The sequence below is a fragment of the Lepidochelys olivacea genome, assembly GCF_965140295.1.
Source record: "Lepidochelys olivacea isolate rLepOli2 genome assembly, chromosome: 1".
In the NCBI taxonomy this organism is placed as follows: Eukaryota; Metazoa; Chordata; order Testudines; family Cheloniidae; genus Lepidochelys; species Lepidochelys olivacea.
In genome coordinates this window covers 145,355,842-145,427,930 of record NC_140411.1, presented here as the reverse complement: position 1 = coordinate 145,427,930, position 72,089 = coordinate 145,355,842, and the positions used below count along the sequence as shown (strand labels likewise).

Sequence of the window (72,089 nt, the reverse complement as noted above, 5' to 3'; positions counted from 1 at the left end):
ATCAAAATGACTAATGGGGAGACAAGATACTTTCAAATCTGGAGGCGGGGGGGGGGGGACGGGGACGGGACAAAGGGTCTGTCTGTGTGATGTTTTTGCCGGGAACAGATCAGGAATGCAGTCTCAGAACTTCTGTTAGTTAGTTAGTAATCTAGCTAGAAATGCGTTAGATTTCCTTTTGTTTAATGGCTGGTAAAATAGCTGTGCTGGGTGGAATGTATATTCCTGTTTTTGTGTCTTCTTGTAACTTAAGGTTTTGCCTAGAGGGATTCTCTATGTTTTGAATCTGATTACCCTGTAAGGTATTTACCATCCTGATTTTACAGAGGTGATTCTTCTACTTTTGATTGTTAAGGGTGGCAGGTAATTGAAGATACGTGACTGGTCTCAGGGATCTCGAAGGGTGGTGACTAAAATCTTTTTCTTCTTTTGTCTGTAACTTCTCTGTAACTTGTTCTCCAAAAAACTGTATAAATTAAAAGACACAAGCCCCACTCGGGGGGCTCACTTCTAAATGTATTAGCAGAGCAGCTTTGCTAATAAAACAGAGTGGTCTGATAAATTGTGAGTCTGAGTCAAACTTTGACAATTTGGAGGTCCCACCAAGATGGCAAGCGGCTTCACTGAGGCTGTGCGATCCCTGACTGCCTTGCAGGACGATCGTGGCAGCCGGCGCCTGGACGCTTAGTCCAAGCGATCCTCCACAAGACAGAAAGGTACACAGCAGCAGCGCAGTCTACGCCATTGAACTTGTTGGTTCCCACTCTGTTCGGGTAGGGGTCTTTGGATCCAGCTTCTGGAATCAGACGTCTCAGGTAATTATTATTTTTGTGCTTTAACCGGTTTGAGGACTGTCTTGTCTTTGTGTCTATCCGTCTTCCCCGTGGTGTGTGTGTGAATCTGGGAGCCATGAGAGATGGGAGAAAATGAGTCCATATGGGATTATAAACCCTGGACTCGTACGGAACTTTTATCTATAGTTAAAAGTTTTCCCAAACCACAGGAAAACTCTGTCAAATTTGCTGAGGAGTTTCTGTTAATCTGTGAAACCTATGAACCCTCTGAGACAGATCTCCTCCAACTGTGTAAATTGTTAGCTCCTGCCAGTTATTATGAAAAATGATTGGCTGCTGCAGACTGGCCAGCTGAGGCACACCACTCAACCATAAAAAGTACTGGCCCAGATTCGGCATACAGAGACCGGTGTATGGCTCTTTGGAAGCACCTGCATCAAGCCATTCCCAAAGTGTGGTCTCCTAAAACAAACTGGACAGCAATACGTTGCTGTAAGCAAGGGCAAGGAGAAAGCCCAGGCGACTATAGGTCCCGGCTAACTGATGTTTTCCTACAACATTCAGGAATACAAGAGCCCGATGTAAATGGGGAGGGCGCCTTGGCACATACATTTGTTGATGGTCTTCTCCCTGCCACAGGCAGCATGTTAAAACGAATGAGTGTGGGATGGGAGACTGAAACCATGGACAAATTGCTGGCAGTAGCAGAGCATTGCCACCGTACTTTAAAAGGAAAGGAGGAACAGTCCTCCCAAAAGTTAATGGCTCTGCAGATACAGCATTATTCAGGATTAAGCAGACCACACCGGGGACAGGGACGGGGTTGCGGAAGGGGGTGGGGGGCTGGATTAACTGGGGTTTGTAACTACTGTAAATAGCCTGGACACTGGAAAAAAGAGTGTCCCAGATGACCTAATAATTGTATGGGAAATCAAGTGAACCCCCCGCTGGTTCCTCTAGCTGATCCCCAACCCTATTTTTCACCCCAACAATGACGGGATGCTGGGGAACCTCACAAAGTTTTAGCTCCCTTATTACCTCTGTCCCCTACTGGAGAATGTGTCCTGACTGTAAATGATCTCTCTCTCCCTTTCCTTGTTGATACTGGAGCTTCTCTTTCTACAATCCGCACCACTGACTTGCCTGAGGTTCCCCGATCTGGAAAATCCGTGTCTGCTGTTGGCATTACAGGGATCCCTACCTCTTTTCCCCTCTCAAAACCTTTGTCTGTTCAGGTCGGTCCCCTCTCTGAGGAGCATGCATTCCTTCTCTCTGATTCCACCCCTGCAAACCTTCTGGGACGGGACTTGCTATGCAAACTTGGCTGTTCTATTTACTGCTCCCCAGATGGTGTCTATCTGCAAATCCCTCAGCCTTCCGTATGAGATTCTGTAGCCTCCCTGCTGTCTGAAACTTCCCTCTCCACTCCGGTCCTTTGCTGTCCCTTAACTCCGTCCCTAGGGCACCTAATCTCTCAGGTTCCTTCCTCCCTATGGCCATCTCACCCATCTGAAGTGGGCCGACTAAATACTGACCCAGTTCGGATTACTGTAGACAATTCCAAACCTCTGCCTCGCCTGTCTCAGTATCCTTTGAATCCTGAGGCAGAGGCTGGGATTGCTCCAGTTATATCTGCATTAAAAGAACAAGGAATTATTGTCCCTTGTTCCAGCCCCTGTAACACCCCTATCCTCCCAGTTCAAAAGGCTGATGGCAAATCGTGGCGATTTGTTCAAGACCTTCGAGCTATTAACCGTATTGTCAGACCTTCTTTTCCAGTGGTTCCTAACCCTGCTACAATACTAGCGTCTATTCCTCCAAATGCAACCCACTTTACTGTTGTAGATTTGTGCTCCACTTTCTTCTCTGTCCCAGTTCACTCTGAATCCCAGTATCTCTTTGCCTTCTCCTACAAGGGTCAGCAATATACATGGACTACCCTTCCCCAGGGGTATACAGAGAGTCCATCCTATTTTTCTCAAGCCCTAGCCAGGGATCTCGCTGATCTGGTTTTCCCATCACGATCCACACTGATCCAATATGTGAACGACTTAGTCCTGTGCTCCCCCTCTCTGTCTGCCTCAGAAACTGATTCTCTAACACTTCTCACAGCTTTAGCTAACAAGGGTCATCAGGCTTCTCGCACAAAATTGCAGCTCTGCCAAACCTCTGTCACATACCTAGGCTTCCTTCTCTCCCAGGGCTCCCGTACACTCTATCCAGCCCGGGTACAAGCCATCCTTAGCTTTCCCCAGCCTTGCTCTCCACAACCAGGTCAGAAAATTCTTAGGTATGACAGGGTTCTGTAGGCAATGGATTCCCCCAATAGGCTTCTCTGACTAAACCACTCCAAGAACTCACTCGATCCTCTGTACCTAACCCCATGCCATGGCCACTTGAAGCAAATGCTGCTTTCATCTCCCTTAAGCAGAATTTAGCCTCTGCCCCTGCCTTAGGGTTACCTAACTATGACAAGCCTTTTATCCTTTTCTGTCACGAACAATCTGCTTGTGCCCTCGGGGTTCTTACTCAGGAGCACGGTGACAGAAATCGCCTGGTGGCTTATTTTTCTGCAACCTTGGACCCTGTAGCCCAGGGTTTACCCCCTTGCCTACGCGCTGTAGCTGCTACAGCGCGCCTGGTCGAGATGTCTGAGTCCCTTGTCCTCCGCTCTCCTCTCACTCTCATGGTTCCCCATTCTGTGGAAACTCTCCTTCTGCAATGCAACACTGCTCACCTCTCCTCTGCTCACCTCACTAGGTATGAACTTTTGCTGCTTTCAGCCTCACATATCACTATTAAGTGCTGCTCCCGGTTAAATCCTGCTACCCTCCTTCCTTTACCTAATGATGGTGAACCCCATGACTGCCTTGCAACTGTCTCCGCTATCACTGTCCCGCGCCCCGACCTTTCAGGTGTACCTCTCCCTAACACTGACCTGGTATTATTCACTGATGGGTCCTGTTATAGAAATGACCAAGGCCACCTTCTTGCAGGGTACGCTGTGGTCTCTCTCTTTGAGACCACAGAAGCTGCGCCCTTACCCTCTGTGACCTCTGCCCAGGTGGCTGAACTGATTGCTCTAACCCGTGCCCGCTTTCTAGCCGAGGGGCTCTCTGCCACTATTTTTACTGATTCTCGGTATGCCTTTGGGGTTGTGCATGACTTTGGCACCCTCTGGCAGGCTCGAGGTTTTCTTACCTCTACTGGTACCCCTATCAAGAATGGCCCCTACATTGCCGCCCTCCTGTATGCAGTTTTACTACCGTCTACATTGGCAATTGTTAAGTGTACTGGCCACTCAGCGGCAGACACCGAGGTGGCAAAAGGTAATGCACTTGCTGATGCTGCTGCAAAACATGCCGCCACTATAAAACCTTCACCAGAAGCGTTTCTTGGTCCCCTCTCTGTCTCTGTAACGCCACCATCCCTGTCTCATCTCGCTCAGCTCCAGGATTCTGCCCCAGAAACAGAAGACTCCTGGAGTGCTTTGGGTTGCTCTTTGCATTCTGATTCCTTTTGGCGATCACCCACCGGTACCTTTGTAGCCCCCCTCTCACTCTGCCTGTCTCTAGCCGCCCTGCTACATGGTGTTTCACATGTCGGCAAGGAGGGGATGGCCTCTGCTATGAGTAAGGCGGGGTGGTGGGCTCCCCATTTCAGCTCCTTTGCAACCTGCCACTGTGCCGCTTGTGTTACTTGTCAAAGCCACAATGTAGGCAAATCTGTAAAAGTAACACAAGGGTTCCGGGGTTTGCCTCAAGCACCTTTCCTACACTGGCAACTTGATTTTGTACAAATGCCAAAGTGGCAGAAATATGAATTTATTTTAGTTATAATTTGTCTGTTTTTGGGTTGGATTGAAGCCTTTCCCTGTCGCAAAGCTGATTCATTGTCCATTGCAAAATGTCTGTTAAACCACATTATCCCTACCAAGGGAATTCCTGCCACTTTGTCTAGTGACCGGGGAACACATTTTACTGGAAAAATTGTTCAACATCTAAACCAGGTATTACATGTCACCCACCTGTTGCACTGCCCTTACCATCCACAGAGTGCAGGGGCAGTTGAAAGGCGAAATGGTGTGCTTAAAAATAAGCTGGCAAAAATCCGTAGTTCCACAGGGTTAAACTGGCCAGCGGCTTTACCACTGGCCCTTATGGAAATTCGGTCATCCCCATCCCAGAGACACAAATTGAGTCCATTTGAAATCATCATGGGACGCCCTATGCGAACAATGGCTACTATTACCCCAGCCCCAGACCTAAACCTAACTCACAGCACGCTCCTCCAGTACTGCAAAGGGTTAATCCAAGCTGTGAGCTCCTTCCATTCGCAGGTGCAAGCAGCTTGGCCGACGGAACCCACCTCTGCTGCCTGTCACACTCTTGAGCCTGGTGATTGGGTCTACCTGCGGCACCACCTTCGGAAGCACGCCTTGGAACCCCGGTGGAAGGGTCCATACCAGGTACTGCTCACCACCCAGACAGCAGTGAAATTATCCGGCATCGCTGCATGGATCCACGCCTCACAGTGTAAGCCAGCGCCACCTCAAGGGGACCAAGCACCTCTGCAAGACCACGCAGAACCAGCTTCAACCCCAGAAGACAAAGAGGAACAGCCTGCAATACCTTACAGTCTGCGCTCTCATAAGGGTTGCCAGAAGCAGAGGGTAAGCAGACAGCAGGACCCAACAAAGAAGAAGCAGTAGTGAGCCTAGCACCTGCTGCCTGGTGAACGGAAAACCGTGACTGCGGTTCCCTCGAAAGGGGCTGTCGGACCAGAAAGGGTCCTGCTTCCAACTTGTGTCCTTTGAGAAGCTTAATCCTCAGCTACTATGTCCTGAAGGTCTGGGGAATCCAGAGCGACAGTGACAATTCTTTCATCCAACAACAGGTGCAGATAGCCCAGATCCTGAATATTTCTAATTGCTGGGTCTGCAGCCACATCCCAGCTCACTCACAAGCTAGTATCCCCACCATGGCAATCCCTTTGAATTCCTCAGAGCTTGCTGGAGAACCCTATCCACTTAAAAGGACATGGAAGGAAAATGACACTTGGGGGCTGGGAAAAACATATGTTCCTAAACTTATAAGTGTGGTGAAAGGAAAGGGCCACTGGTGCTGGGTGTGTAATGGGACAGGGCTGAATCTAGGGAGGAGCAGCTGTCTCCAATACATCGTGTCCCACGGTGTATGGGACTATTCAAACAAGGTTGGAGAATGGCGAACCAGGTATGGAAAGATAAACTTCCTCTCAACCTGGGACCAAACCAAAGATTCAATCTCTTGTTCCTCCGACAGCCTCCCGGAGAAAAACAGCACCATCTACAAATGTCATGTGAATACTACCTCTTCTCCCAGTGAAAATCATCCTGTGCCCTTTGGGGGATACTATTCCTCCTTCGTAAATTCTTACATGTCAAAGGGTTGCAGTCAACCCTTCCCAGCTTTAATGGGACATCATTGGTTTGTGGGGAAAATGCTTACACTGTGTTACCAGCAAATTGGTCAGGTATCTGTTATCCTGCTCAGCTTTTCCCACAATTCCGGGTGCTTCAATCCCTCCCACGAATCGTCTCTGTAATTTCAGGCGAAAAAGGAGGGACTTGCCAGATGCTAAATGGTATGTGGATAACATAAGCCCCTAACTCGGGAAAAAGCTGTTGGCATTTCTTTAGTCCCAGTAGGGGGGGTAATCCACCATGCAAAAAGGCTTTTAAGGTTACAAGCGGTGGTTGAGATCATGGCCAATGAAACAGGAGAGAGCTTAAAAGCTCTAGCCAAAGAAGCAGGAGCGGTCCGACAAGTGGCCCTCCAAAATCGTCGGGCATTAGATATAATACTGGCAGCCAAAGGAGGGACCTGTGCTCTAATTGGAACAGAATGCTGTGTATATATACCTGATAATACTGATGAGGTAATAAATCGTGCTAGCCATCTGGAGCAAACTGCATACCTTCCCCACGAAGAACCAAGTTCCTTGTGGAAATGGATAAGTAACTTATTCAATTTCTCTAGTCTGGGAAACTGGTTGTTTCAAGGAATCCTGACTATCCTATTTGGAATTCTAATAATCTTTGTGTGTTTTCAATTGATTTCTTGTTGTATCCAAAACTGCATAAGACACACCATCCATCAGGTTACCCCTAACCAGAGTGCTAATCTAATGTTGTAAAATGTCACCAGTGAAAGTAATGAAAAAGAACGATTGATGTACGGAATTGACAATTTGACAATTTTTAAAACCCTATGACCGTGAAACTGACCAAAATGGACAGTGAATTGGTAGGGCCCTAATTATAACCATTCAGAAGACTGCTGCAAAAATTATTTTCCTAACTTTGACCATGTCACCACTCTTGTTGCACTCAACCACTGGCTCCTCTTTCTCTATTGCATCAAACATAAATTATTTGTCCCCACTCTACCTATCATCTTTCCTTCACTATCAAGCTGTCGACTCCCACCTTCAATGCGCCCACGATGCCAGCCTCCATTGCCCACTTGTTAAATTTTTGATCAAGCAACATCATGCTTTCTTCTATGCTGCTCCTCATGCTTAGGAGAAGCTACCCATAAACATTTGCAAAACTAGCACATTAATCTTCTTAAAACTCTCCTTTGCTGTGATACCTACCAAAATAAAAACTTGATAATGGTTAGGTTGCTATTATGTTGAGGCCATTGCCCATCATGCTAACCAATACCGTCACTCTCTCTTGGTACCCCCAGTCTGTCTGTATCCACATATTGTCCATTATCTTATACTAGTCTGTAAACTGTTTAGGGGAGGGACCATCTTTTTGTTCCATGTTTGTATAGCACCTGGAACAATTGGGACCTGATCTATGATTAGGGCTCTTAAGCGCTATAATATAAATAGGTTTCAGAGTAGCAGCCATGTCAGTCTGTATTCGCAAAAAGAAAAGGAGGACTTGTGGCACCTTAGAGACTAACCAATTTATTTGAGCATAAGCTTTTGTGAGCTACAGCTCACTTCATCGGAGGCATCCGACGAAGTGAGCTGTAGCTCACGAAAGCTTATGCTCAAATAAATTGGCAAGTCTCTAAGGTGCCACAAGTACTCCTTTTATAATATAAATAGAAGTGGGTTTTAGTTATTGTTAAGCCACAACAGCCATTCAAAAAATATTTACGTAAAATACACAGAATTAAACTTTTTTGCATATACGAGGTATTTTCACTCTAAGCAAACTGAATACAATTTCTCTGTACCCCAATTTTGATTTTACTAGATTTAGAGAGTGAAGAAATTCAGGGCTCAAAACAGTGATGATAATGAGGAAAGTCACAACCTATCAAGTACGGACAACTGTCCTAAAAACAATGACATCTTGTGGGATGGGGTGGGGGGAAGGAGTACACGTCTGATAGTGTCGATGAAAATCATGCCTATGTTTTCATGAAACAGCAGGTTTCTTTAAAATTAAAAAGGATTACAGTTCTCTCCTCCCTGTGTTTACTCCATGCACTTGACAGCATTTCGGGTACAGACATTTACCTCTATGTAGGAGCTTAAAACCCAGCCCGGAAAAAAAAAAAAAACACATTCTCCCAAAAAAAACCCAAACCAAACAAAAAAGTGATGCAAAACCACAAATTCAGCAGGACGACGGAGACCAGTGTCAGCACTAGCTTCTTTTAACACGCCTGTGTGTTTATTTTTTTAGGACAGACTCGATTTCAACACACCTTCCCTGTCATCTTCCAAGCAGAATCTTGGAGACACCAATGAAGTGTGTCCCCCCCAAAAAAAAAACCAAAAGCGGCCACTCCCAGCTGCCCCACCCAGACCCTGCAGCACGGCCACCCCCGCCCAGGAACTCAGGAGACAAGCTCAAAGGAAGCCCAAATACAACCCCCTGCACCGCCGCCATGCAGACCCTGCCCCCCGGCTGCGCGAGCCCCCCTGCAGGAGTCGCACAGCCCCGCCCGCCTCTCACCGCCGCGCCGGCTCTCGCTCTCCGCCATGGCCCAGACCACGCACCCTCCGCTCGCGCCAACGCGCCCGAAAGTGGCGCGAGAGAGGCGACCCAGGCGCCCCGGCCGGCCGGCCAGCCAATCAAAAGCCGCGGCGAGTCCCGTCTTTCTGTAGCCCGCCCCTTCGCCCTGTTCCACCCTCTCGTGCAGGTCGAGGGGAGGAGCCGCAGCTGCGCGCGGGCGCACTGGGTGTTGCGAGTAATCTATGTGTTTGTGGCTCCGGCTCTGGAGGAGAGAGGCGCGGGCGGGTGCCTCATGGGGAGAGGTGGGTGGTTGCTGCGCCCTGACTTGCAAGTTACGACCTGGCTTAGCGCCAGCGGCGAGAGGGTTGCTATTTATGGACAGGCGTTCCTGGGGGGCGGTCGCCACTGAGTTCCGGGGGAGGCCTTTTGTGTCCGGGGAAGGGAGTGAAAGGACACAGCTATGGGGCTTTCTTCTCGTCCTGGCTCCGGGGAAATAATTTGCAATTTGTAAACTCATGCTGGAGGCTTCAGAAAAGAGCTATTTCGGCCCAGCATTGCTATTTGCTGCAGCCCGCACCTAGCCCAGAGGGATGCACGTGCCCTGCTGGCCCCTGGGTAGGGCTCTTAGGTGCTATAGTCATAGAATAATAAACGTGTGTACACACTAAAACTAACATTTCACAGCTCACTCGGTGTATGGATAGAAAATGAAGTCTTCATCCTCACCATTTGACCAGAGGAACAGACCTGACAGAAGAGATTGAGCCATTTGAACGTGGGCTGCAGTGTAAACCAATTCAAATCAGTGGTGTTACACCAAGGATTAACTTGACCCGCTATGTTAACTTCCCCTCCTAGAAAAACAACCAGGAGTCCGGTGGCACCTTAAAGACTAACATTTATTTGGGCATAAGCTTTCATGGGTAAAAAAACCACACTTTTTTAGATGCATCGAAAGAAGTGGGGTTTTTTACCCACGAAAGCTTATGCCCAAATAAATCTGTTAGTCTTTAAGGTGCCACTGGACGCCTCATTTTTGTGGATACAGACTAACATGGCTACCCCTCTGATACTTCCCCTCCTAGGTTTCTGAGAGCAGGGTTTACAGGAAATACTGGTAAGCAGGATGCAGCCTTTTTTTTCACTAGCACCTGTGGAATTGCACAGTGCTACATCACCAGTGCAATAAAGTCAGGGTAGCAAAGGCCCTCCAGCTCCTGTGGGATCCCCACAGGGCAGAGGTGTTGGGTCCTTAATGGCCTTATAGCCTTGAAATCAAAAGAAGCTGCAGGATTCCTAATCAGCAGAAACTGTGGCTTGTATAACTTCATCATTTCAATGGCTGAACACAACACTGTGGGAGCAGAGGTAGGAAGGACTATCTGGAGCTAAGTCAGAAAGCAAAGCAGAGCACTGGCCTTTTGCATCAATCTTGCCAGTAATGGAAGATGCTGACTCTTGGCAGAGGGCTCATTCGGGGGAAGACATTTCCTCCTGTTGCTTAGCACCAGATTTCTAAAGTGACCAAGTAACTCGGGACAAGGCAAAGAGCCTTGTCTCCTTTCTCCCTGCCCACAACTGCGGGAGCATACCTCGACTTTGCTTGTGTTACTCCTATTGCTACGCAGATGTCTTCAGTCACATGCATCAGTGCCCCAGCTTCAACTCAGGAGCAAAGCTGGGTCTGGAAAATCATACATTTAACCTGAAATGACACAAAAATTATTTGAAATGGTTTTTAAAAGACTCAGTTGAGATTTTGCTAAACCTTTACTATGATTCAACTGGTGGGATCTCCCTGTAACAAAGTGATATTTAGGGCCCTAGTGAAGCTTTGTGGTCAGCATTTTCTATTGCATTTTCTATTTTCTACTTTGACTTTTCTTCAGAATGGCAGTTTACCAACAGTGCTGACCAATCACTACCCATATTACTCAATCCCTCATTTGTATACAGATTGCGTTCATTTGAGATGCACATGCTGCTCACAAAGGGAGAAATGCAGTAACTCCAGAAATGGTGTGAGAATTCCTAGATGCGCAGATTGTTTATAGCCCTTAGTCTTTTCAGCATCTGAATGAGTAGGATGTGCACCATCATATACTTGTTTCCCTGCTGGTGCTAGGTCATTACAGAAATGGTAAGTAGGACAAGATGGTTTATTCTCCAAAATCTAAAAGAGCTACTCTTTATGGTTCTAAAACAGACTGATAACAACTATTTTACTTCTCTGCCAATGGATTGGACATTCCTTTATGTAGATTAGTGAACCTGTGCTGTGAGGAAAGAAGGAATGCTAATTTTTAATCCTAGTTTCTTACCTGTTTACTAGTGTTTTACCTACCATTATCAGAACATTATCAGACTCTCCTTGCCATACTGAGTCTTAGAGCATGAAGGAACATTGAAGACAAGTAAAACAAATTCTTGAGCTACCTATAAATAACCCTCTTCCACTTGGATGTGTGCACATTTTCCCCTGTGTATTCATTGCCTCTTTAATGTGTGTACAACACAAGATCATATCATTGAGGAAAAGTGGATGACAAGCAAACTAGACATTAAAAGAAATCAGTTCAATACTGCCAATCCCAAAGGTTCAAAATTCATGAGTCAAACCCCAAAACATCATGTTGGGGGTCTCTGTGTGTGCGCACACATGTGTGTTTGAGAGAGAAGATTATATTGTGGTTTTTTGGTCTTTTCGATTTTTGAACTGCCTCTGTCTGGCCTCAGTGTGTGAATGACAATTATTGATGCCAACTCTCTGAAATTTATTGAGTAAAGTGATTGTAGCTCTTACTGCAGGAGCTCTCACTCCTACATCTGCCAACTAGAGTTGCCAATTTTGGTGGGATGTATTTCTGGAGGTTTCATTACATGACAATCTTTAATTCCTGCAGACTCCAGGCCAATCCTGGAGCGTTGGCAATCCTGCTGCCAACCCTCAAACCAGTCTGTCCCCATCCAGTCCCCAAGTAAATTCTGCCCCCACGTTAGCATGACAAGGTGGGTGAGGTAATATCTGTTATTAGACCAACTTCTTCTGGTAAGAGAGACAAGCTTTTGAGCTTCAGGAAGAAGAGTTCTGTGTAAACTCAAAAGTTTTTCTCTCTTACCAGAAGAAGTTGGTGCAATACAAGATATTACCTCACTCACCTTGTCTCTCTAATATTCTGGGACCAACATGGCTACAACAACACTGCATGCCACATTACCATATCACACCAGTTCTGCCCATATCTCTGCTCTCCCTTCACATAAGTTCTGTGCCTCCAGGCCCCTCATCACTTCAACCCCAACATCAGTTTTACCCGTCTCTCAGCCCCCTCCCATAAATTCTGCCCTTAGATCAATTCAGTGTAAAATATGTAAACCATTTCAACAGTTTGTGTTCATTCAGTGCCTTTGTAAAATACTTTGGAATTTTGAACAGAATTTTGAAACATTTTTTTTTAATTTAAGCAAAGTAAATCCATTTCTGGCTCTTTGTCATCTGTCATACAACCAGAAGAACATCTGTCATTCAGGCAGTACCAGCATTTGAGCCAGTACACAATGGCACAGTTAATTTATCAAACAAATTGTTGCCAAAGCTCTACCGTGGGACAGTGCAGATTAAACAATGTCCTTTTCACTAATACCGGGCCAGTTCTGACATTCAGCTCTGGCACAACAGCAATGAGTTTGTTTCCCAGAGCATAACAACTGCTGCAGAAAAAGGGACTGTGGGCTGCAGAAAAGAATAACAGCTAGTCAGACTTGGGTCTTCAAATGCTAAATGGCCTTATCACAGCAGATTAGTTGGAGCTGATCTTTAACCTCTCTTGAACAATTATTTTGCATCACCTTTGTTTTAAGTGCAAGAAGTGGAAATTTCATTGTGTGCTCAAAGTAACTCAAGTTCGGTCAAGGGAAAGTGTGAAAGCTGCAAAGAGAAGTGTGAGAGAAGCAAGTTAAGGGAGATAGTAGGCTGCCAAAAACGCAGGACAGAGGAGGAAGCTCAGGATACCTATGCACCCAAATTTCAACAAAAGGTGATTTAAATTTTTTTCATGTTTTTTCTGCAAACTATAACAAACATACAGGTTATGAATAGAACAAATTAGGAATTATGGTTACAGCTTTAAGAAAAGCAAATAAAATAATTAAAAAGATTTTTTTCATCAGCTCATCTTTATGTCTAGTTGTTGTAGTATGTACTTTATCTTAAGTATTATTGTAAGATAAATAGTTAAAATAATACTTCCTGGTTGAGGTATTGTACACCAAGTTTATACTTGTAAATGTTAGAATCTCTTGAAAATGCAGGAGTAATATATTAATAGAATGCAGGCAGATCATAAATTATAGCAGTGTTAGCAAATTTCACTGCCATACTTTGTTTAGAAATGTCTAACCATTATTTTATCACTTTTATATACCATATAACTTTTAGTGCATGTGTATATATGCACATGCACACACATATGGAGTGTGTATAGTTCAGTAATTCTTTTATCTCTTCTATATATTGGTCTGAATTCAGACTTGCTTTAACTCCATTATCATCAGGGATGAATTTGGCACTTTGTAACTAATCAAGGAATGACTTATCAAACTGTGCTATTTATACCACATTGCAACGTGACCTATTTAAACTAACATAACCCTTAAAAATGAAGTATTGCAAGGAATTTTTAGAAGAATACACCTTTAAAATAAGAATAGATGAAACAACAGGTTTCAGATAAGGATCCTGATAAGAAAGGTTTCCTCCCGTATATGTGCCACCTACTTAGGTATTATGTTTGTTTCCAAAACATGTTATTTTTCATGTATAGTTAACTGATTGAATCACCACAAAGAAGCGTGTATTTTTTTCATTTATGTTTATGTAATATTCTGGTCAAACATCTATATTTAAACTGTAGCAATCTACCTGCTTACCAGGTCTTCTGTCTGTTAGACACTGTGTCAAGGTTCCTCCCCCACTCTGAACTCTAGGGTACAGATGTGGGGACCTGCATGAAAAAACCTCCTAAGCTTATCTTTACCAGCTTAGGTCAAAACTTCCCCAACGTACAAAATATTCCCCCCGTTGTCCTTGGACTGGCCGCTACCACCACCAAACTAATACTGGTTACTGGGGAAGAGCTGTTTGGACGCGTCTTTCCCCCCAAAATACTTCCCAAAACTCTGCACCCCACTTCCTGGACAAGGTTTGGTAAAAAGCCTCACCAATTTGCCTAGGTGACTACAGACCCAGACCCTTGGATCTTAAGAACAATGAACAATCCTCCCAACACTTGCACCCCCCCTTTCCTGGGAAATGTTGGATAAAAAGCCTCACCAATTTGCATAGGTGACCACAGACCCAAACCCTTGGATCTGAGAACAATGAAAAAGCATTCAGTTTTTACAAGAAGACTTTTAATAAAAAATAGAAGTAAATAGAAATAAAGAAATCCCCCCTGTAAAATCAGGATGGTAGATATCTTACAGGGTAATTAGATTCAGAAACATAGAGAACCCCTCTAGGCAAAACCTTAAGTTACAAAAAAGATACACAGACAGAAATAGTTATTCTATTCAGCACAATTCTTTTCTCCGCCATTTAAAGAAATCATAATCTAACACATACCTAGCTAGATTACTTACTAAAAGTTCTAAGACTCCATTCCTGTTCTGTCCCTGGCAAGAGCAGCATATAGACAGACACAGACCCTTTGTTTCTCTCCCTCCTCCCAGCTTTTGAAAGTATCTTGTCTCCTCATTGGTCATTTTGGTCAGGTGCCAGCGAGGTTACCTTTAGCTTCTTAACCCTTTACAGGTGAGAGGAGCTTTCCCCTGGCCAGGAGGGATTTCAAAGGGGTTTACCCTTCCCTTTATATTTATGACACACTGTCTTCATACTCCACTTTAAATCACCTGTTAGGGTCAGGTTGAAGAGAAATGGAAATTGAAGTGCAGACATGAAGCCTTAAAGCCATCAAATTCCAACTGTTCCTAATGCAGTAGACTATCAAGCTGGAAAGTAAAGTTCAAGATGGCATGGTGACATCCACAGTTTTTTGTTTTATGGCCTGGCTGCATTAGTGACACTGAAAGAGTCAAAGAAGAGTAAGAGCATGGACTGAGCCTGATGAGAACACATTTTAAAAACCATAGGCCAAATTCTTAGTGCAGTGACATTAGACTAAATCCAAATAACTCCATTGACGTTAATGGAGTGACACTGGATTTACATCACTGTAACATAGCAGTTTTCAAATTTTTTGAGCTAAGCTCCCCACCCCTTTGAGTTGCAATGTTTGGTTACGCTCCCCAATACCTACCCTTCCCCTCTCAGGTTTTTAGGGTTGCAGAAGGTGCATGTGATGGTTTCTGGGGTCAGAGCCAGCACTGGGCATGGAGGCATTGATACTGACCCACAGGCTGGGTGGCCTACTGTGAGTCAGAGGGTAGAGGTAGCACTCCCTCCCTGAGCCCCCGGAATGTTGCTCTGTGCCCCCCTTGTGGAATATGCCCCACAGTTTGAAAACCTCCGCTGTAACAGATATCGGAATCTGGCCACCTGACTATTTAAAACTCTATTCCCATCCAAACCAAGAAGAAAAGTACAAAATATTATAATGTAAATTAAATAGGGAAGACAAGCCAGTGCAAACTCACTGAGAATGAACCTTTACATTATTATAATGTCTAACAATTAATTCTGGTGCCAATGTCTTTCAAAGCATGTAGTTATTGCCACAGCATGAAAATCTCTGTTTTAACCACTTTCAGCACTCTCACTCTACAGTTTCACAAAAATGAACAATTAATATATAAGTAGCACATTATTGCAGAGCGGCTGTTACAATCCAAGACCTGGCTGAAGATCAAATACACACCCACTGGTGAACTAGAAATAGATGTGAGTTCTGAGCTAGCTCAGTATCTGTGTGCTCACTAATTCAAGTTTTTTCAGCAGATAAAAGGAGATCATCATGATAAAACATGTAGTTTCAAATAACATATTTCAAATAATTAGTAGCTTACTACTAAACACACTAAGGCTCCAGACTTGCCATTAGATTTGTGTGTGTGGACCATCATTCCCTTGTAGATCTTACTGCAGAATCAGGGTCTAATTTATCAAAACAAAAACTTAAACACTGAATTGCTTCCACCATTTATATTCGGTTACTTTTGCATTTCAATCAGTTGGACAGTGAAACTACACAAGCCAAACTTCATTCTTGTTGAACTTTCTAGTTCATACATATAGATATTGGTATTTTTTAAACAAAACTTAGCCTAATGACAATAGTTTGCTATTTTATTTATTCAAAAATTCTCCCCGTGCTAAAACTGGAAAAAGAAAATGATGACTCCCACTCCACCTTTCCCTCTGCCTGCCAACCTCTCCCAACCTTCACACTTTAGCTAGGCTTGCAAACCCCTTCGTATGTCTGTCTTCCTCCCTTCCCATCAGGATCATGGTTTGCTTTATCTACATTGTATCAGTCTCTTGCTGCAGCCTTTTCTTTGTGAAACTGTCTTCCCAATGTGGCTATGCTCAGGGCAGTGTCTCAGACCATGTTTGTTTTATTTTATTCTATTCTCAGGTTCCACATGGCCTCTCTTGATGTTTAAAGAAGACCATTTCTGCAAATTCTATGGCATGACTCCTTTGATTTGTCAGAAGGTGGGATGTACCAGTGTGGCATACCAGCCCATACTAGCTCACTTCAAACACAGCTGTGAAATCCACAAAAATACCAACACTGTGTTTGTACATGAGAGCGAGGAAGTGAAAATGTTCTAGTTTTATTGTCCATTCTGAGTAAAATGCAAAAAATAAACTATAAAAATAGTCCTGGAACTTTCATGAAGTTACTGTGAGTGTGCTTGGATGAAGCCAGCACTTTACTAAAGTAAAGCTTTACTAAAATAATATATCATCAGTGTAGAGGGTTATAATGTTGCTTGCATACTTGAAGCCTAGTGTTGGATAGGAATTTATATTAGATTAAAATTGTGTTTTACATTTAGTATTTGCGAGCTGGAAATTGTACTATGTTCCTTCCCATCTCCCACAGCACCTTCTCTCCAGCCACTCCATTCTATCCAAAACACCACTATTTAGTAGAAGTAGACAGTCTCTTGTGCTCTACCTTTGGCCTTGTCTACACACAAAGTTAAGAAGCTCAGGACTTTCTATTCAATGAATGAGGCAAAGTCTTGTGGAAACATAGTATATGATCATGTAATTAAAAACCATCATTATACATATTCCCAGGAGAGCCAAGTTAAGGGTGTACAGGCAGCCTTAATTCTGGTATTTCCTAACTTTTGGGTGCTTGACTTTGCAACCTTAATAAATGTCCTTTTAGCATAGCTTTTGTGTGTAATTTCATAATTTATTAAATTGTAAGCTGAGAAAAAAAGCTGTCATGCCATCATATTGACACTATCTGGTTCTTCTTCTGGCTTAGAACATTTATAGCCACTACACAGACCTTTGCTACATAAGCTACAGGAGTAACTAAGAGCAATAGTAGGTTGTCATCTGCTATATGGACTACCACTAGAAAGGGAGGAGGAATACACTTAGCTAGTAGTTTTCACAAATATATTCAGACAGCAGATGCACGCTGAGACTCAGAAATCTTGGATCCCATTCCAGGCTCTGTGTGCTGAAGTGGGCACAGACTCTTCTGCCCAGTTCCCCCAAGCTTGACTCCTTCTGCCCCTAAAACCTGTCCCTGTCCCATTCCTGTCTCTTCTCTGTTCTCAATGCCAGTGCCCAGCCCTACCCTAGGTCAGAGCAGCTCTTTGGGAATGACACACACACAGTCCAGTCAGCACTAGGAGCTATGAAAGTCTCAAGCATACTCATTAAGAGTGGACTGTTAAGAGATTTTAGCAGCTAAAACCTAACAAGTCTCTACTGAGCATGTACAAATTGTGACCTTTCAAAGGTTTATAAGTTGCCCAAATTTGGGTGGATTTGCGTGAGGATGGCAAAAGATACCTCCCTGACACAGATGCCTCTCCCCCTATCAAATTTTGAGTCTTTGCTCCAAAGCAGGGGAGGTCCTAGAGCATTTCAAAGAAAAGGTCTCCAGAATTATTTGACATGGGTAAACCAACATATTAGATCCTAGCCTTGTTCTTGGAAACTGCTAAATGATTTTAGCTGAATTTTTTTAAAAATACTGAGCCTGATGCAGACACCAGGCTTGGGAAATTTCAGCCCAAATGGTTAAAGATTGGCAAAATTATAGGCAACTGAAAACAGGCATAAATATAAAGGGGAGGGTAACAAACCTTCCTGTATACAGTACTATAAAATCCCTCCTGGCCAGAGGCACAAAATCCTTTTACCTGTAAAGGGTTAAGAAGCTCAGGTAACCTGGCTGGAACCTGACCAAAAGGACCAATAAGGGGACAAGATATTTTCAAATCGGGGAGGGGGGGGGGAAGGTTTTGGTCTGTCTGTTGTGTGTGCTTGCCAGACAAAGATTAAGGAAGCAAGCAAACCAACTCCATTAGAATTAGTAAGTATTAGCAAGGGAATGTGTTAGCTTATTTTTGTTTTGGCTTGTGATTTTCTCTGTGCTGAGAGGAAGATGTATTCCTGGTTTTCTTTTTGTAACTTTAAAGTTTGGCCCAGAGGGAAATCCTGTGTGTTTTTGAATCTGTTGTTACCCTGTAAAGTTATTTTCCATCCTGATTTTACAGAGGTGATTTTTACCTTTTTTACCTGACACAGGGTCTTAGAATAGGAAGTGTCAGGAAACCTTAATAATAGGCTGTGCTATTTAGATTATATATATATATATATATGAGTATAGTTGTTGTTGATCCTTTGAGTTCAAAGATGACCATGACATCACTGAGTGATTTTGTTTTTGTGAACACCTGAGTGGGTGATCAGGCCAATTTGAGCTTTGAATTGTCTGTGGCACACTGAATAAGAGATGCCACTATGGGTTACTTGAGGAGGAATAAGCAATAGAATTTGGACACGAAGAAGAATTTTGAGTCTTTGCTCCAAAGCAGGGGAGGTCCTAGAGCATTTCAAAGAAAAGAAGAAATCATTGTTCTTCAAACCCAATAGGGAGATAAAGGCTCTAATTTAACTCTTCTTAAGGCCTCCAATTTTGGAAATGTTGAAATGCTGTGTTGTAAATTTCTGGTGTGCAACTCTAGTATTAACTTGGGGCCAAGTTCTGAAGCCAAAGTGGCAGTTGTACGTGTGTATATAATTTGTACCCATGTCTTTGGTTCTACAGAGGAAATAGACTATTAACAGCTAGCTGAGTTCATCAAAATGCTTCATAGTCTCATCCCTGTGCATTCAACAGATGAGTCTGACTGCAGAAATGTTTGGTTGGCAATCTGTCCTTCCTTGACAACAGATAAGTTAAAACCTGCTTTTAAAATCAGAAAAGAGAATCAAGCCAGCCACTCAGCTAATGACAGAAATGGTAGGTCTACTTGGTCTTACCACTAATTGGTCAGCTATTTATGTATCTGAAAGAAGTGCAAGTGTAAGATTCAAACTGTTATCCTCTCGGGAGGAAATCCACTATAATTGCTCATCAACTGGAATTTTGTTCCAAATTAGTTTACAAAAGCAGTGCATATACAGTCCAATCCCCTTGTGGGGGGGGGGAGTTGGAAAGGGGGGAATAGGGATACATGGAGAAGCCCTAGCATGGGGGAGGGAGAATATGGGATCCTGGTACAGGGGGAGTAGGGCACACACACACATCCTGGTTGGTGAGTTTGGGACCGTGGTATGGAGGAAGGGGAAATGGGGATACACGCAGATCCCTTGGCATGGGTAGAATGGGGGAACTCTGCAGTAGGGGGAATGGGGGCACACAGAGCTCCTGGCATGGTGAGGGGGAGATTGGGGAATCCAGACCTGAGTGGAAGGACATGCACACAGAGCCATGGGGATGGAAGAATGAGGAACCCTCATATGGGGGAAAGAGTAATGGGCAGCACACACAACCACTGGCAGGGGCAGATTGGGAAACTTTGCTGTGGTGGAAGAGGTAATGGGGGATATGGAGGAAAGTGAGAAATAGGGTCACACAGAACCCCTGGCAGGGGGAGACTGGGGGACCTGGTACATTGGACAAAATGGGATATGAGGGAGAAAGGGAAGAATGGAGGAACACAGAGCCCCTGGTATGAGGGGAAAAGGGGAATAGGGGGCACACAGAACCTTGGCCTGGGGGAAGGGGTGGGGAGAAGCACTGAGTTACTTAAATATTGGGGAATGGGAAAATGGCACATCAGAGCTTGTGTGTTTATAGGGTGGGTGGGAGTAGAGAGGAAGCGAAGAGCCCCTGGTGTGTGCAGTGAGTTTGGCCCGCAAAAAACGCAGAGTGCATGACCCCTTACCATAGCAAAGATCTTCATGTAACTTCTTCAAAATGACAGGTTTCAGAGTAACAGCCGTGTTAGTCTGTATTCGCAAAAAGAAAAGGAGTACTTGTGGCACCTTAGAGACTAACCAATTTATTAGAGCATAAGCTTTCGTGAGCTGCATCACATCTGATGAAGTGAGCTGTAGCTCACGAAAGCTTATGCTCTAATAAATTGGTTAGTCTCTAAGGTGCCACAAGTACTCCTTTTCTTTCTTCAAAATGTGTATCAGGGCAGCTATTAAAAGGCCCTATTTTCAGGAGTTTATGACCTTGTGATAATTCACCTTGCGATAAAGTTATTTGTACAAAGTGAATATGCCTATAAATTTAAATTGTGTAATTAGAAGTAAATTAAATCTTACAGGCTTTGTGCCTTCTGACCATACCTAGTTCAACTGTGCATTTAAAATATGTTTTCAGATAAATAGGAACACTGGAAAATAAGCAAACTTTATTTATATACACACACGTTTTGTCACACACACTGAGTCCAGTGGGATTGTACTAGGGCAAATGACTGGAAATTGATCAGTGGCCCTGTTGTTGATGCAAAAGAAGGAATAGAATCCAACTCACTCTCCTTGCTGTGCTAGCTGTACAGAGCTAGCAGGAGTAAAAAGACATAAAAATCTTATTTTGTCACTACAGTCAGCAGATATGACTCAGAGGCAAATCTGTTGAGTAGGCAGGTGCTGTTTTTACATTACTTTCCAGAGTAGACTCACATTTTAAAATATGTAATATATCTCAAAAGCCATAAACATGAGTATGTAAAATAAGAACCCAAAAATATGGACTACCGAATCGCCATTAAAAATGATATCCAAGTGGTAACAAACAAAACTCACTAACTCATAGAAGACTGCTATTCTACCTTTACTGTTGTTCCCTTTCTTCCCCCAGGATGTGAGTTTCTCTTAACTTGGAATTTCCTGACTTCTCACTTTAGGTCATATTATTATTTTTAAATAATGGAAATGCCACCTTTGTTGTCCAAGGGTTAGAACTAAGGTCTGTGAGAAAATCACTTTGTTTTGTGACCTCAAGCAAATCAGTCAGAACCCAATTCACTAAAGCATCATGTTGAGGACAGCACTAAAACACATGATTAAAAGCAAGCATGTGCATAAGTTCTGTCCTGGATTGGGGCATTAACTACTGTCTCGCAGTCTGGCCCCCGTGCAGTAAATAGGATTACTCACATGAGCAAATGTATGCACATGCTTAAATGCTTTTTGGGATCAAGACCATTATCAATATGTAAAATTGGTATAGCATTACCTACCTCAGTGTTTTATGAGGCTTAAATAATGCTTATAAACCCTATGTAAATCTTTGGATGAAATGCTTATAGAAAAATCTGACAGAAGTTAATTTGGTAACCTTTTCACAGGGCCTTTAAGTCTAGAGAATTTATGGAAAATTGTATCCCTTCTGTAGAATGACTCAAAAAGCCTATAGAAAGGATATCATGCTGTATACAATTCTATATATTTTAGAATACTTTCTAAAGAACCCCATCATATTTCTATAGAACCCTAATCCATAATAAAAGCCTTTATTAAAGGGCAACATATGTTTATTAATTACTTTTTCTGTTCCGGCAAATGACAAAAGATTTTAATCAAGACTTTTTCCCCAGACCGGGATATACAATGAGCAGCAGCAAGAGGATATTCCACTTCCATCTTGCATCATTGGTATAGTTTAGATAGGCTGTAGTATTACTGCAAGAGAGAACCATTATTCTTTAATGCTACCATAAGATGAAAAAATAGCTGTACTGTAAACTTACTAAATCAGAATGTGGACAAGATTTAACATGCAGACCTTAAATGAAATAAGGGTATAATTCACCCTTCCCTGCACAATGCTAGAGTAATGGACTTTGCACAATTAACTAAAGAGGAGAGTGAAAAGGATGGGAAGAAATTTACATTGCCAACTCACACACAGCCAATGAGTTGGAAGAATAGCTACGTCCCCTCTGTACTCCCTGATGGAGAGGGGTTTGGACCACTGGGTCCAGCTGAGTAGACATCGAGTGGTACTCCCGCCTCTGCCAGTTATTCTCTCCACACTGGTCTTTTAAGAACTGGCATGCCAGGAAAAGTTTGCAGAGGACTGCTTTATGTCAATACTCTGCCCAAGTCCCCACCTTACTCAGCCCCACTGCATGATGTGAAGGGCCCTGCATTTACTTTCCATATCTGGGTGAGTATTACCCTAAAAAGCACTGCATTTGTTTCTTAAGGAAATGAGTAACAAATTAAGGTCATGGTGCTTCATTAATCATGTTTATAATTATTTCCCCTGAGAATGTCTTTAATAGTGTTTTGAGTCCTGTATATAGGGAAAATAAATGATAGGCAACTTAATTACAAGAGAAAAGATTCAGCAAGGGGGTTTAGTGACATCAAAAACAAAAAACCCCAAACAAAAAACAAAACAAAACATGTTTTGCCTTGTTCAGAGTTTGCCTCTTTTTTATGTGTTTTCTCCTTTCTTTCCCCAATCCAGTCTCTCCCTTGTACTCTCTTTTTGCATTTTCACGGGTTTACATTCCCCATGTCTCATCTCCTCTTCTTCATCCACACCTCCCCTTCTCTTTTGAAGAGTTCCTCTTCTCTACAGCCTGTGCCATGTCTGATATGACATTTTAAATAAAGCTGCCTATTTATGAAGAACAGTTTTGAGTCATGGTTCTCTTATAGTTCATCATGGTGTCAGCTCACTCTAATTTCTATTTTTCCTTTATTAAGCTTGAATTGGAGCAACAAAATCTTCAAATTATTTTTTAAATAAAAGTTAAAAGTAGCCACAGTGGCTAAGTGCTACTGAAAGCCACATCTTTCAGCCTATTACATTTCAAGCCAACCAATGTATTTTCTTCATTACAAAAGCATCAACTCAAAGTTATCCTGACATTACTGCTATGTACAACAAGTCTGAGAAAATCTGGTATATCAGTAGTGAAAACCCATAACCTATGTGTCATAAAATGGCCGTACAGGATGACTAAAGAACAAGTCAATTCCTAAGACACTGTCCAGATTCCTACCCTATTCACTGGAGGTTAGAGATTTAATTCATATTTCGCTGTGGTAAAAATATTTGGTTATATTTTGGGCTGAGGGCATATTTTGGATCAAAGGTCTAATTCCTAAAACTGTGCCACTTTCTGTGTATCTAGAACACAAATACTTTTTGTTGAATACTATATAAATTTCCTTTACATCAAAATAGCAATTTTTATTACCAAAAACTACAAGCATATATAATGATAAGACTTTTCCACATAAGGTGAAGAAATTTTAAAGAAAAAGAATACATTATTAACCCCTGTGTCCTCCTGCTGTCTTTTATAAAAAAGTATATACATCAAAGCAGGAAAGAAATCTACAACTATGGATGTCGGGGCTTGGAGCGGTTCTTCCCTGTCTGCATCAGAGGGCGGCCACTATGCCTCACTACGCCACTTAACGGCTGAGGGCCAATCAACAGGGGATTAGCACTGTAAATCAGTAAGGAGTCTATAGCCAGCCCTCTGGCTGGGCCAGGCAGCAAACACAGCTAGGCTCAAACCCTCTGGCTGGAGCTGAGCAGAAGCAGTCTGTGGCCCAGCTCCACATCTGGGGCAGAGAAAAAGTAGATTGTGGCAGACAGTAAACAGTTAGGCTCAAGCCCCCTGGGTAGGGCAGAGAAGAAGCAATCTATGGCCGAACTCCCTGGCTGGGGTAGACAGCAAGCAATTACAGGCCATGCGGCCTAAGGTGGGAGGCTGCCATCTGAGGGGTGGGTTTAGCAGCAGGGGGTAGAGGGTTCTGGGCCCACCCTACTCTACCAGGTCCCAGCCCAGGGCCCTAACAGTGGCGGGAAATCCCACCACTGGGTTAGCGGGTATCCTGCCAAAAAACATGCTGACTGTAGCTTCAGCAAACACAACCGGACTAATGTCTGGTTTCCCTGGGCTACTTCCTTCCCCTACCTAGTCATAGGGCTTCATTCCTCACAGGCACTCGGGCTCCTTGGGATACTCGGCATCTGGCAATTCCAGCAGCTCCTTGGGGTATTCGCCAGATGGCAGTTCCTCCTCGTGTTCCTCCAGAAGGAGAGTTGATACAGTTCAGTCCCTGGTTCACGGGCCAACAGCAAGGGACCAGCGTCTGACTCCGTCACTGGCTCTCCCTCAACTGAGTAGGAGGCCTGTCCTCTTATAATTCCTGTTCCGCCCTCCACTTCCAGCACAAGGGGCAGGCCCAGCATGGCTTCACCCACTAGGGGACGGGAAGTGGTTCCTCCCTGTCTATGTCGGGGAAGGCCAATTTACCTTGCTACAATGGATAATAAATGCCAATATCATCATATTCAATACATCCTTATAAATGGTCTAAGTACAAGTGTCAGGAACTACAAGGAAATACATTCCATCAAGGGGAGAAGTAAATAAACATGTTAATCAAAGATTCTACTACTGGCTCCATGACTAATTCAATGAAGGACAAGCCACTCAGAGTTTCTCAGATTTCTCATTCTCTCTGTGTACTAAGTCCAGCCGGGGGTTTGGACTGTAACACAGATAAGAATTTGTATTCTGAGTCATTTGACTTTGGAGAGGTACCCGAGTCTGAAATTATGTAAGAGATATGAGTTGACTGTTTTCCCTCCAAAATGTCAAAAAAGAAGGGCAGTAGATTTTTGCTTTCAAGCTACCTTGAAAGTCCAACTCTCAAGCCCCTTTAGTAAAACATAGCATTGCAGATTTTAGTGGTGTGCTAGGGACCAAGCCTTCAAACATTTACAACTGTGTGCAGTGCTTACTAGCGTGAGTGGCTGTGGCTAGATGAGCAGGTCTAGATAACATGGTGGTAAAAATAGTAGTAGTTGGTCTTTGTTTGCGCTCTCACAAAGAATCGCAAAAATGGAGCTCTATCAATAATCAATCACCAGTGGACAAAGCCATTGAAGACACTGGAAATAGAGTATTAAGAACAGTGCAATACGGTAAGTGTTAGCATGAACTGGGCCGGATAACCTGTCCCTCTCTATATCTATTTTTCACCAATTGATGCCACAAGTAAAGTTTCCACTTGGAGGAGCTGTCCTTTCAGCACCAAAGAAACACAAAGACACAAGTCAAGAAAGAACAGCAAAGCCATATAAGACTGGGTAAATTAAGACTCTCTTTATAAACAGCATTACCATGTCAGTAGAACACATCCTCTGCAACACAGAATGCTGTATAGGTCATTGATCTTTAGTTAACAGATATATCAAGCTGTTAATTGCCTTGTGATTTCAATTTAGAAAAATAATACTTTGCACTGTTATAGTGAAATAAAGTAAAGGATCTCAAAGTAAAGTATTATTATCCCACTTTATCGTGAAAATCAAAGCAGATGTAGGTTAGGTGACTTATCCCTGTCACATAGGAGGCTAATGGCAGAGTCAGGCCAGTTGGCTGACTCCCAGTTTTACACCCTGTGCATGGACAGTAGCAATGCAAGCTTCACTACATCAGCTTACCATTGTGTCTCAGCCAGGACTTAAGAAATCACCTAGACTCTAGAATAAGCTTTTACATGCATATCTGGTATCTGTATGTAACAATTTATAGTTGTGCCTGCAAGTATGGGTTTTGTACGTGCAATAAATGCACACTTTTTTTGCACATGCATCTTAGTCCCCCATATATAAAAATGTGGTCCTCAGTTTTTGTCTATAAATCTCCAACAGAGTGCAATACTAATTAAAGCTTGGTTACATGCAAAAAATGAGTACCTTTCTCTATTAATCATGCCAGAGGGGGGTATAATTTGAGAGAATTTTAATATGTATCTTGGGAAGGGGGGGTTGTCTGATATGTAGAGTGAACTGTGTTTGTTCACATTAACAAAGTTTTATAGTGCTAAACAACCCCTCCTCCCATAAGTTCTGCTGCTGTGTGTATCATCTAATATCAATACAGCACATAAATCAGATGGAGTGGTACTATGGTGACAGGAACCAACCAGAAGACATCATGCAAATGAGAATACTGTATCCCACACCAGCTGCTCTGTTGCTGGCTGGTTGTCATAGTGATAAACTGAGGCCTTTCCTCTTCACTTCTCCTTGAAAGAAAAACCTTTAATTCCTCAAGGGAAGGGAGAGAAAAGAAAGGTGAGGGGGTGCGGGAGGGAATTACATGACAAAGAAAAACATTATCTGTCTGTGAAGAGAACAGCAGAGAGGGCATCGCGGAGAAAAACAAACATTCACTGGCCATGCCAGTGCTCACCACCGATGCTGAGTCAGAAACAGGTATCCCAAAATCCCTTTCTAATGAGCTTCTTTCAGAAACCATGGAGGAGATAGAACACACATGCCCTCAGCCTCAGTTGGTAAGTAAAGACAAAGGATGCATGTATTTGTCACCCAAGAGCTCTTTGCCTTATTAGAATGTAAAGGAATCAATTGTTCAAAGATTTAACATGTAAATATGAATTCAGCTGCAGCCTAATCTATCTCAATTGATTGTGTTTAGGGTCTGCACTGGGAGAACTTGGATTACAAAAAACTATTGTACCAGCTGTGGAAAAAATACAGATGATATAGGATTATTGTATTTTTGTCTGTGAGGAAGAGGTTAATATTCTGTTATGGCAGGTCTCTTTCTATAACAAAACCTGTCAGAAAATGTAAAAATGGCATTTTTCTTTAGCCTTTTTAGGTTCAGATTTACAGCAAGCTGTTCATTGTATCCTTGCTTGTTCTTTGTCTTTGTGCTGACTTTGGGAAATAAAATGACAGATAAGCAGAATTGCCATATCCCTAAACAAAAGACAGTGAATTAAGGATGCATGGGGGGCCAGGGGACGGAATGATATGGCAAGATCACCCACATTTCTAAAAGGTTCTAATGAGATTGCCAGTGTACGCATCCATGATTTCACTTCAGGGTATGGAAAGCATGTGACTCCGGAAAGCTGCATTAAAAGAAGAGCTGCAGGTCTTAATTAGTGTATGACAACAGTGCATTCAGAGAAGCCGGCTGCATATACGGTAGAGCATTCCTTTATCCCTGTATGTCTGATGTATTGAATTCAACCCTCGTCCACCATCACTATTCAGTTTCACTCCCAGCGTTCTGCAGGTCCATTCTGCATCAGGCAGGATTCAGCTTTTTAACAAATAAGACAAGATAATGAAGTGTTACTTGCTGCTTTTCTAAAGTCATGAAGAACTTTGGAGGACAGGCTTCTAATGGAATTTAGCACTCTAAATTATGGTAAATGCCACCCATCCTTTATATCTGAGAGGGGAGCTTGCCAATTGATTAAAAGAGTGCTGTTTGAAGGTGCAGTGTGGAGAAATGGGACTTTGTGGGGCTGGGAAGGTGTGTAATAATTAAACAAGTTATTAGTTTTTGACTGAAGGTGACAAAAGGCTCATTCAGGCAGACCAGGCCACTTCACAGTCAAACAAGCACAGGCTCCATTCAGGGTGCTGCATCCTAAGTGCAAACATCCTAGAACTGTGTATTTTCATATGCTAATCTTTCTTACATTTGGAATGTTTTTATTGTTGTTCCGCATATAAGACTGTCTGGTTTATTATTCTTGACAAGGGTAATTGTTAACCTTTCCCTATATGTGTTACCGCAAGGCCCGGATAATGATGATATATATGAAAGAAGCCCAAGAAATGGATATCAGTAAGGTGTGACACTGTATGACTTATGCAATAGTTTAGCACTGGAAATGAGATCATTTACCACCAGAATTAAATCACAACCTTAATTAAAACAATTTTAAAGAATCCAACTTCAATAATTACATTTAACACTATATTTCAAATATTATACTGTTCTGACAAATAGCAACAGTTGCTGGAATTGGCCTAAATTAACATTTTCCACTAGCTCTTCTTATAATGAACTAACAACTTTTAAAAATAAAACCTGTTAATTTATAAATGGAAAGGCTTTGGGTGGGTTTTTTTTAAAAAATGTTTGTACTGCACTGTGTTTACTAATGCTGTTTGTTAAGGTTTTTCTTACACATAATACAGCCCTTTTGAATACATTATATCCCGTCTATCCTGTCACATAAAAAGAATTTAAAGGACGAAATGTCAGTGTGAAGCAGGTATTTACAGTATGTCATTCCAGTAGAATTCCTATGGAAATGAAGGTGGTAACCAGAGTACATAGCAAAACAGGAACTCATAATGATCTGTTTTAGAGCTTCATGAGTATTAATAAATCAGTAATGACAATAGAGATACTTGGAATAAAGATTTATGGAAAACTCATACTTCCAAGATGAGATTGTGGGACTTCATATCTACCTTACCTCCATACTTGCTGAAATAAATGTGCCAATGTTGAAATAGAGGAAAAGTCAGAATATTTAAGAATACAATATAGTCTACCTAATAGTCCTGAATATTTAAGAATACAATCCACTATCCACATGATAGTGAATGGTCCTGACTGCTGCTTAATCAGAACTCTTTTGGCAAAAGTGTGTCTTAAAGGGAAAATATTGATAGCCAATGCCCAGAAGGGTTAAATGGAACTTAGAGTAATAAAAGGCTTGAATTTCTAAGCTTTGTTCTTTATGTACAAAAATGATAAAGATTAAAAGAACTAATAAAGATCAACTAAACATGGAAAGTAGTGTATATGTGACCAGATCCTTATCTGGTGTAAGTCAGCATAGCTCCATTGAAAACTATGGAACTATGCCACTACATCAGCTGAGGATCTAGTCCATTATTCTTAGTCAGTCCAGTACTGGATTTCATTTTAAGTCTTTTCAGATTTTTTAAATAGCCTCTTCTCTTAGTTGCTGAACCAACTCCTAAGATGTCAATGGGAGTTGAGTTGGACCATTAACTAGGACAGCCACTTAACCGGGATACAAGGCTGTCCACTGGGGAGTCCTAATTAAAAGAACTTTACTGTAATTTTATTAAACTGTATTTTAATTTGCTATCAGGCGATTATGTAATATTAGTGAGCTGAGTTTGTGTTATTTTCAAATTATTTTTTTCATGCTGCTGGATGGTCATTATGTTGGTGTGAGAGTAATGAATAGTCAGGGCACCCAGAACTCTTTGTATAGGCAGGTTTTTTAAAAAAAACCTACTGTTTAAATCTAAATATACATATAATTCAAAATTAGATAAAAAAACATGAAATGGTTGAAGAAAGTGTCCACTAATTAATAATGAAACTTTCATAGGTCAATACATATTTTCACAGAAGGAATTGGAGTTAGTAGACTTCATAAATAGATATTTTGTATTGTAGATATTTACTGTTATTGGCTTTTTAATTAAAAAAAGAATTGTTTATTTGATACCCCCAAACAGCAAATATTTTAATTAATATCTGTCACAATGTAAATATTTCTTTTTCAGTCAGTCAATCCCTCTGACTTTATGTCATGGAGGCTGCCATCTTGGCAGGAAGTGTCACAGTAGGACTAAAGGAAACTTCTGTGTCCTTCAGTGAATGAGGAAAGCAGGAGATACTGAAGTCAGTTTTCAGGTAAGTTTCAATGTGTATTGAAATATGAGGTTTTCCTGTAGGTAGGACTGTTTATTTAAATTGCCATGACTTTCTTTTTTTTGCAGATGCTGTCTGGGATTTTTGAACTAAAAAAAAAAAGTCAGTCAGAGGCTCCACTAAGAATTCATATTGAAATAGATACTCCCTGCTCCATCCTTCCCTCTAATTCTCCTATTCTGTGTTCCCTATTTTCGTGCATCTGCCTGCCAATTAATAGCTCCGTTCTTCACACACCTTCAGTGACCTTTAGCCTCAGGTGGCTAAAAATCCACAGTATAAGCAAGCTCTTAGTTTAGCTAGGAAGCAGAGGCATGTGGAATAGAGAAGATCAAAGGGGGAGGGAGGGAGTTAATTTGGAAGATGCAGCAGTTTGAACCTATTTATTTAGTTTGTTTATGATGATGCAGTCTTGGGCTTGATTCTGCAATTAATTCCCTGTGGATAGCTCCTGGTTCCTTGCAGGAACAGGGCCTGTGTCTTTATCCGGGTTTGGAAAGCATCTATCACCCAGTGGGAATTACCACAACCTAAATATTAAATAATAACGACAATTCACATGCTCACGGGTGGGGTTGGAGACAATCCCAGACAGTGTCTGTAACAAAAAGAAGCAATGGCAATTTATAATTACAGTTCTGAAGTTAAAAAACAATACACATAGAAACTTACCTGAAAACAATCCTGAAGGACTACCACTTGGTTTGACCTTTCACTGAAGTGCCGTGGGAGTTTTCTTTACTCATACTGTCTGTCTCTTCCTTCCAAAATAAGTCTCTAGGAGTAAAATTTTCAAAAGCACCTACATGACTTCGGAGCTTAAGTCCCATTAACTTTCAATGAGACTTAGGTTCCTAAATGCCTTCAGTTCCTTTAGAAAAGAGGACTTAGGTTCTCAAGTCACTTAGAAACTTTTGAAATTTTTAATCTTAGGGGCTTTAATAATTTTTACAGTATTTTTTTTAAAATATGCTAGTTGTGTTGGTGAAATTATTCAGGAGTTTTGAAAAATGCTAACATTTCAGTTAAGAGTAGATGAGAAAGATTAGTATATATTAGTCTCACTCAGTGAAGCTATAATAATGGTTTAAACTAGAGCTATAATGGCTGCAGAGATTATTCCCCACTGATGCGACTAAGTATGAAATTTGAAGAAGCTATATCTAAAAATTGTATTGGCCTTGACTTTCAATATTTTGATCTCTGACTTTTTTTCCTTTTTGTCTGATTTGATATTTAAATAGTGATTCAGGATGCTTCATACATAACAGCTCTAGAAGTATTTCAGATATTCTTACCAGTTCACACAAGTAAACTCCTCAACAAATGCATATGATTTTAACTTTTATAGTTAGTAACATTATAGATATAAAGGGCTTTATTATATAGTTATTTATTATATAGTTACAAAACCAGCCATCCTTTTGTTTTTCCACAATTTGATGTGATTTAGGGAGCCTGCCATCAGCGCTTCTTCAATTTGGATCTATGCTGAGGTACAGCTGTCATGGAAAAGGAGCATTAGAACAGATGACTGAGTAATAAGGCTGTGCCTGAAGCTTAAAAGAGACATGGTTTGACTAAATGTAGGTGATCTTAGCCCTGCACAAGGTGTGTACTGTATTTGGACCCGAAACTAGTATTCATGAATTCTGGCTGTTTTGGACCAAAAATTTAAAAAGGATGTCAAATCTGGCCTTCCTTTGTATGTCCATGACTTTCTTTGGCACGCTTTTAAAATATTTTTTCTTTGCCTGCAGCACATCACCACCAAAAATTAGAGAGTGATTTGCCTTTCACTTCACTAAGAGTCACACCATTGCTACATATCTAAATTATGTTGGCAACAAGACGTTGCATCATTTATCAGATATATAGAACTACTGAGATGTCATTACAAGAGTCACACACAGCATAGGAGAACTGGTGCGAATATTATGTACTATAGAATGTATTGTATTTCTTGCTCACATGTATGTGTGTTATGCTATTTGGAACTTGCTGTTTCAGTTGAACATTGTCTATTTCTCAAACAATATTTTTTTCAGTTATTGTGAATGTCTATATCACAGCCTAAAGAAAGATGAGTAAAAAGGCTACTGTAACTAGACAACAAAAGCAAGGCATTTACTACATAAAAAATACTAAAGCAGAAAAAACCCATAGGAAGGAGCTAAGAACTATTCACATTTGTCAGAATACATATATAAAAACCACCAACACAGCCAGCTCTATATACAAAGGTTTGCCAAAACTAAGGGTTGGTCTACGCTATAAAGTTAGGTCGGCTTAACTACATTGATCAGGGCCATGAAAAACTTCATGCCCCGTGTGATGTAAGTAAGCCAACCTAAGACCAGAAGTAGATGCTGCTAGGTTGATGAAAGAATTGTTCTTGAGTTGTTCTTTTGTGGCTCTGTGTTGGTGGCTAACTCCCATGAAATGCTTGTCTGTACCGAGGCAGTGTTGAATTGCAGAACTGTGCCTGTTTCCATCTTGTGTACCTGATGTTTGGTACATATTTGGTTCTTTCACTTGTGCTTTGTTTGAGTTTGGGACCCAACATACCTCTAAAATATATCATACTTTCTAAAAGATAATTTCTGTTTGAGCTAGAGCCTATGGGCTTGATGCAGAAACCACTTCTTGAAATGCAGGTTAGACTAGATCATAATGATCTCTTTTGGCCTAAAAAGCTATGAATCTATACATATCACCATGTGCTTTTGTAAAATGATGGGAAGAATTTTCTGCATTGTTCCTTTCTTTCTGAAACTTATACTTGCATCTTGTGATTATTAGTCAGTCAATAATTATTACACAAAGATTAGTAATGCATAACATGACTTTATGGAGGATGAACCCAGATAGTACTTGGGAAAAAGCCTGTCTGGATTGTTTGCAAATTGGATGAATTTTTAAAAAATATTATTAAAAATATAAATAGATTATTCCGAATTACTCTTTATTCATATTGGCACTGCAGAGTCAATAGAAATCTGTGAGAATGAGCTGGATTCTCTTTTGGTTCATGCATCATCAACAGAACTTTTAACTAAATTCCACTTGCAGAATCTTTACCTGGAGGTACACAGAGATAAAGGGGCAGTTAAGTTGTAACTGCAGTGTAATACACCTCAGCTGGGTCATGGTTACTGGTAATATAGTTTTAATTTATAATTGTGAGGTAATATCATGAAATAATAGATGCAAAAAAGAATCTTAAATCAGACACCTATCCCCAGGAGTAAAAATTCACTCCCTGAACACCTGGTCCTTCAAGAGGCATTCCTTGACTACCCAGAGGCAGACCTAGATAGTCCTTAAGGCAGTGTTTCTCAAACTGGGGTCCATGGGCCCCACTGATCAACTCCCCCCCTCCCTCCCAGTGCCTCCTGCACACCGCTGAACAGCTGTTCAGTGGCATGCAGGAGGCACTGGGAGGAAGGAGGAGGAGTGGGGATGGGGGTACTTGGGGGAGGGGTGGAAAGAGTTGGGGTAAAGGAGGGGAAAGGGAGGAGCGGGAAGAGGAGGAGCAGGGATGGGACCTTGGGGGAAGGGGTGGTGTGGAGGTGGGGCCTGGGGGTCCGTGAAAAATTTTAAATCAAAGTGGGGGTCCTTGGGTTGCTAAAGTTTGAGAACTGCTGCCTTAAGAGATTCTTCATCTGCAAGGAATGCTCATATTTTAGGCCTAATGTTTTATAGACCCAGCATGTGTATATTTCTCATTCTTCAGTTACTTATAAGATTTTTGGTAGTATTTTATTCTTAACAAACATGTTGAAAACTGCTTTAAATTTTCCCCTCAGATTTTCATGTTCCTGATTTGTAGTCACTGTTTGCAAACTATGGGTCCAGTGCTACAAGTCCTTACATGAGTAGTCTATATACATGGGATTAGTTCCATTGAAATCAGTGTTCAGTTTGGAACTGGTCTAAAGTCTCTCTCTGCTTTTAAGAGACTGTCAACATGAAATGTAGGGAGTTAAAAAATGAGATAAAAGTAGTGTAAAGTATTGTCCCTGAATCCTCCTGCTAATTCTGTGGTTTTACAACATTTTCCTATTTTCAAAAATGTTTTCTCTCCCTTGTTGCTGTGTGAAAGACCCACACAAACAAACCCAACCCACCCCTGTTCTAAGGGATATAATGAAACTGACTGTACACTAAGTGCTGTCAAACATATCAAGTAAACCAACTGAAAACCTCCAAGGTGGTGGTGGCAGCAAAAAGGGCCGAGTTCAAGATCTACAGTTCCTCTTAACATTTTTATAATGTTCCTCTTAACAATATAAACCAGAACCAGCTTGAATCCCCACTCAGAAAACTGGGAAAACTAATCACCACCCGTAGAGGCATCCAGGGGAATGTCTACACTGCGTTTTAAAATCTGCAGGAATGAGTCTCAGAGGCCAGAACTACTGGCTCAGGCTCACAGGGCTCACACTATGGCACTAAAAACAGCACTGTAGACATTGCATCTGGGGCTGGAGCTCTGAAATCTATCCACCTCTCTGGGCCTCAGAGGCCAAGCCCAAATGCCTATACAGCTTTTTTTAATGCCGTAGCACAAACCCGAATTTGTAGACCTAGGCTCTGAGACTCACAGCTGTGGGTTTTGAAATGCTGGGTAGACATACACTAAGAGGCAAGACTTCCCTGCTCACAAGCGCTGAGGGTGTGCACAACAAAAGAAAACTTATTACAAGAGAGAGGGAACACAGTATTACTTTGGAAAAACACCACAGTGATTCAAAAGCATGCAAACTACAAGTAAACACCTGCCTCCACGGTATCTTGGGCAGTGTCCTTTGCTCAGTTTTCCACCGTGCAGTGTGAAAGTCCAATAGACAAATGGCCATTAGCATGCCACTCCCCTTTCCCTCCACTGCACCCACTCACGGTTTGTTGTGTGAAGTCAGCAAAGTCCCAGAATCCAGTGGTGCATTGATACAGCTTCACCTCCCACCCCTGAAGGGAGGGGAATGGTTGAGCAATGCCTGCGTTGCCACGGGTGACCCCTGCCGCTGTCATCCCTGCCACTCCTCACTGCTGCTTCCGCTTTCCACTTACACTGCTCACTGCCTCTAGCCACAATGCTAGAATGCTAACCACCACTTAGCCCACTTCTTAGTGATTTCACTGGGTAGTGGGGAACCTCACTTGATGCTGAATCCGCTGTGTTGCTTTTCACCACGACACTGTCCACAAACCAGGTCTAATGTTCAGGCCCCTAGACCTGCTGAATGATTTCAGTGGTAGTGATTACTGAGCAGAAATAAGGACTCTCAATGGAGTCTATTTTTAAACACTGGAGAGGGAGGATCAAATGATATCTAGGACTCCTTAAAAAGAGGTCACACCACTAGGTAGAAACCCCTGTCTCCACGCTCTCTGACTTTCACTTGGATTTGGCATCCTTACCCCCTGCTTAGCAAATGAGGTAAACTTAGGGTAACCCCCATCAGTTAGGGCAGGCTAAGGACAGTTCTGCTGCCCTTTCATTATACAGTAAGGATCAACATTTCATTACCTCTGCACCCAAAATTAAAGTACATTTTAACCCAAAGCAGCCAAAATTGATCATTTTTTAAAATAGGTCTCTCTGCTGATCACCTACACAAAGTAGGTGCATCTGTGCAAATATAATCTGCTCCTCAGATCTTCTGTCTCAGTTTTTCAATAGATGGAAGGGGAGAGAGCTCCTTAAATCAGTTCCCCACCCCATTCTCATAAAGTTACAGAAATTGTAGGGGTTACAAGTAACAGCACTTTGTAAAATATATTTAGACAGTGTGCCTTTAATAATTGTTGGACAGCCATCTGATTTAGAATCCACAAGCCAAATTCCTCCTTGTATAGCTCTACCAGTTTCACTGTATTGAATGAGTTTATTTAGAGAATTGGAGAAATCTCAGCAAACGCTTCATAATCTGATATCAGGGAAACTTTCTAGGAGAGTTTCCCTGGCAAGAAGGGGAAAGCTGGGCCTACAGGTCTATTCTTACTGGTTTAAGGAAGTAATCCGGACTGGGGGCTTCTCCTGGCAAGAGTTCTGATGATTTCCCCCCCCCTTTGGAGACATTTGAATTCTTCGCTAGCACATAGAGTCAGATGAAGGTAACTCAAACCCTTTATAAAAACTATTCTCTTTTTTTTTCTTTTTTTTGGGGGGGGGCGGGGAATGAGGAAGTCAGTTCCAAAATTTTCTATAAATTATTGCCTCCAAATTGTCTCTGTTCACCTGTGTCCTTTTCAACAGTAAATCAGCTAGGGTTTAACAATCAAGGCATAAAACATGAAGAGACAGATGAAAGAAAAATAAGGAGCCAGGCTATATTCTGCAACCCTCTCACTGCAAATTTCAGGCATGGGAATTGCACCAGAAACAGAAGGCAGTTCCTGGATAACTATATCCAGGTAGATGCCACCATGGCAGAATTAACCACACTGTTCATTAGTACTCTTGTTTTTGAACTAAAATATTATTTGTTTACATTTTCTCTGGCTCAGTGTTTTTCTGAAGTCACTGGCACAGGTGGATAAATGGGGAGAAAAGAGTTACCTTCAGTGTCCTGGTTGGCAAATTTCTTTGAAATATAATATGCTGGCAAATGGATGGAGAGAGATATTTCCTTGGTGGGGACATAGCAAGCAAGCAAGCCCTTTTATTGCAACATTCTTTGTACACTCAAATAAAAAGAAACTAAATAATCTGATCTGTGTTGTCAGCCACAGCTAGTGATTTGAGCCAAGAACACATGGTTATCTTAGAGTAGTGTTTCCCAAACTTGTTCTGCCGCTTGTGCAGGGAAAGCCCCTGGTGGGCCCAGCCGGTTTGTTTACCTGCCGCATCCGCAGGTTCAGCGGATCGCGGCTCCCACTGGCCGCGGTTCGCTGTGCCTGGCCAATGGGGGCTGCGGGAAGCGGCGGCCGGTACGTCCCTCGGCTCGCGCCACTTCCTGCAGTCCCAATTGGCCTGGAGCGGCAAACTGCAGCCAGTGAGAGCCGTGATCGGCCAAACCTGTGGACATGGCAGGTAAACAATCCAGCCAGGCCCACCAGGGGCTTTCCCTGCACAAGCGGCAGAACAAGTTTGGGAAACACTGCCTTAGAAATTACTTATTTGAAGGACAGAAACCAGGTGCAGTGGTAATGTGGATCTCAAACCAATCATCATGCCAGATCCTCCACACCCAAATTTGATAGGCCGGGAGACAGCATGCAAAATTAGATCCACTGCTCAGCTGGTACACAGGGATCTTCAGGCTAAAGAGAGATGGCTTGTCTACACCAGGGAGATTTCCCCACAAATTCTAACCATTTTAAAAACTAATTGGAGCTATAGGGTTGGGTGGCCTGAAAAATTTATACTCACCTGATTTCAAAACCACTGATTTTGCTGAACTGGTTTAAGGTGATTTTGAAACCAATTCAATAAAAACAGTTCAGGCCACCCAAGCCTGGTCTATACTATGGCTCCAGTATAGCTGAAACAGTTTTCAAGCTGGTTAGAACAGAGCGGGAATTTCAGTGTTGTCAGGATGATTTCATATTGTTTTTACAATTACTATAGCCAAGGGCTAAATTGGGCACTTATGCCCAGATTTTTAAAGGTATTTCGGCATTCCAATTTGCTCCTCTCAGGGCTAAGTAACTTGGATAGCCAAGTTCCATTTTCAAAAGTGACTCGGTTCAGCGAAAGTTTTTCCTAGTTTAGATTCAATGACACAGCCTCAGGTACCAATTGAGAGTCTTCTTTGTATTCTGTTTGATCCAGAAGCACATTTTTATGCATTTCTGAATGCGTGTTCCTCCTTGACATATTCCTGATTTTACTCTCTTGTCCCTAATTACTGTCTGTTTTAATGTCTGAAGGTCAAGAGGGCACATGGTAAGAAAAGAATTGGCAAGACCTTTTCTAACAAGACCCAGGCTAGTGGGAAGCTAAAACAGGATGTCCTTGGCTTTAGTAGGGGCTGAGAGAAAAAGCTGCTCAGTATTGAAAAAGACATGTATATGGGTAAAAGGTTTACTCTGACTCGCAAAAAATAAATAAAGAAATAAAAAATCTCTTGCTGCAAACCAGACCTATTTTCTTCAAATAATCTTCCAGGAAACAGCCTGTACCTAGCTAGGATGTGATTATCAGTTGCAGGCCTCAGACCATGGCCATTATTGTTTTAACATTCCTCCCTTCCTCTTTATCCCAGTATGAAGCAGCCTGTGTGGGATGTTGTGTAACTTGACATTGCTTGGAGATAAAAAGGCAGTTTAGCACTCAACAATCACGGAGACAGAAGCAAAAAGACAGTGATTAGAAAATAAAGAAATGAGTGTGCAGTGTGCTATGTAGGCAGCTAGTTGAACAGGATTCCCTTCCACAGAACCCAAACAAAAAGTTTGATTTTCCCATATTTTATTTTTAATTTTGGCAGTTACATTTAACATGATGAAGGCATCAGTGAAAGTAGGGCTGCTTCACTGCAATACATGAGATTTTTTAAATCTGTAGGAGTGATAAGAGTTTTATAAAAGCAATATTGGTGGTGAATCCCAACCAAGATAGGCTACAAACAAATCCTAGAGTTCACTTTTATGTAAAGTGGAAACCACCCTCTCAGCTCAAGAAACAAAGGGTCCCATTGCAAGTGCCTGTCAAGTATGGAGATTCATCATCAAGAAAAAATAATATTTACAGGAATGGCCTAAATTAAGAGCAAAGTTAGTCATCAACTTGAAACCATATCAGCCATTCCAAGAAAATAAATGAGATAAGTGGGCAATTTTTGGTAAAAGGAGTCAGACACAGTGTTCTAGCATTGCTGAGAAATGCCCACTAAATGACACAGCAGTCTTCTAAGTATTGAAAAATGTAAATAAAGGGCAAGAAATACTTTGTTATGGCCAATGATGAGTGCTCAAATAACAGATAGGACAACTTAGTGTGCTCCATTCAGTCTCTTCCAAAGAACAATAAAACAAGACAGATGATGCAAGGCCATGAAATCCCAAAGACTAATAGGGGATGTATTTGCATTTGACAAAGGAGAAAACCTTTTTATTGTTAATTGATTACTACTTTCAACTAATGGAGATTTCAAAACTAACAAGCAAATGGTATTTCCCCCCCATATCAAATCACAAGGTGCAAGGCATATAATACCAGAGGTTATAATTGCTGACAACTTCCTGACAAAACATTTAATCTCTTGCTGCATCAGGAGGTTCCTATCTGTAAAATAGGGATATACCACCTCATTTCTCCCACCCTTTGTCTTTCTTGTACTTTTCAAGAATAAACTCTTCAAGCACTCTCTCTTATTATATGTATATATAGCCCCATCTAATAAAATGGGGCTCTGATCTCAGGGTATCTAAGTATTACTTCAATACAAAAAATAATAATGAAAGAAATTCCAGATAAATCAGTCAGAATTTCACTGGGATTTCCTACCTTAGTCCAGCCCTGGCTTTCTATGCCCTTTATAAATAATAAAATGAAGTATCAAGGATCCTTGCTTGATGAAAAATTCAACACAGGTAGTTTATATCTAATTTCTGTCAGTGGGTGGAGTTTGTGCCCAATCCACTCAAAAGCTAGTGAGGAGATGGTCAGTCAGTGTCTTCCAAAATCCTAGGGTCTAATCAGTTTTTCAGTTACTTCTAGTATATATGTGAGTGTTTTATCTCCTGGGCATTTGGACACTGATCTGAGTACAACCATCCCGTGCTCACAAATGATAAATAGCAAAAAGTAGATGTTTTATCTGAAAATTGCAGGAAAGATGCTAAGGAAAATGGAACCCTATTCACCCTGATTGAGTTCTCCAGCAGACAAGCTACTGTGCCAGCTGATTGTTTTGGATTTCCTCAGTACACAAGACGTAGCCCAGGGAAAGAGAAAGCTCATACAATCAACAGTCCAAGAACTAAGCTTCTTACACTCTGGGCCTGTAGCCAGAGAGACCTGAATTCAGTGTGTGGATAGATTGTTTATTTTCCTGAACCATTTCCAAAACATTAGAGCTTCTTGACTAAGACCAAGGTTTAGTTTGCAAGGTGTTTTATAAACACCATAGTCTCTTCAGTGGTTAATTGGCACTTTTTGTATAAATTGCATGAGCTCATGAGTGATTTCAAAAAGGAAACAAGCCATCATTATGCTCAGTTAGGACTAGCTGACATACAATGAAATGATTCAGGTTTGTCTTCCTAGTTGAAGAACGAACTAGATATTTGCTCATGTAATTTTTTTTTCTGTCTCTACCCCTCCATTGCCTTCCAGACTCTGATTGCACCTGCTCCATTTGCCGATGAAATAAGCTGTCAGTGCCAAGCCCCGCATGAGAAACTAACCATCACTCAGGCCCGCCTGGGAACACCAGGTGAGACGTCCAATTAATCAAGACTTTGCCGACAGCGGCATTAACAGGACTAAGAGCAGCTTCCACAGACATGGCCTTTCAGCTGTGAAAGTATTTCACTATTACAATAGCACTCTTCATTTGGGAGAAGGAGGAGCAGCGTGTGCTGCCTTGGGGCTCAGGGAGGTGTAACGAAAGGATATTTATGGTTTCTTAATGATACAGCCCACACACTTTAATGTAGTTATTAAATATACAGGGTTACTTTCTCAACAGGTATAAAAATGCTGGGGAGTGAGATTTGGACATAAGAGGTAACTCAGCAAATCTCAACACACAGGTTATTTGGATACCGAAATCATATGGGATACTGGCTAAAATGAGTGTTTTCCTCACATTTTGAAACACACTTCATGGCCTCTGCATCACAGCTGTGATATATCTCCTCTGACAGCACCACAGCTTATGAGTGTATATATGTACTCTGCCTGAGTATCTATAGTGGTGAGAAATCACTTTTTCCTTTCTGACATTACCATGACAGTCAAGGCCAGCAGTGCAGGCAATACTATAGCATCAGGGCCCCCCACAATGATAGTATAATGTTTGGCACCCATTCTTCAGTTCCAAATGGTGTGGGGTATGAGCTGATTCATGATGACTGACAGGAATTACAGCCCTAGGGAATCAGGGAGCCTTTCCCTTTATTGAGATCCTGGATGGCCACATTACAAGTTCCTCCCTCCGCCTGTCTAAATGGAAATGTTGATCCACTATTTTTCTACATAATACAAACACAAGTGTTAAACACTTCACCTGTTCCCCTCTAATCTGGTATCATGGCAGAGGAGTTTAGGGTAGGTAATACTCTTGATCATGGACCTTTCAGATGGTGGGGAGGATCCCAGCTGATGGTTTTACAGGGGGCCCCAATAAGCTGCCTGTTACCCTGCTTTGAGGAAGCATCCCCATCTTCCCGGTGAGTTTTCCAAGAAACATGGTTTTCTCCACATTTCACCTGAGTCATGGGAGATATGATCATCCTGAGCCGTGACCTGCCTTTCTGCTGCACTGCAGCAGCAGCTTTGAAGCTCAGAGCCCCAGTTGTTTGTCTTTCAGTTGTACAGGGACTTCCTATCTGTAGCAAAGTGGCCAGGCATGATGCTCAGTGACCCCTTTAGGCCTGCAGCCCAGTGCTAGGGCATGATGAGTGGGGCTCAGGAAGAGATGGGTCGTAGGGAGCAAACAGGAGGAGGCAATAAGAATGGGAAAGATAGAAAGGTTAATCAGAAAGGAGAAGCGTCTGAGGGAAAAGGAAAGGTGTAGCTGCAAGAGGAAACAAACGTGTGTACAGCATTAAGCTGAGGAAAAGAAAAAGGCAGGGAGCAGAGAAAAAAGTGAAATGACACAAAGGGAGTGAGACAGGAAAAAGACCTTTTTTCCAAGTGAGAATTCAGGGAAAAGGGAGGATAATAAGAGGCCAACTTGGGGAGAACACAGTAAAGAGGATTCTGATGGGATGGGACTCACCACTGAGGCACCGCCTGCTGGATGTTCTGGGGATCAGCTCTACTAGCCAGGGCTCCCTCTTCTGGTGGCATCTCATCACAGTCACTTCTGCTCCAGGGACCCACATCACTCCCAGGACCAGGGCATTATCTTCGTGACAGAGCCCTCCAGCTGTGCCACTGCACTCTGTACTCCCTGCTTCCAGGGGAATGTTACAGTCCCTTAGTCTAGCCACTTCCGCAGTGGCAAGTGAGGGCAGGGGAAGGACTCATGCCCGCCCACTACTCCGGGTCCCGGCCCAAGGATCCTGTAGATGGCCACTGCTTGTGGCACCCCCTCTTACTCCTCAGTAGATTTCCCTGGGCCACTTCCCCACGGCCACAGCACCCTCTTTGCCCTTGCCACAGGGCCTCAGCCTGCAGATCCCTGTGGCCCACCAGCAGCTGCCTTTATATCCCTGGATCGCTGCCTGCAGCACTGCTCTATCCAGGGTGCTTACTGCCTTCAACCTCCAAGGCAGCCAGTCTACCTCCCTCCTCAAGCTCCGGGGAGTGACCAAAACTGCTCTGCAGCCCTTCTTATATGGGCCAGTCCAGCCCCTCTCTGATTGGTCGCCTCCTGTGAAGCCTCCAAAGGATGTAGAAGAGTAAGTAGACTAAACATTTTAAATTTACCCACTGTAATTCTGCATATCTGAGGAGAAAAAAAACAAAAACACAACATTCTTACCAGAGGCTAAAACTTATCAGCTGGATTTACACATAACTCCTGTTAAAGCTGAAAATCATAAGAACAGAAGAATGGCCATACTGGGTCCATTTAGCCCACTATGCTGTCTTCTGGGTAATCATCAAGTGATCCATCCCCTGTCGCCCATTCCCAGCTTCTGGCAAACAGAGTCTAGGGACACCGTCCCTGCCCATCCTGGCTAATAGCCATTATGGACCTATCCTCCATGAACTTATCAAGCTATTTTTTGAACCCTGTTATAGTCTTGGCCTTCACAACATCCTCTGGCAAGGAGTTCCACAGGTTGACTGTGCATTGTGTGAAAAAATACTTCCGTTTGTTTGTTTTAAACTTGCTGCCTATTAATTTAATTTGGTGACCCCTAGTTCTTATATTATGAGAAGGAGTAAATAACACTTCCTTATTTACTTTCTCCACACTAGTCATGATTTTATACTCCTCTATCATATCCTCTTAGTCATCTCTTTTCCAAGCTGAAAAGTCCTAGTTATTAATCACTCCTCATATGGAAGCTGTTCCATACCCCTAATCATTTTTGTTGCCCTATTCTGAACTTTTTCCAATTCCAATCTGCATGCAATATTCAAGATGTGGGCATATCATGGATTTATATAGAGGTAATGTGATATTTTCTGTCTTATCTATCCCTTTCTGAATGATTCCCAACATTCTGTTCACTTTTCGGACTGCCACTACACATTAAGTGGATGTTTTCAGAGAACTATTCACAATGACTTCAAGATCTCTTTTTTGAGTGGTAACAGATAATTTAGACCCCATCATTTTATATGTATAGTTGGGATTATGTTTTCTAATGTGAATTATTTTGCATCTATCAACATTTAATTTCGTCTGCCATTTTGTTGCCCAGACACGCCGTTTTGTGAGATCCTTTTGTAGCTCTTCGCAGGCTGCCTGGGACTTAACTATCTTGAGCTATTTTGTGTCATTTGCAAATTTTGCCACCTCACTGTTTATCCCTTTTTCCAGATCATTTATGAATATGTTGAATAGGCCTGGTCCCAGTACAGATCCCTGGGGGACACCACTATTTACCTCTCTCCACTCTGAAAACTGACCATTTATTCCTACCCTTTGTTTCCTATCTTTTAGCCAGTTACCAATCATGAAAGGACCTTCCCTCTTATCCCATGACAGCTTACTTTGCTTAAGAGCCTTTGGTGAGGGACCTTGTCAAAGGCTTTCTGAAGATCTAAATACTCTATATCCACTGGTTCCCCCTTGTCCACATGCTTATCAATCCCCTCAAAGAATTCTAGTAGATTGGTGAGGCATGATTTCTCTTTACAAAAATCATGTTGACTCTTCCCCAACAAATTATGTTCAGCTATGCATCTGACAATTTTGTTCTTTACTATAGTTTCAACCAGTTTGCCCGATACTAAAGTCAGACTTACCAACCTGCAATTGCTGGAATCACCTCTGGAGCCCTTTTTAAAAATTGTCATCATATTAGCTATCCTCCAGTAAAATCATTGTTGTGTTTCTTTCCCCACAGTTGACAGACCAGTTAGAGTGTATGCAGATGGGATATTTGACCTCTTCCACTCCGGCCATGCTAGAGCTCTTATGCAAGCCAAAACTCTCTTCCCAAATAGCTACTTATTAGTAGGAGGTAAGAACACATCTATTTACTGGATTTTTGGCTCTATTATGCAGTAGCAGAGGAGCAGTATTGCCACATTCTCGACTGCAGCTGTTTATACACTCTGACTTTGAGCACTACTTCCCGTTTTGATGGTATTTTACACCTTAAAAAAATAGTCCAACTTAAAATGATGTCAAACAAAGTAAGAGTCAAGTCATAGAGCTACATATGCACAGTTCCCAGTCTAGTTAAAGGGAGATGCCTGCATGACTCTGAGGGCAGAATGTCTCCATACCAGTGTTTATCTTTTTTTTTTTTACAGTCTCAGGAGTATAAAATGGTAGAGATGAGTGAATAATCTATAACTAATAATCTAATTAATGATTTTTAGCATATTTTTCAGCTCACAAAACATCCATGAGCTGATTTTGATTTCTTTTTCATTTATTTGGGGAACTTTTTTGAATTTGTTAGTCTATGGATTGATAAAATACATTCCAAAGTTGTCATATATCAGAGAAGTATTGTTTTTGTTTCCTGACTGGATGATTGTGCAAGCACATCTAATGTGAATACTTGCACATGTGCATTAAGTTTTGGTGTCTTTGAACACTAGTGCATGTTGCTTTGAAATTTGGTTTTCAAAAATAAAACTCTACTGCTCAAACATTAACAAAGTGTGACTCAAATGAGTTCATTGAAACATTCAAATGAATAATGTGAGGAATTATTTTGTATCATTGCCTCAGCTCTGCCAAAAAAAAAAAGAAAATTAGAAAAGCAGCATCTTGTTCTTATTCACACTTTGGTTTTATACTTAAATTATTTCAGTTCAAATGTAGGTAGTGGGAAGATCTGTTCCATAATGGAGGAAACACTTAAGAGCTCTCCCATGCTCTTCCAGCTGACCCAGACAGAGTAGAGGGAAAGCAGATGGGAATGCATAGGGGAGCTGCTCTTTGTCGGGGACCTTGTCTCAAACTGAGGAGGGAGCTATGAGGTGAAACCTGGCCTTATTAAAGTTAATGGCAAAATTTCCATTGAGTTCAGTGAGGCCAGCATTTCACCCACTGTTCTTTGGGTGTGGGAGCAAGCTTTCAACCATCTTCATCAGTTTCCCCGAATAATGTGCTGTCTCTTGGTGGGTGTGAAAAACTGTCAACTATCAATCCCCACATAAAATTTGCACTGCATCAAAGTCTGGTGTCACCTGTCTTACTGTGTGCATCTTGTCATATTTCTTGTTGTGGAAACATTTATTTGGAGTTAAGATTTTTTTTTAAAGTAATTCACTAAACAGATCTTATAAATAACTTGCAAACCAATAGGCCCAGAAGAGTGTGGTAACCAGAAAGAAGCCCTTGGTGGCTGATGGGTGTGTACCATAGGTGGACAGGCACAATTAAAAGGAAATATTTTCTACAAATCAGAAATAAACTAAATATGCTACCTCCTGATAATCAGTAACATTGATAGAGCACGTCTCTTCGAGGAGAACCAGACCCTAAGGTGATTTACAGACTGTAAATAAAAGTAAATACATGGAGAGATATTTCCACTCATTATTGAAAATGCACTGACCTGTGGCACATTTGTTGCCAGCATACACCACAACTCCGTAATGGGAAGTGAGGCATCCCTTACCCATTTGAAAGTCTAGATGAGTATATAACTATTTGAGTTAGAATTTGGCCAGGACTCCAGCAATAAGGTACTCCTCCTGCTTATGTATAAGCGCCTTAAAATCTTTAATGATCATGGTAGTGAGAACCTCTATTTTACATCTTATTCAAAAAATGACACCTTCAGCAGAAGAGCATCCACCAGCACCACACTGGAGTGTTAGGTCAGCGCTGATACAGAGGGGAGAGTGTCCAGCTGGTGAGTCATCAATAACCCTTCCTGCAGCCATAATAAGATTTAGCATTTGTATAGTTCTTTACACCTTCAGAATGCTGCACAAACATTAACTAATCCACACAACAACCCCGGGATATAGGCCATTTTTCCCAGCTTCTTAAAAACCAGGATTAGAATATAAAATTTCCTGAGTCCACATCCTATGCAACATTCCTCAAGAGCACACTGCCTCTTACAATCCCACAGCTGGGCTTTCCTCAGAGATTTCCTGTTTGAATACGGATCAGGTCCAACCTCACATGCTGTGAAATCTGCTGAACCCATAGCCCAGGCCACTATGACTGCGCTTGTTTGCTATTAATTTGTGCTGGTTTCAATATAGCTGTCCAACAGTGATTTAGAGACGTGTAGGCAAATTTCTGGAACTTTGCAGAGCATTCCTCCTATTTAGCGTGAACTTCTGGTCTCTGTTCTAAAGACAGAAAGAGGCACATCTTTATTTGGGTTGAAAATGGAATGTAACTGAACAAACAACTTTAAAATAAGGATATTGATCAGAAACTTCTTACTGGCCAGATGCGCTAATTGTGCAAAGTTAACATAGAAATATTTTGTTGATTTTTCTTTTGTCAGTTTGCAGTGATGATCTAACCCACAAGTTCAAAGGCTTCACTGTAATGAATGAAACCGAGCGGTATGAGGCACTCAGACACTGTCGCTATGTAGATGAAGTCATCAGAGATGCTCCTTGGACGCTCACACCGGAGTTCCTAGAAAAACATAAGGTACCATTCTTCTCCAGACCCCTTCCCTTCCTTCTGTAAATTAACTGCTGGGAATACATAACAAGGATATGAGATTCTATTAGCTGGAATAAATTAAGTAATTCAATTCCTGACAGCCAATTATTACAAATCACCTGCCAGTTCTAAATCAGAAAACTTTCTGTTCTCTAGCTCTTTTTGATGTAAGTGGAAGTGGGCACGTATTCTGTTTTTTGGAGACTGACTCAAAGTACCAGTGCGTCAATAATGCAAACTTAACTCATTGACCTGTGATAACAGGACACTCTTCTCAGATCTCCTGCCTTTTGGAGCGAAGCATACATCAGGGATTTATATCATGAGACTTTCCATGGGTTAGAAAGTGACTAAGGATTGAAAATACCCACAACTTGCCAGGTACTCCCATATTCGGAGGCATCCAGTTGTTATTTCATACAGTTAAAGTCTAACTCCTGAGGCTATACTATAAGTGAAGTGCATGTTATCTTCTTGATGCCATGGCAAGTGAGATCCACCAAATAAATGCTAAGAACAGAGTTAGCATTTTTTAGGATTTGGATTAAAGCAATAGGACGAGAGATCATGGTGGTGTCCCACATCTGGATTAATCAAGTGGATAATGATTAGATTAATTTTGTTAGCCTAACTGTAACAAATAAGAATACTCTTTTGTGTTAATGTTCAGGGGCAGATGTAAGGGACTATTCTAGCAACAAACTATATATGACCATGTCTACACTACAGAATTAAGTTAATCCAATTTATGTCAGCATACAGTAATTACATTGCTTGTGCGTATCGACACTTTGCTCCTTCTGTCAGCAGTGCGCATCCTCACCAGGAGCGCTAGCACCAATTGAACTGTCAGTGTGGGGCATTGTGGGACGGCTTCTGAAAGCTAGCAACTGTCAATGTAAGCAATGCAATGTTTACACTGACACAGCATCAGCCTAACTACGTCAACACTGACACGAAGGTGGAGCTATTAAATCAGTATAGCAGGCGAGTTAGGTTGGCGGGAGCAAAATTTTAGCATAGACACTCACAGAGTTGGGTCGATGTAAACTTTTCAGTGACCTAACTCTGTAAGGTAGACCAGGGCTCAGTCTCTCTTTAGGAAAAACCTGGGGCCCAGTTATTCGGTGTGCGTGGGCTGATTTGCATGGGGGATCCTCAGGTGGCATAGAGCTGCTGAAGAATCAATTGCAGCAGGGTCATCATTTGCTGTGGGGTAAGAGGGACAAGTGCTCTCCCCGACCTTGGTTTGACCTCCTCAAACTTTTCATAGCTCTTTGAGCTCCACTTTTGTTGTCCTTCCCCCCAGATTTTGCAGGATATAATACAATCACATATAATCTTCTAAACACTGACAGAACTTGGCCCCCTGCCTCTGAATTTTTCTGAAATGATGCCCCTGAACTGCTCCCACCAAATCAAAGGCAAATCTCCCAGTGATTTGCCATCATCAGTCAAAAGTATGTACGTGTGCCATTGTCCTCTAATGGATAGAACTTCAGACCTGGTCAAGTGCATGTGAGTTTTTGAGCACCCTACTGACTGCCCTACAGTGTATATAACCCCAAATGCAGCTACAGCTCACTGGACTTTACTTTAGCTCAAATGAAATAGTCCTTTGTAGTGAATCTACAGTTTGATAGACAGTTTCTAGATAAACAAAACACATACATACAAATATGGAAAGCTGGGAATAGAAACCCTGCTCCTTCAGTTTTAAAAGTCAACTCTCTAAAAGGAGATCTCCTGTAGGTGACAGTAGCAGCAGTAGGTCCCTTATCCTTTGTGCATAGAGAATGACATCACACACAAAGCAAGGGTATGTTATACCTGTGCTCTTGGAGCCAAAAGTCCTGAGTGCTACCGTAATTCCACATGGTGCGCTCTGTTGTAGCCCGAGCCCCTAGTGCAATGTTTTGAGTAGTACCTTTCAGATGAGACTTTCAAAGGCAGACAAACACAGTTCAGAAAAGAAACTGCTCTTCCAAAACCAGTGCAGATTACCTGATGGCTGCATCTGATTGTTTCTTCTCCTGTATCTTTTGCAGATTGATTTTGTAGCCCATGACGACATTCCATACTCCTCCGCTGGCTCGGACGATGTGTACAAGCACATAAAGGAAGCAGGTGAGGGCAGTTTTCTGTTTTAACTCTCTCCATTTCAGCCTTTATTTAAAGCCCATCTATGTATTTTACAGCCGTGTAACCACACCTGCTGGAGGACGGAAAACAGAGATAAATGCACATTCCTTTCTGGCCAGTCAACAAGTAAGTGCTGCTGACTTCAGCAGAAAGGTTCTTGAAACCACCGGTGATGCCCTGGGCTGGATAAACAAAAATAGGTTACAACTGTAACCTTCCGGAAGCCATTTGGTTTGGCGGTAAACATTCCTGCTTCGGTTACTGTTGTGATTTGTGATGGTTCGTAAGTAGTACTGAAATGCTGGAAAAGGAGTTTACTTCCCATGTACCTATAGTACCATGGCCAACATTAAGTCATCTGTTTTCCCTAGGCTAAGGTGCAGCTCTATTCTGACCCACAAGTGTGACTCCTATTATGGGGAAAATGTACAGTTAGCAATTAAAAATCATTAGGACCAGATACGCATTTACACCAAGGACCCTGTTACATGACTCCGGCACTGCAAGAGGGCCTTAAAGGAGTTTAATGTGGCCTTAGGATAAGTGAGAAAGAAGCTCATTCATGTCTGTCTTTGAGTGTGAGCCCCTTTCACATTCCTTCTCCAACTATAGTGCAGCTCAAACATATAAAACAAAAAGGACCCTTAATTTTAAATTAAGCAAATAGTAACTGTTCTTGCCGCAGAGAGAGCAGGCATGATTCTCCACTGCCTCGCACCATTTACATTTGCAGGTGTAAATCACATTGCTGGTGTAAATGAATGGATTAATCTGATCTGATGACACTGTTTAGCCACTTTGCACAGGCGTAAGACAATAAAGAATCAAGCCCTGCCTCTTCCTCAGTGTCCATGGTAACAACTGAGACCAGCTGAGCATAGCTTTCGTTCCTGGGGTGTGAGGATAGGTGTCTAGGTATTCTCAGTGCAGAGTCCCACGGTGTCGAATTTGCTCTCTCCCTTGGTCCATCAGGGACTCAGTTTGGTGGCCTTAATGAATTCTGTCAGCGCATGTTGAAATTGATCAGGGTTTGGTAGCTGTCTCCCACCGGGATAAACTAAATCAGTGCGCCCGCCAGTTGTCCTGGCCATATCCGGTCCTGGGTTACACTGTTCTCTTTGGGGCATGCTGGCCATCTCCAGGGCCACTGGCAGTTGTGCCATTCCAATCCCCACCCCTCCAAAGGCCGACTTTTCAACACCAGGGCCTTGCAGCCATAACCCAATATTAAATCAAGGCCACTGCAGAATATAGTATTTGCTAATCTTGTTTTCCTTTTCTTTTTTCTTGTTAACTGTTTAGTTTATGACAGATAGCTAACGAGTGAGTATGGATTTGTATGTGTATGTTGTTAAAGGTATACAATACATTACACAATGATATTATAGGCAGAACTGGTAGCACCACCTACTATGAAGGTTGCCGGACACTTCCCATTATAAGACCATGGTTTTGGTTGCTTTATAACTTTGTCAAACCGTAATCATTTGGGCTGAAGCTTTCCATGCTAAGGTATCCACCTCAGGCTGAATTTTTTGAAACATTTCAGCCAAAACAGTTTGGCCTTCTCCAAGAAAAAGGCGAGGGAAATACATGTTGTTTTACCCATGTTAATAAATTCTGGTGACAGTTTCTTTGAGAGGCTCTTGTGCCTCTATACTTTGGAGCAGGGACTTGAAATTCGACAAGCTGGGCAGCCTAGAAGCCTGGATTGCTGAGCAACTGGGAGCTGGGGCGCCCAGGCTCTCAGCTCCCTGTCAGTCCACCACACGGGCTGCTGAGGAGCCAGCAGGAGAGGTGGCAGGAAATCAGAAAGGTTCCAAAATCTGCCTGGCAGGAAGGCTTCTGTTGGAAACCTGCCTGGTTTCTGGCAGAATTTCATAGGAATTGAACTATCTCCACTGAACAAGAGATCTGAATTAAGATTGAACAGACGACCTTAATTCTGGCATTTCCTAACTTTTGAGTGCTTGACTTTGTAACCTCAATACTGTTCTTTTCGTATAGTTTTGGTGAGCGTAGCATATACAAACACAGTGGGTCAGGTTTTCAGAAGACCTCAGATCCCATTCAGGCATCTAAATGTCTAGCTGGATTTTCAAAAGTGCTGAACACTGACGCTACTAAGAGCAAGTTGAGCTCTTTTGAAAATCTAACCAATGTGCAGCATGGGCAAAGTTTCCATTGCTGTAGGAATGCCAACTTTTATACAAACCCCGAGTTCATTTTATTTCCCAGCAGTTTTCCCTCTCCTTTTCTTTAGCAAAAAGATATTTAAATATATTTCAAAAACTGTTTATTTCTATAGTACTCAGCACCATAGTATCTAATAAGTACCCAGGTAAACTAGATCTGCATTGGGAGGTCCATATTGGACTGCCTCTACCCTAGGTATGTTCATCTATAGAATCTGCCATGGAATATAGGCAGAAAAGGCCCCAAATTCTATTACAAAAATCAGTAAGGAGGAAAAAACAAATGCATAAAGAAGGCTTGAAAATTGTATCATAAAGCAACAAAAATAAAAGACACAAACCCATTTTCCCCCCTTCTCATGCCACCTTGAAGTCAGACAATTGACAGAATATTCCACCTGCCATTCTAAATGAATGTTATCATGATAGGATGTTGCTCTTTTTCTCCATCCTACATCTATTTTAAAAAAAATCAATCCTTTAAATGCCTTGCTGGCTTCTGTTACTGTTGTGATGCTCGCTGACTCACAAGATCTGCTGAGTCTGCTCTCTTGCACCTATGTCTCCTCCATGTCGGACAAATGATTTGCCGTGTGATCTGTGGCTTCAGAGGCAGTGGATCCAGTCCAACTCTGAAGTGAATGGGACTCTTTGTATTTGTCTTTAATGGGAGATGGATTGGGCCCTGTCATAAATATAAAGGGAAGGATAACCACCTTTCTGTATACAGTGCTATAAAATCCCTCCTGGCCAGAGGCAAAATCCTTTCACCTATAGAGGGTTAAGAAGCTAAGGTAACCCTGCTGGCACCTGACCCAAAATGGCCAACGAGGGGACTAGATTCTTTCAAATCTGGAGGGGGGAGAACAAAGGGTTTGCGCTGTCTGTGTGATGCTTTTGCCGGGAACAGATCAGGAATGCAGACTTACAACTCCTATAAAGTTAGTAAGTAATCTAGCTAGAAAATGTGTTAGATTTTGGTTTTTTTAATGGCTTGTAAAATAAGCTGTGCTGGAGGGATTGTATATTCCTGTTTTTGAGTCTTTTTGTAACTTAAGGTTTTGCCTAGAGGGATTCTCCATGTTTTAATCTGATGACCCTGTAAGGTATTTACCATCCTGATTTTACAGAGGTGATTCTTTTACCTTTTCTTTAATTAAAATTCTTCTTTTAAGAACCTGATTGATTTTTCATTGTTCTTAAGATCCAAGGGTTTGGGTCTGTGTTCACCTGTACAAATTGGTGAGGATTCTTATCAAGCCTTCCCCAGGAAAGGGGGTGTAGGGCTTGGGGGGATATTTTGGGGGAAGATGTCTCCAAGTGGTCTCTTTCCCTGTTCTTTGTTTAAAACGCTTGGTGGTGGCAGCATACTGTTCAAGGACAAGGAAAAGTTTGTGCCTTGGAGAAGTTTTTAACCGAAGCTGGTAAGAATAAGCTTAGGGGGTCTTTCATGCAGGTCCCCATATCTGTACCCTAGAGTTCAGAGTGGGGAAGGAAACTTGACAGGCCCTGTGACAAAAATTTAAACCATTGTGATGTCAAAAGCCTCTTTATCTTGAGCAGCTATCATAACACAATGAACACTGCAGAAGAGGGAAGCAATTAAACCTTCCTCCCACAGCTCTCTGGAGCAGACTGCTTCAGGCACGTGAGACTTCTCCCTCTTCCCAGCCTACATCAATGTGTGCACTCAAGAATTTCCTAGGGCCTCAGAATCTACTATGCAGTAATTTGCAAGTGTTAAGTGAAACGCTCACTGTGTTTGGTAACTATTACCTTGTAGTGAGCTAAAAGCATTAGCCTGTACGATTGAGCTAAAGTGCCAGGCTGTCAAACTGGGCGCTGTAACAGACTCACAACCTCTGAGGATTGGGAACAGAGGAGAACACACAATATGCAGTGCCCAATAGGTTAATTATGTGTTGATTCCTTGAGGAATTCACATTGTCAAAAATGAACAGATTAAGAGCATATTAGTCAAACATTACAGTATCATTACTAATCAGTCTTTGGCAAGCGCTGACAGTGAGGGCTAATCTAGCAATTCTCAGGCTGCTGCATGGAGCCAACACTTACTTCTCCATTACTGTAAAACAAAGGTGTGACACAGTTCTGACAAGTAATTGTAACTTTATTTCTTCACTTAAGTCACATAACCTAGGTCAGGTTTCAAAGGCCAGTCCCCATCACAAAGGGTTACTGGTACAATTGCATACTGCACTCTTCCCCTATGACCTTAGTTAGCTTTCTCAGGTACATTTGGTTAAAAAGGGAGCAGAAAAAGCCTTTACAATTTTTTTAATGGCCATTATTTGTAACTGGAATCAGTGCTGTGTCCATAGGTTTCCCAGTAACGCCACCTCTCCTGTTCCTACGGTCAGCCCAGCTTGCAGATTTAATTTTACATTAAAATCTCACGTTGGCTCTGGCTGAGGGGTTTCACTAGATAATTGATGTAAGCAGATGTGTGTTTGGGATCTCTGAAGGGATGGAGGGAGATGGAATCTGTTCCCCAAGACTATGGAGCATCATGGCTGAGTGAAGAGAGCACTGAACTGGGGTCTATTCCAAGAGCTACTACTGGCCTGGTGTGTGGCAAGTCATTTCATTGCGCTGTGCCTCAGTTCCCACATGTGATGCCTACCTCCTTTGTAAAATGCTTTGAAATCTCCGTAGGTGATATCCTTGGCCACCATATGAAAACATTATTACTGCAGTCAGTCCTCCTGGCCTGTGGGATTTGGTCAATGAACCTGCATAGTTGTGAACCTAGTCACTTCTCACTTTCCTTAGCCCCACAACCCCTTTCACATTGCCATGTAGAGAGTTGTTGGGGAGCAGTGCTGTGTATGGGGATTGTATAGCCCTTTACAAAAGTTCTCCATGGTCTGCACCCCTTCCCCTTCCATGTTTTCTGCAGCAAATTGGGTCTTCAACACCATGGAAAGGAGGCTAGGTTTGGTGCTGAAGAACAATAGCATTAGAACAGGTGAGGGGAATGGAAGAAAAGGAGACAACCAGATTTAATAGATGAGGAGAACCTTAATAAAAACGGACTGTATAGCTTTAAAGGAACTATGCAGTGGGCTCAGAAAATCCTTAATTTTTTTAATTGATGATTGATAGAAATGCAATAGATCAGAAAATTGTATTGAACCATGCTTAATTTTATTTCTCAGTTTTGCAAGGTTATCTGTCCTACATATGCCCCAGACAATCAGTAATGTGACTTGTTTAGCTAGTAACATTGAAGACCATTCAGTAAATGACTAACCAGCATCAATTTCCCATTTTAAGAAAAGTATGGGCTGATTCTCCTTTCCCATCCACGCTTATCCTCACTGTGGATCTCTGTTGGATGTTTTGCACTTGATTCTTGCACCAAACTACCTTGGACAGCAGTAGAAGGTTCACACACAAAATGAATATGGGACAGGTAACAGAGATTAACAGCAGGTAAAAGCTGGTCAGAAGGGTGATTCTTGATCTCCTATTGTAAAGATAGCTTTGTTTAAGACTATAAAAAAATTTCAACTTCGTAGCAACCTGCATGAAACTTGGAAGGAGGAACACAGGTTACAGGAGGGAGGGTTTGGAGGAGGTGCCAAGAAGTCAGTCTGTGTGCACGTGGCTAGAATGCTAGCTGCAGATGCAGCATGTCTGCAAATAGTTTCCTTAATAAAGAGTCTTTTTCATTCTAGAAACATAAGCATTGCTCTCCTACCAATATTACATGCCAGGGTCTGTTTGTGAAACCTGACTAAAAATGTGGTTTAAGCTAAATCAATTGCAAGCCAGTATTTTTTCAGGCATGCTCTTAGCTCTAACCTGTGCTTAGATATGTTTTACTGCTTCCCATAATAGCTTCCTTAGCAACTGCTGCAATTCTGAAAAGCATGCTAGGGAGAATATTGTGACAATGATTAAAACTGTTTAGCAGAATATTAATCAGAATATAGAGGGGGGAAATGATGTGCTCATCATTAAATCATGAGAGGTTGTTGCCTCTTGATTCCCTCCCTGAACCCTGTGAAATTGGGCTAACAATGCTTACTTATCTCTGTGACGAAGTGGGAATGTTCTTAATGTTTTCTCTGAATACCGTGTGGGTGCCTCAGTTTCCCCTATGCAGTTCTTAAGCATCTAGGTGGTGGGATAAGGGTGTGTGATTGTTGCAGAGCCCTAGAGGGCCAGTGTGATGGTGTATGCACAGAGAATGGCCGACACCCTGTCTTCTGGCAACTGATGGCCTGGGCCCCTCCTCTGCAATAGTGCCAACTGAAGGTGTTGGAGAACAAAGAGATCAGGTGGCCTCCTGGCCCGGGAAAGAGATAAAGGTGAGAGGAGGGATGGGAGAGTTTCAGTTTTGAGCTGGCTGGGGAGATGGAGGGGGGCCCAGTTGGGGCTCTGGCCTCCCTGCCCCTCAAGATGGACTGACTGAGGCGTCCTGGTTCCTGTACCTACAAGCTCTGTTTTGGACTGTGTTCCTGTCATCTAATAAACCTTCTGTTTTACTGGCTGGCTGAGAGTCAAGTCTGACTGCGGAATTAGGGTGCAGGATCCTCTGGTTTCCCCAGGAGCCCCGCCTGTGTGGACTCGCTGTGGGAAGTGCACGGTCTGGAAGGGGATGCTGAATGCTCTGAGGTCAGACTCAGGAAGGTCGAAGCTGTGTAAGCTTCTTGCTCTGGAGACAGTCTGCTCACAGAGAGGAAGCTCCCCCAGAGTTCTGACTGGCTTCGTATGGAGTAGTTCCAGAGCATTGCCCAGTGTCTCCGTGACAACCTCACAGGGGCATTGTGAGGATTAATTACTTAATATTTGTACAATCCTTTAAGTCGTTAAGTAGTAAGTACTATTATTTCACAAGACTATTTCCAGTCCAGCCTCACAACTCCGTATCACCTGCACTTTCCTATATAAACTGTTAAAACAAATGGTTGGATCTGGAGCTTTATTTGGCTTGTTTGGACACGGTTACTCTATTGGCCCTCAAAGTGCGTGCCCTTTGCATTTCTATCTGGCCTACATAAGTCTGGGCCAGACAATGCCCTGAGGTTCTCCTCCCTTTATTATTTAATATTTTACATATCCTTCCATCTCTATGACACTCTGAGTTGAAGGTGGGAGAACAGTGTTTTCTCAGTATAATGCCTCTCTGGGCTGTGAATCATTCACCAACAGTGCCTTTAAACTGCTCTCCCTTCCAAGTGGAAGTGTGAAACCTGAGCTCCGCTGGCCCAAGGCTCATGTAGTGGGTGGCCTAACCTCCGTCTCCATTATCTACTTAGGTCATTACTAGGGCTGTCGATTAATTGCCGTTAACTCACACTGAACTATCAAAGCCATTACTCTTTTTCCAGGTTGACCAGTAGAATTATTTTATTCAAACTAGTTTGCCTATCCCTAGATGAGAGCTTGGAATGCTTAACACAGTCATCTCTACTTCATAAGCCAGACACTGGCTCTACGAGTTGAGTTTTCATCTTTGCATGGTGTGCATTATTTCACTCAATGCTGTACAGAAGATGTATTCACATTTACTGCTAATATTGCTTCTGCCTCTGGCTTTATTTAACAGTACGCATGGGCTAGTCTTAATGGCAAACAGTTAAAAACTAGTCAAATATTTAGAGGAAATAAGATAGTAATAATAATAAGTAGCGCTCTTCACCACCCCGGTTGTACTTCCTCTTCCTGTGAAAGAGTACAAGCAAACAACACTTCCTTTGTACTACCCCTTCAGCGCAATAGAGAATCTCTGCTATACGAGAGAATCAAAGAGCTCAAGGGAATGAGAATAGCAATAGAGAATAACAATTTGCCCATCTTCAATCTAAAGATCTTATAATGCCACAGACAGCCAACTAAACCTCACAATAACACTGGATGCTGGCAAATATTATACACGTTTTACAGGCTGAAAAAATGAAGCACAAAGCAACTAAATGACTTCTCCAAGGTCATACAGGAAACCAGTGGCAGACCCAGGATTAGAACACATGAGTGAAATCCCGGGCCCATTGAAATTAATGGCAAAACTCCCATTAGCTTCAGAATTTCACTGCATATCTCTCAGCTCCCAGTTACCCACCTTATCCACAGGAGTATTCATGCTAAAACATGCATCCCTGCCTAACTGCTGTGATGTCTTGTCATGTCATTCATCTCTCTTTGCTTTCCACTTTCACCAGGAATGTTTGTACCAACACAGAGAACTGAAGGTATCTCAACATCAGACATCATTACTAGAATTGTACGAGATTATGATGTCTATGCCCGACGCAACCTCCAAAGAGGATATACCGCCAAAGAGCTGAATGTTAGTTTTATAAATGTAAGTAAGCACATCTTCTCTTCTCCCTCTTCTGATAGGGTTTCCATTAGAAGCCCAACCTTGGAGTAGGGTTTAAGATGCACAAGAGGAAAATTAGTGTCTTTGACATGGGAGATGAAACAGAGGAGGAGTTAGTTAAAACTAACTGGGAAAAATGAACATTGGTGGGCTTGAGATTTATTTTTAAGAAGTCCTGGCAAGTATCAGTTTCAAATATACCACTTGGCATAGTTCTTGGAAACTGTAGCTCTTTAAGTAAAGCCAATACTCCCAATTTCCCATTATGTTTCTGAACTACTGCATACTTCTCATGGAGCTGCTGATAATTTAATAACACTGCTGCTAAAAAAAGCTTCCAATCATGTAAGGAAGACAGTCACAGTCTCTCCAAAAAGCAGCCTGCAGTTTGACTTTGTTTCCTTATTGTTGCTGTGATGTGGCCAAATGCCAGAGATCAGAAGGAAAAGGCGTGGAAAGCACAAGTGTCTGCAATCAATTTTCTTCCTCTACAAAGCAATTACATTGAAGAAAAGAAAAAAAAGATGTTAAAGTAAGCTTAAAGGGTCCAGTGTAAGCCCAGGGGGTGAAAAAGGAAATCTGTGGTGAGCCACTGTTTTGACAAATTTTGCAGAAGTCAGAGAGCAGTGTGTCAAGTCATATAACATGTGACACAAAACCTAAGCAGAACGGAATGAATTAGAGAGCTAATATGAAAGCTCAGAGGTTGCTGAGGATTGCTCTGGAGGATGCAGTATTTCAAATTAAGCAGTGTCTAATGACAGAACTCTCTGTACTGTCCAGGAGAAGGGTAAAGATGTGAAGGAAACATAAGTTTTCCTTCCGCCATTTTCTCTTTCAAGTCTTAGCAGCATAGCCCCGGGAAAGTGACAATGCTGAAAAGCTCCTCTGCACTGTGCCATATTACAAAAGGACATTGTGAATGACTACAGCTAGTTAATGAGAAAAAATTTGAAAGGAAGGACAGTGCATCACAAAATGTACTTCTCCTGTTTATTTGCCATGTACAGGATAGTTGTATTTATTTCATTAGCCCTCACTTTAGCACTTTGCTAAAGAGAAACACTTAAGCAGATGTCTAGCCAATTTTGAAAAAAATGAGTAAAAAGTATTGTCAAGTCTTACACCTTGCCAATTTTTGTGGGATTGCAATTATATTTTCCTACTTTTTCTTTAATAATCTATCCCCCCCTTTTGCTGTGTCAAAGAGCCATATGAGCAACAGGGGAAACTGTAAATAAAATGCTATCAGGTCACAAAGTAGGCAATGGGGGGGAAAGATTTTTCTCCCTCCAAATGTTCATTTACAGTAATCTGAAGTGTTACTTGTTCCAAGAGCAAACAAACTTATTTCAGACAGACATGTAATTTTGAAGAGTGCCCCCTTAAATATTTTCTAAGCAATGAGGACAGACTGTGTGTGTGGGATTAGACCCTGGGACTTGCAATGGGAGTTAGGCACCTATCTTGATTAGGCACTTTGGTAAGTCCCATTCAGTGGTTAATTTGTATCAGGGCTTGCCAGGGCTGAGCCCCGGCATCTCTCGGCTTGGTGGTTCATAGCCCCAGCACCTCTGGGCTTGCCACGTCAGTAAAAAATAAAAAAAACTGCTTGAGCCCTGGCACCTCTTTCATTACAAATTAAGCACTGGTCCCACCAAAGGCCTGTCTGTCTCTTTAGGCACCTAAGAACCTTTTTAAATCTGGCCCTTTCTCAAGCCAAGGAATGACAGGCTGAGTGGTACAATTCTCCCGTACTTGAGATAGAATAAATCAGACAGTCTATAGATTTTTTTGTAATATGCACCTCTCAGCTGGAGTTGGAAACACAGACATAGGCATTTTCTTGGTCTTTGTTTCATATTTCATTTCATTTCGGAGCACTGGATCTTATATTTCCCACCTGGAAATGGCACATCATGAAGGGGCTCACTAATTTAATTCAGGCGGTGACTCAAGATTTATCGGTCATTCCAATTTAGGAGGATCCTTGGGATCCTTAGATTTTCCCTCTGAACCTTCATTCTCAGTCCAGGTCTACTGTACTGCTAGTTTCTATGTTCATGTTTGAGGTGGGAGTAGGGGCATCTTATGTATCCTTCTTTTAGACCTAGAGGCTTCCCCATATTTTCCCTGCTGTAACTATCCACGCAGGAGGATCAATACTGCAGCCATCATTCAGACAGAGGAACACTGGGTGTGAATTTGCTTTGGAGCTCATCAAATCTGTTTCTTAACTGGTCAGAGGGTATTACTGTTGCATAGCACATGCGGCATTTCTTCACCCCACTTCTAGAGACTCAGGCTATGGCTACACTAGCGCTTTTGTCAGTCAGGGGTGTGAAAAAACACACCCCCTTACCAACATAAGTTACAGCGACAGGAGCACCGGTGTGGTCAGCGCTGTGTCAGTGGGCGACGCTCTCCTGCCAATATAGCTACTGCTGCTCATTGGGGGTGCTTTAATTATGCCTACAGGAGAGCTCTCTCAGGCTTGCAAAGAGCAGCTACATGGATGACCTTAGCCTGTCGCTGCAAGGTCTGTAGCATAATGGTGTCAACCTAGCCTAATGCGTTCTGAAGTCCCTGCTGGCCTAGGGTTACACTAGTTTAACAAAAGGAGGACTTGTAGCACCTTAGAGACTAACCAATTTATTTGAGCATAAGCTTTCGTGAGCTACAGCCCACTTCATCAGATGCATCCGATGAAGTGAGCTGTAGCTCACGAAAGCTTATGCTCAGATAAATTGGTTAGTCTCTAAGGTGCCACAAGTCCTCCTTTTCTTTTTGCGAATACAGACTAACACGGCTGTTACTCTGAAACTAGTTTAACAGGAGACGCTCTGCTCTTCTCCAAGGGCTTCTAGTGTTTCAAAACAAATAAAAGGGACCAGTAGACAATCAAAATGCTGGCGTTCCTAAATTAAGGCTTGGTTGCTTATGTAACTGTGGGGTTTGGGGTGGTGGGGTTATCCTGATTTAGCCACTTTGGCTAGTCCTACTAAGCTGAAAAACAAATGCTCCTGTGTCCTTTTGAATTTCTGTGTCAGCAACAGCTTGGAGGTGCTAATATTTTGAGTTTAAGATAAAATGCAATTGCTAGTTCCATTAAATGTTTAGCATAAAAATGACTTAGTAAAAGTATGGGCCTGTGTTAGAACTTGTAAACTTTGAAGCACATGTCAACTCTGAAAGTAGCTCTAAAATGGCATTGTAGAGCTCCTTTTTCACTGTCCCATGGTGCTAATTTTTAAAAGTTCAAGTGCACAGGTGTGTGTGTGGGTGGGTGTGTGGGGTGTGTGCACATGCGTCTAATTTGTGTACTTACCATAACTGCCTGCTCAAATTGGATATTTAAGCATGCAGATAACTAACGAGCTGCACCAGAAGCACAAAACTAATTTGCATCTGCAATGTGGGAATTGTGCATGTAAATCAGGTGTGTGAATGCTCACATATTTTGGTGTATGCATTTGCATGGCCACATTTGAAAAATCAAGACCTCAATGACTCCCTATCATATCTGATTAATTAACAGGTTTACAAAAAGTTTTCTGAATGCCAACCCTGAAAACTCAAACTGGAAGCTGGAAGTCAAGCTGCGTATTTTCTGGCTTGTTCTTCCTCACAACTAATAAAGATTCTGCAACTGGACTTCAACAATTCTACTGATGATGCTTGAGCTGGAATAAAATCCATCTCACACTCACCTAACTGCAATACTAACAAGACCCGCAAGGAAAATATGACTGGCTATACATAGGAAGTAGATTCTCTTGAGTCATAAGATGCCAAATTTACACTCCCACTTCTTCAACCAAAGCTGCACTTTTATAGGTTAAGCTGCCACAGTGGAGCTAAAGAACATTTGTCTTAGAGGAAAATTAATTAGTTAATTACTGTGTAATCCAGATTTACTCGAATTCCAGTTAACTGAAGTTCCCAGGCCGCCAAAAGTTGGTTGTGAACTGACTGAAGCTCTGCTCCTACAGAGCTCATAAGATCTCCAGAGACAGAGCTTCAGAGCCTTTAAGCTCTGCATGACTGGCTGTGCTTCTGAGGAGTTTAGAAGCTTTTCAAGACTAAAGCTTTGAATCTGAGGCACTTAGCAGCGCTGAGAGCCCATTCTTTTTCTCTTCCGATGAGCTGAGCGGATCTCTGAACATTGATTCTTTTCCTCCACTCCTCAACTGTTTGGTCAGCTATCCTTCTGGCCTAGACAAACCTCTCAGGTATAACCAGGGGACCGCTGATTATCCAAAGCCACAATCATGAAGATTCTCTTCTGTTTTGAAGAGATCTCTTCACAGGAGATACCTTGGACTGGGATAGCATCAGGGCTGCAAGCCAGTATTGGGATGCACTGGCAAGAGAGTGTGGGGAAATTTGCATGTTGCCTGCTACAGGCCTGGGTATTAGTTCTTTACTTGCACGAATACTAAATTGACATTATTTTTAAAGAACACTCTATTTTAATGTATCTAGAACTCTGTTTTTCTACTGGGGAACATAACACATGATAAGCACTAAATGATAAATATTTTCAGAACATCCATACATTTACATATTAAAATATTACACAATAGTAGTCAGAAAAAGCCCTGTGTATTTAAGCACAATTAACAAGCTTTCTTCTTTCCCCAAACCCACTTGATAATTTTTTTGTCTGTCCACACATACTTTTCAAACAGGAAAAGAAATATCGCTTTCAGAACCAAGTAGACAAAATGAAAGAAAAGGTGAAAAATGTAGAGGAAAAATCAAAAGAATTTGTTAATAAGGTGGAAGAGAAGAGCCATGACCTCATTCAGAAATGGGAAGAGAAGTCCAGAGAGTTCATTGGCAACTTTTTAGAGCTGTTTGGACCCGACGGAGCTTGGGTAGGTACTTCATTCCAGGAATTCTGTCTGCCTTCGATTTGTTCTTAACACAGACCCATAGCAAGTGCTTTTGCTGCAGTCTTTGTTTTGAAAGCCGATCTAGCAGGTCAGGGCCAAGTCCACTCATTTCATCCCACAACATGTACTAGAACCACAGTGCAAACATCTCCCGCTTCCAATGTCCTTTTCAGGCCAATTTCTGCGTTTGTATTTTTAAAAGGCACTGCCAACATTATGTAGTGACCAAGTATGTTACAGTGTAAGACTGCACTAGGTAGTACTGTGTATTAACAGATACATTGTACATTTATACACAGAGGCCTATTTCCCCCTCCCTCCCGCATCATCAATAAACAGGAGTTATGCACCTATATCAGGGAAAGCTTATACTCCAGAAAATGGCAATAAAGAGACAGGGAAACATTAAAAAATCTGAATTTGGCAATATTTTAAAATAGCATAATAAATATAAAAATGGTCATGTTGTAGTCAGGTGTAAATTTATACTGAGAAATTATTTCAGTCCCTAATAATCAGACTCATAGGGATGTCTGCAGAAAGATACACATCTTAGGCCAGGCTTCAAGATGCACTTTTGTAAGTCACTTCTTTTTGTGAACAATTGACCCAGCCACTTTCATCCAGAGATTTCATGGAGCTTCCCAAAGGTGGTCATAGGATTATTTACAGTTCTCGTTTTACAGCTGGGGAGACTGAAGCACAGAGGGGTTAACTGAGTCACACAAAATTGCACCTCTGGGCCTACCCTTTCCTTCATTCCCCACGTTTGTTACTCTAATTTAGTGTGTCATGTCTAAAACTGGACTGTAAGCTGTTCAGAACAGAGAGTGTGGCTTATTTGTTAGGTAGAGTGCCTAAAGCCAGGTCTCCACTGCAAACTTTTGCCAACATAGCTCTGTTGGTCAGGGGTGTGAAGAGATGTGAGCTGATCGGTGCAGCTGTGCCAGCAAAAGCCCCTAGTGCAGAAGCAGTTATACCAGCAAGCATGTGCTTTTGCCAATATAGTTCATTTCATGTGGCTGGAATAAGCATTACTGGCAAAACTGCTTTGCTAAGATAAGTGGCATCTGCACTATACTAGGCCATGCTCTGAGTCATTGGCTGAGCTAGGAATAGAGGCCAGGGCCTTGACTCAGTTCCCTGCTCTAAGCACTAGAAAAAATACCATTGAGAAATATTTTATCTTCAACATTAGATATTTTTATAGACTGAAATTCCTTAGTGAAAAACAGTCGGCTAAAACTCCTGCTAAAGAATATTTGTTGGCTCTCTGATTTAGGATGGCAGATGCAGAGTAGGAAACCAGATGTAATTTTATGCAGACACATTTGCAGAGCAAAGTCCCATAAAAGCGTCTGGTAAAGAGTGAAATCAGAGCTGGCACTGTTCTAAGGAAAGCTTTAGTGACAGTGAACTGAGGTGTTTTCAGAAATCATCTTCAGCCTGGCAACTGGAAATTGGTTGGTTTTTTTAATAATGATAACTTGTTATTAGTGTCAAAACTGTTATTAACATTAATTTGCCACATCATTGTTAGTTAGATGTTGCTTTGAATGTTGACATTAAAAGTCCAGGAATAGTTATAGGCATGTTATATTCCTAGATCAGTCATTTGCATTCCATTAATATGCTATTATTATAATTACTATTTGTGAAATAATACACTTTGTGCTGGCATCCCTTTTCTAAAAGATAAACTAAGGGCTGGGCAACCCACTTAAAATCATATATAATTTCTGGAAAAGGTTAAAATGCTGTTTTTCAAAATTGCAAAGGATGGATAGAATTCATTTGAGAATTTGTTCACCAAGATAGTTTTATACACAGTTTATTTCCTTCAGATAGTCCCACAGGTGCTGTGATACAATAATAGTGAATGTGATATAAAACTCTAGGAAAAGAGCCAGACCGAAAGCGGTCTTGCAATCTCACACTTGTGTAGTGCAGTACAACGTAAAGCAGATAATGAGCAAGTTCCCTGCGCAAACCTGCTGGTGGTGTGAGTATAACAGCCTCTGCTGCTCTGGGCTGAACTATTTGAAGAAAGATGTTCAAAAAGGTCCATGTTTTTAAAAAATAAAAATGGTTACAAAAGTCCCTCAGAAATAGAGCAACATTATAGGAAACTAGTTTAAAGAGCAACCTGCTCAGTTCCCCAACCGGGACATCTCAGCTTGTGGAGAGCAATCCTGATCATTGTTGGAAATATGTTTGACTGGCCGGAGCCTGAAGTCAGTCATATGTGGGCTTCAGGGTCCAGATTGAAAGTATATTGTGCACTAAATGCAGGATCCTGGATTTTGATTAGACTGACCGTAAACTGTGGCAGTATGACCCCACTGAAATGTCTATAGTGTGTTGTAGAATCAGAAGCTCAAATAGCAGCAGCTGCAGACCGTCAGAGGGAGTTTTCCAATGCTTAGGTTCTTTACCTGGTCACTTTTATTTTGTACAGAAAATGAGACTTCCATACACAGGAAATGCAACTTTTGCACAGCCCCATAGAACTTCCTAAACCCAACAAAGACTCTTGCACCAATACTTTACAGAGCCAGACCACATCACTTTCCTCTCTTACCCCTCCACACTAAAACCCCTCATTGGGACTGCTACTGCAACTGATTGTGATGCTGCTACAGGCTTGGGATCTTTGCCAGCATTGATTACATTCTGACAGCGCTGGACTAGTCACACTATTAACCCTTTCCTGCCCGAACCGGTCCTCTACTTAGCAGGCTGGAAGCTACTGCAGAGAGCAAGAACTTTCTGCTAGCCCAGGAGATTTACAAAGCATTGAATAGTTCAAACCTAGAGAGCAGGACAGGAGTAGAGACACATGGCCATGGGTGTGGGAGGGATACCAACCTGAATATTGTGCTGAAGTTGAATTTACTGGGGTTGTATCCTCTTCTACCATTTGGTTTTGCAGCTGAAGGCAGAGTGTGACATTAAGTTGATAAAGGCTAGTTAATTTTTAGAGTTCTATTCAAATAGAAGATAAAATATAAGGTTGGTGTGGGGGCTCTGGAGTTAATTGAGATTTGTTATTCTAGTTTGGTACTTCACTCCCTGGGCCAGTAGCAACCAGGAGCGTGGTGGAAGAAACTAGCTTAGTCCCCAGAAGTCAGAAGGGCCTTCCATTCATTTCAGCAATGCCTCTCGCTGCTGTTGTAGTAGATCTGACAAGCTCCAAAGGGAGCCATCCAACCTTCTTGGCCAGAAGGAAGGTCACCACAGCACAAGATCTTGATGACTTGGGGGAAAAAATCAAATTGAGAAAAATCATGGAATTCTTGGGTCCTCCAAGAGGAAAAGAAAAGCAGAAAATACTCAGCAAGCTGTATGATCAGAACATTGCTAGCTACTAGCTACTTATGGTTTTTGAAATCATACTAATTGTTATAGTATGTGAGCACCTCATACACATTCATAGATTTATCCTTCTCATAGCCCTATGACTGGTCTAATAGAAAAGTATTGCTATCCCTGATAGAGAATAGAGCTATAGCATGACTGAGCAATTTACATAACCACACAAGATGTCTGGGCACAGCTGAAATAGATGATCTCCTGTATTCCTGTACTTCAGCCATGAGGCCATGCATGGCACTAGAAACATGTGATGTGCCATATTAGAGCAGGTCATTCATTCATCTAACCCTTATTCTGCCTCCAGCACTGGCAAGTACCACATATTTCAAAGGAAAGTTAAAAACCAAATCATAACACACCTTGCCAGTTATTCCTCTTTAGAGCAATGGAAAATGAAATCCAACCCAAGGTTTTTGTTACGATTTCTGGCCTGTATTTGTATGGGTTATGTGTGTTGTGGTTAGATGTGTAGATCCAGCTGGTATTCGGCAGGCACAGAATTGGAACTGTAGCACTGAGCAGGAGGGGGACACATCTCCATCTTCCGTGCAGCAGTGGAAGCTAGCCATGAGAGGGTGGGGCAGGATTCATCTGGAGATTATTGTCCAGCTCTGACCAGGAGAAGTTCTGGCAGCAAAAAGGGCTCAGAGTTTGGACAGAGAGAAAACCAGCTTCATGAGACAAAAGGTGACCCAAAAGCTTAACACTGCCAGATGAAGTTGCGGCTAGTTGGCAGAGAGCAAGTCACGCAGTTTTGTTGGACAAGAGCTGGCTGACAAGGCCTTGACTTGCTGTGCAGAACTGTTAGCTAGAAAGTGCTCTTCTTATTTTGCGTGGAAATACTCTGGAGGAGGAAGTCTTGGGGCAAAAACTTAAGGTGTGCTTTTAAATCATGTTAGTTAAACTGGTGTCAAAGGCTGTGTGGACACACTTATTTTGGCTTAAACTAGGCTTATTTAGGTTCGTTAGCCAAAAATAAGAGTTTGCAGCAGTTTAGCAGGTTCGTGGTGCAACTTTTGCATGTAGATAAGGCCTTATTCTTTTCATTAGAACTCGGGCTGCAAGCAGCCACTTGCTCTGTGCAGACTAAAAATATAGGGCATTTGCGAGCAAACACATTTTAACTAACCATCTTTCTAAACAATGGTGTAAACAGGGTTTAACACCTTTCAAACCGTGTTAGTGGGTTGTGGTCCAATCCTCGAAGGAAGCCCAGAAGGGGCCAAGGTTGTTAACATTGTTGTCAAAAGTGTCAACCCTGCCTCTGCTGCTGTTTAGAAACATGTTAGTTACAATGTGTTAGCTCACACACGGTCACACCTGAGCTACACTTTGCCCTGAACAAGAGCACAGTCCAGCTGCAAGCTGTTGAAAGAATTACCAATACAATTCAGTGACTCAGGCAGTAGTAAGAGCTCCAAAAGAAGTATCCCAGACAGCACCTTCCCCACTCCACCTTGAAGGTTAAGCTCTATGTCTCCTTTGTCACAAACTTAACAGTACATTGCTGCTCTCAAAAGTGACTACACCAAAATGTGGCATCTTGTTTTGCTCAAAAGATCTATTCCATGGGTGAAGTCAATGGAGAACTTCCTACTGACTTGAATAAGGTCAGGATTTCACCCCATACTTGTATCCAGAGTCATCTCCGCTGGCTACAACAACAAAGTGAAGGCCGGTTTGTACACACATCACATAAGCGTAGTCCCATTGACTTCAGATGTGAATAACCAGGGCCGTCTCTAGGGAAGTGCGGGGCCTGGGTGGAAGTGACTAATCCGTCACTTCTGGGACCGACTGCACCGGCTAATTGCACTGGCCCACATGGCCCCCCAAAGCGTGGGGCTCGGAGTGGTTGCCCCGATTCGCCCTACCTAAGGGACAACTCTGTGAATAACCACCAGGTTGCCCAATCTGACTTTACATTTCTCTGACTGACTCCTGTTGGTACAGTGGAGCCAGCCCAGCTAAGCGAGAGTGAAACGAAGTCTGTTCTGGCTCACCCAGGAATCGAACAACTAACTAAATTCTGCCCTCAGCGTCTCTGCAGAGATCTGCAGGATGTGTAGTGTAGCTGGAAAGCTCCCAGCAGCACTTTTGCATCCACACCAGTTTGCTGGGTACCCAAACCATTTGGCTTGTAAAGTGTGAGCATTTGCCTGGAATGAGTGAGAGGCAACACCACAGGGGACTCCAGGGTGCCATTTTGACTGGCCATATTTCAGAGCAGAAATGCATGTTAAGCCTCTTCCTTTCCTCAAGGTCAAAGAACCTCTCCCCTTATGTAGGTAACTATCCCCAACTGGCCTCCCAGCACCCAACCCCCCAGTTGTTGTGCCTGACTCACACAGTCTCTTTTTCAAACTGCTTTTCAGAAACAGATGTTTCAGGAGCGAAGTGGCCGAATGCTCCAGGCTTTGTCGCCGAGGCAGAGCCCAACCAGCAGTCCAACGCGCGGCCGCTCTCCATCCCGCTCTCCGTCGCCGCCCTCCCCCTGGGTGTTCAATAAAGCTTCACCCCCTTCCTCTCCGAAAGCGGCCTCAGCCTCCATCAGCAGCATGAGCGAAGGAGATGAGGATGAGAAGTAAAGAAAAATAAACAATTAAAAAAAAATAAAGATACCACCACTCATATAACCTGCAGGTGGCTGGGAGGAGAGGAGCTACATACAGCTGTTTCTAACAGAGGCGAGTGCACTGTAGGAAAAGGCATTGCAAGGAGAGTGGTGCATTGCAAGGGACGAGATCTCAGGAACAGCTCATCTCTGCCCCATGGGGGCTCAGACACACCCGGACAACCAACACACACATGACCTTGGAGTAAGTACCTGTCACTAGTCACCACTTGCTGCAGCTGCTAGGGCCAGACAAGAACCTCGGGGAAATTGCACTCAGGGGAATATTCAGCCCCTGAGCTAGGCTGAGTCAGCATGGGCACAGCAGCAGCACTGCGTGAAGAGATAATTGAGCCACTTCTGGACTCTGCATGTACCTTGGGTGACCCGACAATATTAGGGGCTTGCTCTTCCATAGGCATCTATACCTCCACCTTCGGAAAAAAAATGTGTCCTGATTTTTCACACTTGCTCTCTGGTCACCCTACTAAACTTGAGCCCTGCCAGTGTGATGAGGTCTCTTGTCACAGCAGCAAAAAGCTTCTTTGTTACAGGAAATGTGGTTTTTTTTCTTTCAAAATAAAAAAAGCCACCAAAAAACTAAACCAGGCCAGTGCAACAGGGATCTGGCCAGTCGGCACTGGAGATGCATTGAACAGATTGAGTTTAATGAATGTTTGCTGACCAGGCCTTTGTCAGGGCATGTGCAAAGGTGAATATAGTGTGAATCCAATTTGCTTTAGCAAATCTCACTCCTTGTTCCTAGTGCCTCAGAAGCCACCTGTTGTGTTCTGGTTTTCTTTGTGACATTGCTTTGAAGGTTGCAGTGTAGGACAGTGAATGTTCTAGCTGGGATTTCTTGTCTGGGGGGAAAATATTTTAAAGAATTGGGCTGTTTTAGTGATCACCTTAAGAATACACAGGAACCAAAGCCCCTCAGCCACACTTCTCCTGGGACTACCACGCCTTTGGAGATGTCAGTTATCAACCGACTGTCTATGCAACAGCGTTTCTACCCATCCCATGTATCAATCAGATCAATTTTAAAACTTTTGGCATATCTCTAAACAAGACAAAAGCATATACGGACTGTACTTTTTTACAGCTATGTATACAGTACATGCATGCACACACATGGATATGCATTCCCAGTCTGGGATCCAGTTAGCTTCCTGCTGGCAACTGCCTTTAATACATCCAAACATGGGGAGCCCAGCTGGAAAATAATGAAACTTTATACATAGAATTGGATGCTGGTGTTTTCTCTCCTTCCCTCAGAGCATCCTCATATCCCTAACGGAGCCACAAAAACATCAACTTTAAGAAATTTTCTCCTCCTTTTTACACGATCATGTTGAAATCACCAGCCTCTCAGCTCAGCATGAGATGAGACTTCCCTCATACTCCATCTACGCCAAATCAGCAACCACTGGGAGGGGTGGCTGTTGGATTGTGTGACATACCGCTCTGTGGCTGGCTGAACTACCTCCCATAAGATTCCCGTGTTCCTCCCAGCCTGGAAAATTAGATTAGAAACTGATCAGACAGCACTACAGAGAAATGATCTGCTCCATCCACCTCTACAGCAGGGATCCCCAAACTGTGCAGCATGCCCCCCTAGGGGGCCCAGGAGGAACATTTGGGGGAGGCAGCCCCCACAGGGGCAGCAAGGGAGCACCACCCAGCTCCACTCCCACCCCGCCCCTAGCTATGGTCCCAGCCTTGGCTCCCTTACTCCTGTCCATGTCCCCCACTCCTGGCCCCAAGGGGGGGCACAAGGTAAAAAGTTTGGGGACCACTGCTCTAGAGGCTGCTGTACTGGACCTACCTATGTTCTTATGCTGGCATGTCAAGTGTTTCTCCATCCAGTCCACTGAGTGGTTTGGGCACCAAACCAGCAAGGCATACTAAACCTGCAATAAATTCCAATTTGCAGCCTGCCCGGCTGCCAGAACAAGGAATGGCATGGACAACAGTAGCCAAAAGCCAACTGCTTCACTTGCTTCCTTCATACTGCGAGCACATCACAGTGTGAAAGTTACTGTAGATTTTAGTATTCTTCATTTTGTTGGTTTCCTGTACAGACAGGACAACACAGCTCCAGTGGGAAGGAGAGAGAGACAGGGGGATTAAAAAGGGTGAGATCAACCAGCAAAAGAAGAGGACTTTGCTCCAGCTCATGAAGAACAGACTAACAGTAACATTTCAGAGAGGCACCAAGAATAGGAGTTTGTGAAAAACAGGTGTTGGTGTGTAAATGTACAGTGTGTGTTCATGTATATCAAGGTCCTGGCAGCAGTTTACCCTCTGGCTGCATTCCCTTTCCCTGCAGAGTTAGAAATTATTGGTAATGAGCCCCACCCTCAGCAGTTTCCAGGTGGGCCACTGAAGGACTCTAGCACCAGGCCCCCAAGCCAGCCCCGTGTTTTCCCTCTAATAGCCAAGTACTCCGTTATCCACCCAGCAAGGCCTAGCTGATTGTTCATATGCAACCTCAGCCCAGCCCTTATCTGACTCTCTCTCCAGGAGAGACATCCTTGCTGAGTAACTGGTTTCCTGGAGACACCACGAGTCCCTTTACAGAGTTGCAACAACAGGCAGCTATCATGGTACCAGGGGCACTCACTGCTTTTTACTAGTGAGAATGACAAGAGGGCCACAGTGTCTGGCTGCCACCTGCCCTGTGAGAGAGGATAGTGTAATTAAAACCTTCCTGTTCACCTTAGGCAACCAGCTACTGTAATTTCATCCCTAGGGTGTGCTTGTTTGTTCTTCTGATTTCTCCACTCTTCAGTTTTTCCCATCACAAACCACCCCTTCACAGTGAGAACAGCCTGCTCTCTACGGTGCTGTTTATACCAAGAAGCCCTGTCCAAATGAGATTGAGGCTGTCAGGGTTGGTGGTTTTTTTGTTGTTCAAACAATGCCCTCTGTTCAGCAAAGTTTTGGAGGAAAATTAAACTGCTTGGCTAGTAATGGGAAACAGGACAGACACTCACCAGAATGACCTCATTTTAAGCTTAACTATTGCTCCCAGAGTCACGTGTGGTTTACCGAGTGACAAAGCCATATACCTGTACCAGACGTGTGGTCTGCGTTTGGGATAAGACTAAGCCCGAACGCCTGTTCTCTTAGTAAGGATACCACCCTCCATGCGTATCTCCACCATGCACAGAGAAGACAGCCAACCTCCTTACCATCTCTGGACATACAGATGATGATTTGCACTTTTTGGTCATCACTGGGTTTCATTTTTTATTTTTAACAAGTGTTGCTTTATTGTGTTCCTATTTATAAGCCCAAGCTCCATGGGGAAAATAAATTAAATACAACAGAGAGTGCAGGTTGCCTTCTTTATTTTACTACGGCTCTGCCGGAACGTTCTTTGGTAACATCAAGCCCATGTTCTAACCCCAGTGGCTCCACTATGGACATCCCCTGTCTCTACAGCCACGATACTAAGTGAGCTGAAAAACAGCACAGCCAGCCATTCTGACTTGTCCAAACCCCTGCTGCTAAACTCATCCACCTCCCAATTGTCTCTCCTATTAGCTCCTTGCCAACCTTCCTCCTACTCTTAGCTTTGCAGTGTATGCCTTGTGTTTCCTTTACTCCAAGCACCTGCCTTCACCACCTTCAGACCCATTTTTTCCAGGAGTTTGTCCTGTGTGGCTGTCTTCAGTATTGCTTCCTCCCTCACCTGCACCGCTGTCCCATGTTTTGTCTCATCCCAGATAGACTGTAAGCTCTTCAAGCAGGGAGCAGCCATCTCTTATATATAGTTATACAATTAATTAAAGAGTAGAAAACAGGATTTTACTCTCTTTCTGCTACAGTATAGCTTCTGTTAGACGGCACCCATAATTGGTAGGCATGTAACCTTTTAAT

At 42.5% G+C, this 72,089-nt stretch overlaps 2 protein-coding genes across 7 annotated transcripts in view; one reads left to right on the top strand and one right to left on the bottom strand.

Moving 5' to 3' along the window:
• POLA1 (DNA polymerase alpha 1, catalytic subunit) overlaps positions 1-8,886 on the bottom strand; it is a 353,938-nt gene extending 345,052 nt beyond the window's left edge. For all 4 annotated transcript variants that reach the window (XM_084617606.1, XM_084617605.1, XM_084617603.1 and 1 more), the window contains exon 1: positions 8,761-8,886. In XM_084617606.1, coding sequence (XP_084473732.1) covers positions 8,761-8,788 — 28 coding nt within the window. In that variant the 5' untranslated portion in view covers positions 8,789-8,886. The remainder of the gene's footprint in view (positions 1-8,760) is intronic.
• Positions 8,887-26,316: 17,430 nt separating this feature from the next.
• Positions 26,317-71,532, top strand: PCYT1B (phosphate cytidylyltransferase 1B, choline). 3 transcript variants are annotated; one of them, XM_084617089.1, is made up of 9 exons: positions 26,482-26,557; positions 29,583-29,712; positions 40,019-40,118; positions 43,876-43,992; positions 46,459-46,610; positions 48,674-48,752; positions 57,154-57,296; positions 62,006-62,194; positions 67,963-71,532. In XM_084617089.1, exons 2-9 carry the CDS (start codon positions 29,677-29,679, stop codon positions 68,173-68,175), a joined length of 1,029 nt encoding a protein of 342 aa, XP_084473215.1. In that variant the 5' UTR covers positions 26,482-26,557; positions 29,583-29,676; the 3' UTR covers positions 68,176-71,532. The 3 variants fall into 3 exon arrangements, with proteins under 3 accessions (XP_084473216.1, XP_084473214.1, XP_084473215.1); XM_084617090.1 differs by lacking the exons at positions 26,482-26,557; positions 29,583-29,712 and adding an exon at positions 26,317-26,477; XM_084617088.1 differs by lacking the exon at positions 29,583-29,712 and having other exon boundaries at positions 26,317-26,557.
• The last annotated feature ends 557 nt before the right edge of the window (positions 71,533-72,089 follow it).

Bases quoted from the DNA above. Each gene is read 5' to 3' on its own strand.
- PCYT1B (XM_084617088.1), top strand. From the start codon at position 26,441: ATGCCAGTGCTCACCACCGATGCTGAGTCAGAAACAGGTATCCCAAAA. The intron at 43,993-46,458 runs GTAAGAACACAT...TTCTTTTGTCAG, and splicing joins TAGCTACTTATTAGTAGGAG to TTTGCAGTGATGATCTAACC. The intron at 62,195-67,962 runs GTAGGTACTTCA...ACTGCTTTTCAG, and splicing joins TTGGACCCGACGGAGCTTGG to AAACAGATGTTTCAGGAGCG.